Below are 72,089 nucleotides of genomic sequence, written 5' to 3'. Positions count from 1 at the left end.
GCGAACTCAAGGGCCTATACTAGTTCTATTGATGATACGAACCTTTGGCACAAAAAATTGGACATGCAAACTATAAGTCTATTAGTCAAATGTGCGAGGCAGGTTTAGTTCAAGAAACAATCAGTGTTGAGAAGTAAAATGGTATCTACGAATTCTGCCAACTTGAAAAGCAGGCGAAGTTACCTTTCCAGCAAACAAAGCTTGGTGAGCTCAAGAAAATCTACAGTTTGTGCACTTTGACATGTGCGGACCCATGAAAACACCCTCATTAAATGGGTGTAGGTACTTTGTTTTGTTCATTGATGACTACACCAGGTATTGCTGGGTGTATTTTTTGAAACAAAAAATTGATGTCACAAATTTTTTTTTGGAAATTTAAAGTAAAGGTTGAAAACCAGACTGATAGGAACCTGAAGACGATCTGGTCTAACAACGGAAACCGAGTACACTTTAGAGAAATTCCAAAGATACTGTGAAGAAGCTGGAATCCATCATCAGCTCACCAATATCTACACTTCACAACAAAATGAAATGTGCAAGAGGAAGAACATGACAATGATGGATATGACGAGGTGCCTATTGTTTGAAAGCAAGTTGCCGGGTTTTGGGCTGAGGCAGTGAACACATCAGTCTATTTGCTGAATAGGCTACCATCCAAGAAAGTAAAAGAGATGACTTCATTCGAAGCATGGTTTGGAAACAAACTATCTGTTTCTCACTTATTTAGCCCTTCCAACACTAAACCTTATTCATAACTTAACAAACCTATATACATGCCATATATAAATAAAAATGATTGCATCTTACTCTTTTCAAAGCTTGGTAAATGTGATGAGATGAGCTAAGGTCGATTTTTCGATCCTACACTTGCATCTATCTTATACATACGAGTTAGAAAACAGCACATTAAGCTTAGTAAGTACCCATGATATCAATACCTATTCAATTCTTTAATTTCTAAATATTTCACTTAATAGTTTAATGTCTATATTTCTCTAGTAATTCTTATTATATCACATTCACATCTGTCGTCTTTTACTTATTTCACAATCTAGTCCTCATGTTGTCAATTCAACCAATAAAACTTACTACTCGTTATAGTACATGTATCATATATCACCACTTAATATAAACTTTCATAATTTTATTACTAATATTTATCAGTTCTTACACAAATTGTTTCTACACATTTAGGTTACCAGTCCTTGTCTTCCTTATATTCCCTCAATTACATTCATTATTTCAGTCATTAGTCAGAGATAAGAACAGTAGGCACCGAAGTCCAAATCACTAAGCACCAAAGTGCAAAACAGTAGGTACCGAAGTGCAAAACGGTAAGCAACAAAGTGCGAAACAGTAAGCGCAAAAGCGCAAGACAGTAAGCATGCTAAATTTTACTTAACGACTTGCCACTGATATCCCAATAGTTCTTATCTCGTCCACTTGGGAAAATCGTATCATATACATATTATTTTTACATTTTTTTACAATTTAGTCCTTGTAACGATAATTTACATAACTATATCTTCCACTTTCTTTAACACATGTGACTTATATCCACATTTAATAATCTTCTATAATTCACTCATACTTCTCATTATGCATTTCACATATCACTTTTATATACTTTACAATTTAGTCCTCAACACAACATTTCATATAACAATATCCTCCACTTTCAATAACACATATAACATATTTCAAAACTTACTAATATTCTTAAATTCTCCACAATATATATTTTCACATCTTAAGTGTTATGCACTTCACTTTTCTATTTTTGACATAAGTTTTCCTAATTCACGATTTAACTCTTAATTTCCCCAACTTAGAAAATAATTGTAGTGCGGACTAATATATTCATATATTCTTGTATTTTCACTATATTCTTTATTTATCAATATTTTCTTGTAAATTTTATAACTTTCCTATTTAATCACTTTTTAACATAAAAGTTCTCTATTCACTATTAAAAAGTTTTCTTTCTCTTCTCACTTTATTCACATAATTAATCCCACTATCTTATTTTACACATCAAATTTCTATGTATTTCACTTACATAATTTCCACCACATATATTTCTCAAGTATCTCAATTTAGTCCTTATTTCCATAAAATTCCATGTTTTTCATAAGTTCACTTATTCAATACTTTGTGTATTTTCACTATCACATAACACAACTATTATGCTTTACATACTAAATTATTTCAATCATTATTTTACTTAATTACCACATAGTTTACAAAGTTCATATTTTAATCCTTAAATAACAAAGAAGTTCATGGGTACTTACCTCTTTTCTATCCAAAATCACTTGTTCTTCTCTTCTCTTCATCACTTAATTCATTTTCTTCATTCATCAACATGTCAAAAACATAATACTTTCCATAAGAAATCTCGACTTCAATATCATTTATATATTTTTCTATTACTATTAAACTTAAAAACAATATAAAACCTTAACATCCATACATTGTTCTCTTGAAACCAAACTTTAGCTTGACTTTCTCTCTCTTCCAACTTCTATTCTCTTGAATCTAACTTGATATTCTAGCTCCCTAAGTCTCCTTATCATTTTTCTCTATTGGTGGTTATGGAAATTCTGTAACACCCCTAATCCGTATCTGTCGTTAAAATAGGGTTACAGAGCATTACCAAAAACTTTTAACTTAAAAAATTCGATTACAATCATTTATAAAACACATCATATTCCATTCAAACACATGCATAACGTCCCTTTTTTGAGCCCTCGAGGCCTTAGAAACACTTTAGAAACAATTTGATACTAAATCAAAAACATTTAGAACTTTATGGAAAAAGATAGAAAAATTCATATTATAGGGGTCACAAGGCTGTGTGGCCAGGCCGTGTGACTCACACAGCTGAGACACACGCCAGTGTCTCAGGCTGTGTAGGGACACACGACCGTGTCCCAACCCGTGTTTGTGCCTATGTAACTCTCTGACTTGGTTCACATAGCCAAGCCAAACGCCTGTGTTCCAGTCCATGCAACTCTCGAAATGCAACCTTTAAAAACATACAGGAGACACACGACCGTGTCGCATGACCGTGTGTCACACACGGCTGACACACAGACCTATGTCTTAGGCCGTGTGGACAAGAAGTAGGCCAATTTCAATCCATTCCTTTCACCCAAAACATGATCACATAAACAAGCCATTTGCACTTACATTCAAACATTCAAAATGTACCTAAAACATGCATAATCATGCTAGATCATTATGGTATTTGTTCATACAACCAATATGCCCAAAAGGCACCACAATCACAACAACCAAACATGTTTCAACTTTTGCATAGTTTAGCCATTAACCATCCATATTTTCCTAATCTAATTTCCTTATCAAACTTACCACAATGATTACATACCAAAATTCACACTCAAATATACCAATTTGGCCATTCAAAACATATCATCACTAAACCATTCCAACATTAGCCAACAAGCACCAAAATGCCAAAAATGTCATCAATCATAAAAAAGCACATATATACATGCCAACATGACAATTAGTTCATCAACCAAAATACCATAATTACAAGCCAAACATAATGGTGATTTCATCAAGTACCAAAACACATATACATGTGCATATTTAACTAGTTTTCAATTAACTTGGTTCCATATCAAAAACATATCAAAATGACCTTACTATTTGGACCACTTCTCACATGCATCAAAGCCATTTAAATGTTACCAATCTAGCCATTTCTAAATGGTTCCAACAACCATCATCTATACATACCAATTTAATGTCCAAATGGTCATTATTCAACCAAACATATTTGATTAAATTTTATATCAAAACATGCCATAAATGATCATTTTGCAACTTGCCAACACTTACCACTTTGGCCACAAAACATACATCAATTAAACCTTATAAACACCAACCATTAAGCATCAAGTGCCAAAAGCACACCAATCATCAAGGCATCCAAAATAACATAAGTTTCACAAATTCAAAGCAACATTTCATGCCACTATCATTAACTAAACATTAGACATAAGTCCACCTATACATGCCATTATAACAACAACCAAAGCATCAAAATCTACTGATAAAATCAATGGATAGTGTGATGGATCTCTAACTAGCTTCCAACTCGATCGAGCTTCCAATAATCTGTAAAGTAAGAGAAAGATAATCACATAAGCAATGAATGTTTAGTAAGCTCATATAAACCATAAGCATAATATTACATTTCAATAATGAAATTTATAGGTTACGTATAAATCTATACTAATGCCTCAAGATTTACCAAACCATAATTATCAACTCACAAATGAGTAAATTCATTAATGTCACATATATTTATAATTCATAACATGAAAGGATTTTATGGGACGTAATGTATAAGCATCAACCTTTCTATAAGATTATTTCCCAATGCTTATCTTAAGCATAAACAACATTATTAATTTTAATTAGGTGTATTTATCCATGACATAGATTCATTCAAAGCATAAATAATTTACTCACATATGAATAGATCATTTTCTCATAAACCTTTTATAACATCATATTACATCCCAATTACGTACTTACCTTATCATTCCCTTTTCTTACCCATTTCATATGCATAGTACAAGTATAATCATAAACATCAATCATATCCACAAGCTTGGTATAAGCCTAAGCACATCAACAACACATGTTAGTTCATTTAAACATGATTCATATGAATTTATCATCTATTATACTTGAGCATGATTTAATTGAATTTATCATCCATCTCAACATAACATATTTTCCATGTAACTCACCATTTCAAAGTCTTTCATACATACAAGTCTTGGTTCATATAGAACACTTACCATATCCTTGTAAATTCATGCCCATTGAACCAAATAGAATACCATTGGATACATGGGATAGCTCACTCGAAGTGTGCTAAACATATAATGGTAGTCTATCATTTCCTGTACATATATGCTCACACGAGCTGTGAAATGAGCCTGCTCACACAAGCTGTGGGTCAAAATGTAAGCTATACGATGCTGCTTACATGAGCTGTGAGCATCCGCAGCACATGCTGAACCTCAGCCATCGGTAGGACATTCAAGACCAGCACCCGAAACATGTAAACCCTAATGACATGTCATTTTTATCCTACGAATTCTTAAGGTTCAAACGAGGCTTAATAGTCGTCGTACGTCTTTCGATTTTCATCGTCTCATGACAGGATAGATTTCATAATAACATATATATAAATTCATTTACATTAGAACAACACATCAAACATTCAATTTAACCAACATTTAAGTAATTATATTTCATATGAACTTACCTGGCTAAATTGAAGAAATATCAAAGTACAGGGGCATTTTGGTAATTTTTTATTCTCCTCAATTTTCCACCCGATCTTGGTCTAAATTAATAGTTTCATTCAATCTATTAATTTAGATAGTAAAAAATGTATTTTATGCAATTTAGTAATTTTTACATTTTTACAAAATTGCCCCTAAAGTTTTGCTTTTATTCAATTTAGTCCCTGAGCCTAAAACATGCAAATTAACCATTTTTACCCAAAATTGAGCCTAGCCAAATACTTATGGCATCCAATACAGCCCATTATTTCAACAAATTTCACATCAAATCCTTGTACTTTTACTATTTTAACAATTTAGTCCCTAATCAGAAAATTCATCAAAAATCACTTAATAAAATACTTTTAAATAACAACTAATATCTCAAATTCATCATTTAACATCTAAAATCACAAGGTTCATTAATTACAACATTCAAAATCTTTAACAGTTTCAAAATCAAAGGTACGGGTTGCAACGATCTCAGAAACATAAAAGTTATTAGAAACGAGGATAAAATCACTTACGAAATTAACTTGTGAAGTTGCCGAAACCTCAGGGTCTAAAATTGGTGCTTTTATTCTTACCATTCGATGAAGAAGACATGAAAATGATGATAATAACTTTTGTTTTTATTTTATTTAATTTTTTAAATTACCATTTTAACCTTAGTTAATAAATAAATAAAACACCAATTTCATGCCCATAGTTTTCCACTAACTCCTTGAGTGGTCTAATTACTATTTAAGTCCCTTTTCCTTTATTCAATTAACCATTTAATCACTCAAATCAAATAGTGATCAAATTTTACATCTTTTACGATTTAGTCCTTTCTAATTAATTAACTATCTAAACGTTAAAATTTTTCAACGAAACTTTAATAACACCTTAATGAAACTCCGTAAATTCTTATAAAAATATTTACAGCATGTTTTATAGAAACGAGGTCCCGATACCTCATTTTCTAAAACACTTGACCTTAGGGTCTTACCATTTGACCTTAGGGTCTTACCACTTGAACTTAATAAACCTCTTATATAACATAAATTATCAAATCAAAAACCTTTTTAAAATCATATTTGACTCGTAAATATTAAATAATAATATTTACGAACTTACTCGTCAAATTTAGTGGCCCCAAAACCACTGTTTCTGACACCACTGAAAAACGGGTTGTTACAAATTCATTTTATTTCTAGGTGAAAATGGTGGACTTTTGGTGGAAGGAAAAAAATGTAAATGAAACAAAGTTTCTCTAGTATTTCTTTCCCACCCACGTTTGAAGCATGGAAGGATGAAAATTTCTCTTCATCTTTCATTCCTTATATATTAACTAAAAATTAATAAAATATAAATAAATTTCAAGTCAAAATATTAATAAAATAATATTTATCTATTTAACTAATCTAAAATATCACCATCAACATTATCATTATTCTTTAATATTATCTTTCTAGCTAAATGACCATTTTGCACCTTATGATCTTTCAAAATTCCTCATTGAATAGTCTACACCATAATCTTGCTTGTACCTCTTAGCCACTAACCGCGCCTTGCACTTGTCAACCTCCCCATTTTCGTTCAAATTCATCTTGTAGAGCCACTTGACACTAATAATGTTGTGCCCCTAAAGAAGATCAGTCATCTCCCAAGTATCTTTCCTTTCAATGACTTAGATTTCAGCATCCATTGCCTCTTTCCATTTTTCCTTTTTAACAACACTTTCAAAACTTGTTGGGTCACAATCTGCAAATAAAGAAAAATGAGCAACTGTATCATCATTTTCTCCAATTTTGGTTACCTCATAATCTTGCATCCATGCGAGCTTTCTTTAAACACAACGAAGTGCTTTAGTTGCTACACTAGTTTCTTCTCCATGTGTAGGCAATACTTTAGTGGCTGATGGAGAAGTATTCTTGGGCATTTCTTCAACTTCATTATAACAAAGGACTTGAATAGGTTGCGCTTCATCCCAATCTCAAGTGTAACAACCCATTTTTATTGAATTTTGGAACAATAATTTTATTGAATAGATAATTAATGGAACACCCCAAAATAGGGCCTAGGAGTTTTAGGGGTATTATAGAAATTTTGGCTTATATGAACTCGAAATTTCATAAGTTTGGTAACCGATAATGTTTCCGACAATAGTTTTCATAAAATTAAGTCAATTTTTGAAAATGAGTTTTAAATAGCTTTAATTTTAAAAATAGGACTGATTCACAAAAGAGTCAAAATTAAGAGTTTTTATAAAGCAATTTGACCAAATGTCCAAAATTAACCTAAAAACCCCCTTTTCTAAATAGTTTTCACGTCAACTTCTCCTCCCCCATATTAGTGTTGTCCCTTTGTTTTCCCTTTGCACTCCCAATCAATTTTTACTTCTAATTCCTAAACCTCTTTGATTTCTATCACCCATGAACCATAAACCTCTACAAAAACCAAGAAAATCACCCAAAAAAAACTTCATCACCCAAGAAAATCCAAACTTGGATTTTTTTGGATTTGCATCAAATTTTGTTTTTCTTCCATCGAAGGTAACCATTCGACTTTCTATGAGTTTTAAATGATATCTAGTCCCTTAAACTGAATTTTTAGCCATTGAAACACATGTTTTAAATAAAAGCCGAAAATTGGGGCTTTAATGGTAAATTTCAAGATTTTGCATAAAAACATGGTTTTAAAGTGTTTTTCAACTTGTTTAACATGATTAGAAGGTTTCTAAACTTACCTTGAAGTTTCATTAAAGAATTCTTGATTTTAATGAATTTTTAGAAAATAGCTATAAAACATATTGAAAAATTCAATACTATGATTTGAGTATTTTATTGTATTTTAAAGGTTGGGAATTAGTCGTAGGTGAATTATAAGATGAATAGAATTGGTTTTAGGTAAAAAAATGACCGAAATATTTGAGTTTTAAGTTAGCTATGTTATAGGTTTTGGTTACATGAGAACTTAGTTTAGACTTATGTTTGGTATGCTTGTAATGGGTCCTTAACTAATTTTTTGATGTACTGTTGTGTGAATTTGTTGTGTTGAAGTTTCGAATTTGATAAAACCTTCTTCGAGTAGAGATAAAGGCAAGGAAAAGCTAGTTTGAGCTTTCGACTTTTCGGTGAAAGTATAATTGGTGAGTGTTTGGAATAATTACTTGTGGACATGATTCAATGCATTATTTGGGAATTTAGTAGCCGCCTAAACCCCTACTCTATATTCCAAGTGTAAACTTTCTCATACCTATGTTATCTTGTGAATAAAGTGCTTATGTGTTTGTGAATATGTGAATTGAGATGAGATGCTATAACACATGATATGTGGTTATGAAAACTGTTGTGAAAGTGAAAATATGTACATGTTATATATATGTTAAATGTTAGTGACAGTGTTTTGCTCAAGATGCAAACCTACAGTGACTGTGCACGGATAATCGGTAAGTGATGTGTTTGAATTTGGATATTTTGGCCTTGTGATCTTGAAACTGTTGGATATAGTTGGCATGTCATAAGATTGTGAGTACTCACCTATATGTATAGTAATTTTGGGCGTTGAGGCCCTGGGACATATTGGAGGGATAAGGGAATGTGAGCTAAACTCCATTCAACGGGACATGTGAGGGGAAATAAGGAGAACGTTAGTTTTATGCTTCACTTTTGAGACATGTTTGACTTTGTGAGTCTATGTTTGGCGTGTTGGAGATCTACATATCCAATGAGTGATGATAGAACACACTTTTATGTTTCATAGCTCAAGTGCAAAATTATCTTAAAATGTATATATGCGTAAAGTGATATATGCCTAAATGAGTATGTGGTTGCTATCGAAATTATCTTAAATTATGAATATGTGCATTGTGATATGTGTTTATATGACATGTGACCATTATGCAATTTATTTAGAAACCTATTTTGAATATTGTGATATATGCTTGAATGTTAGGTAACTATATGTGAAGTAGGACATATGCTTAAAAGTGAATATATTTACCATGTAAAAGAACTAATAATAATGCACGAGTAAGTATATTATGATACTAAAGTTTGAACTTTAAGGTTACTCTATATGGTTGTTTCATTAATGCTTGATTAACCGATTGCATGGTAGTTGTTCTAGGCATTCACTGAGCTTGTTAAGCTTACCCATTCCCTTCTTTAACCATTGCAGATTAGTTGTCTGCCGGTGTGAGGGGTGTGGTTCCCAGAGGTGATCCAAGCAAGACTTTTGCATTATTTCTTAGGTGTTCTATATTTATTTACGTTTTGGGGAAAAAGACAATGTGGTAGACTTTTTTATAGCCATGTTAACTTCTAGACATTTTGCTAGTTTTTGGTTCGATTTATCAGGATTAAATATTATTATTATGCTTGGGTTTATGAACATGAGAATGGATTTACATTACTTGCTCGAACACAGTTTTGCAATATTGAACTGTTAATTAGGCCGTTGAATGATTATTTGTCGAAGTAATTGATGTAAGATGTTTAGGAACTAAATTGGAATAGATTAATTGCTCGTATATGTTGCGTTTTTAAGGTCTGGGCAGAGCTATCGATAATCAGGTTTTAAAATCGATTCCTATATGTTTTGAAACATGTAGGAATTCAGAATAGAGATTTGGTGTAACACCCTTAACCCGTATCCGTCGCCAGAATAAGGTTACAGAGTATTACCAGAGTTTATAGTACAAACAAACAGAATTTGAACATTTAACAACATATCAATATTCATATCAAAAACCAATCAAAATCATTCATATTGTCCCATATACGAGCCCTCGAGGCCCAAAATATACATTAGAAACAAGTCAGGACTAAATCAGAAACTCAGAATTTTTCAAAAAACATTGAAAAATTTCAAAGCTGTAGGGGTCACACGGCGAAGAGACACACCCGTGTCTTAGGCCGTGTGGGCATTCGAAATACGGATACACGGCCATGTCCCAGCCAGTGTCCATGCCCGTCAAACTCACTGACTTGGGCCACACGACTAAGCCACATGCTCCTGTGCTAGGCCGTGTATCCTTCGATTTAACCTCACACGCCTCGTGTGCCAGTCCATGTGCTAGGCCGTGTAACAACATGACTTGCAATCCTTTGAAAGCTACAGGGGACACCCGACCATATGTTGCACACGGTTGAGCCACACGCCTGTGTCTCTTCCCGTGTTGACAAAATAAACCATTTTACAATCCATATTTCTCACCTAATTTGGCATAAACCTACACCCAACATCATGCATATAAGCAAGCCATAATAAGGTGCAAAAACCATGCATTTTCTAGCCTTATACAAATGGTATGATCACATACAACCAAGATGTTCTTAGGCACCTCAAATGAAAATTTATAAACATGACTAACCATGTGTTCAATATAACCAATTGATCAACTATCATATATGCATATTTGCACCAAAACTTACCATGTAGATTAATTATCAAAACATACCATTTGATACCAATTATACCACTTAATCACTAGCATCAAATGGTCATATAATTCACATATTACTTGTACACTAAAAACACCAAATAAGCCATTCAAACAAGTACCAATTCACAAAAATTCTATCAAGCTTTAAAGCTTACACAAAATGCATATTCAAACCACCATTTTACCTTCCATCATTCTACCATATCAAGCCACACATCAACATGATAAGGCTACCTATATACATACCAAAATATACCAAGACACAAACAAAATTATATGGCCACAATCACAACAACACATATAGGCCAACATTAGTCAAAATAACCTATACATGCCATTATAACCAAATTAAACAATTGAAAGTACCAAAAGAGCAGATGGATACTGTGATATAGCTCCGACAAGCTTCCAACCCAAACGAGCTTTCGGTTCACTATAAAACACGAAAAATACACAGAGTAAGCATTTAAGCTTAGTAAGTTCATATAACATTGAATTTAACTTACCATTTAGTCACAATTTAGGTAAGTAAACATAGCATATTTCAACTCAATTTGGCCAAATGCCTAAGCACATATTCACCAACATGTTAGCCATGTAAAACACATATAATAGCCAACAAACGTGGATGAACATAATAATTAAGCAAGTTTCATATACATGTATCATCCATTTCATGTTTCAATATATCATATAATATCACTTCCATGTATTTCATGTATATACCTGTAATAGTTTATATCGAAAACATATCATCTCGTAACAAAACATTGCCCGTTGAACCATTTAGAATATCGTTGGATACTAGGGATAGCTCACACATAGTGTGCTAAATTGTAATCTGTCAATTCTTGTACATGTATGCTCATACGAACTATGAATTGATATGTTCTCACAAGCTGTAAATCAGTAAGCTCATCCGAGCTGAGAATCGATAAGCTCTCAAGAGCTACAAATTGGTAAGCTCATAAGAGCTGAGAATAGATAACCCTAATGACATGTCATTCGTATCTTACGAATTTTTAAGGTTCAAACGGGACTCGGTAATTGCCGTACGTCGTCGGATATGCAATCGGTATTTATACATTGCAATTATACAAATCACATACATAAAATTCAATTAAAACATATTAATACTCAATTTAATTACACGAACTTACCTCAAAGAGTATACGTAGATACAGATGCGATTAATCCGAGATTTTCTCTTTGCCTCGATCTAACTCTGTACGAGGTCTGACTAGATCTATACGGATAAATTTAACCCAATTCAATATATTTAATATTCCATTTAGCCCAACAAATTTTTTGGAAAATTTACTATTTTTCCCCTATACTTTTAATTTCTTTGCAATTTAGTCCCTAGGCTCGAAAAATAAAATTCATTCAATTTTCCCCTACCAAAGCCTAGCCGATTTTTATACATGCTTATAGCAACCCACATATTTCAAAAATTCACAAATTTTACCTTGAATTTATCACTTTTTTAATTTAGCCCCTAATTGATAATTTCATAAAAAATTCCTTTACAAAAGTTGTTTATCTAACAACAACCATTCATTTTCTAACATCAAAATTCAAAACTCAAGCATGTTCATCAATGGTAAAACTCTAACAGTTTAATAGTTTCACAAATTAGTCTCCGGGCTAGCTAGATTAAGCTACAACAATCCCGAAAACATAGAAATCATTAAAAACGGATTAAAAATACATATCTAATTGAAGGAATTAAGGTTGCCAAATGTTAAACACAAAAAATGGCTTCCTTCTCTTTAAGTTTAGGTTGTGAAATGATAATGGAAGATGATGATAATTTTGTTTTATTTTAATTAACATTTTATTTACAAATTTCCAAAATTAACCTTAAAAAGTAACCAAAATTTCAATAATGCCAAACGATGCTCATCCACTATCAAAATTAATGGGCTAATTACCATATAAGGATCTTCACTTTATAGTCCTATAGCTATTTAATACCATTAGCTATTAGAACTCCACTTTTGCACTTTACGCGATTTAGTCCTTTTTATCAAATTAAGTGTAAACGGTAAAATTCCTTAATGAAATTTTTATACGGTAATACTATCATGATGTAGACCATAAAATAATAATAAAATAAATTTTTAGACTTCAGATTGTGGTCTCAAAACCACTATTCCAATTTCACTGAAAACTGGTTGTTACAAATCTCCCCCTAAAGGGATTTTCGTCCCCGAAAATCTTACCAGAAAAGAGGTTTGGATATTGCTTTCTCATAGCTTCCACGGGTTCCCAAGTGCCTTCTTCTATTCCGTGTCACTGCCAGCGAACTTTTACTAAATTTATGTTCTTATTTCTCAATTCTTTCATCGCTCGTGCTAAAATTCTAATCAGTTTTTAACTATACGACATATCAAGCTGAATCTCGACATCTGTCAGGGAAATAATATGTGAAGGATCAGATCGGTATTTTTGTAACATAGACAAGTGAAAAAAATTATGAATCTTTTCTAGTTTTGACGGTAAAACTAATCGGTATGCAACAGGTCTGATTCTTTCAATAATTTCGTACGGCTCGATAAATCACGGACTCAGCTTTCCTTTGCCACCAAACCAAAGAACTTTCTTCCAGGGTGAAACTTTCAAGAATACTCTATCGCCGACTTGAAACTCTATATCTTTACATTTAAGATCCACATATGATTTCTGACGATCTGAAGCTACTTTCAAACTATCTCGGATCACTTTCACTTTTTCTTCAATCTCACGAATCAAATCAACCCCGTGTATCTTTTTCTCTTTGAGCTCAGTCAGTATAATGGAGTTTAACATCTACGACCATACAGAGCCTTATATGGTGCCATCTTTATGCTTGATTGAAAGCTGTTGGTATACGCGAATTCAACCAACGGTAAATATTTTTCCCAGTTGCCTTCAAACTCTAATACATAGAAACGAAGAATATCCTCAAGAATCTGAATCACATGCTCGAATTGACCATCGGTCTAAGGGTGAAACGTAGTGCTAAAATACAACTACGTACCACGAATCTCTATCCGAAATAATGGAGACTGGCACTCTGTGTAATCTGACAATCTCTGAAACGTATAACTCAGCTAATCTATCAAGGGAGTAGTCTGTACGAACCAAAATAAAATGTACAGACTTTGTCAAACGATCTACGATAACTCAGATGGCACCTTTCTTCCTCGGTGACAAGGGTAAACCCGATACGAAATCCATAGTAACTCTATCCCATTTCCACTTTGGTATCATCACTGGCTATAATAATCCTAAAGGTACTTGATGTTCAGCTTTAACTTGCTGACATACCAAACATCTCGATACAAAATCAGATCTCTCATGTTTCATTCCCAACCACCAGTATATCTGTCTCAAATCACTGTACATTTTATTGCTTTCCAGAATGAACAGAAAAGCTACCACTATGAGCTTCGTGTAAGATTCTCTGTATGAGCTCTGGATTCTTCAGTACACAAACTCTACCTCTGAACAATAAACAGTCATCGGGTCCTATCTAAAATTCTGAATTAGTAATCGACTCACACTGTACCCATTTAGTTAGAAATTCACTATCACATTTTTGAGATTCGCAGATCTATTGTAAAAACATCGGTTTAGCTTTCAACTTAGCAAAGATCGATCCATCATCAGATTAGTCACGTATTCATCGCGCGTAGAGCAAACAAGGACTTTCTACTCATAATCTTTCAACAATTCGAGCCATCTGCGCTGTCTTAAATTTAAATCTTTCTATGACATTAAATATTTTAAACTCTTGTGATCGGTAAATATGTGACATTTTTCACCGAAAAAATGGTGTCGCCAAATTTTCAATGAAAAAACAGCAGCTACTAACTCTAGATCATGTGTTGGATAGTGTGTTTCGTGCTGCTTTAACTGCCTGGAAGCATAAGCAATTAATTTACCTTCCTGCATCAAAACACGGCCTAAACCATTTAAAGATGCATCACTAAAAATAACAAATTCTTTACCCGATTCAGGCTGAACCAAAACTGGTGCTTAAGTTAATAGTGCTTTTGACTGATTAAAACTTTGCTGACATTTTTAAGACCATTCAAACTTTCCATCTTTCTGTAATAGACGCATCATCGGTGTAGCTATCATTAAGAACCCTTTGAAAAATATTCTATAATAACCAGCTAATCCTAGAAAACTTCTGAATTCAGAACATTTCTTGGTGGTTTCCAATCAAAAACTGCTGAAATTTTACCGAGGTCAACTCTGATGCCTTCAGCCAATACTATATGTCGCAGAAAATCGACTTCTTAGAGCCAGAACTCGCATTTGCTAAATTTAGCAAAGAGTTTTTTATCTTGTAGGGTTTGCAAAACAATTCTCAAGTGTTCAGCATGCTCAGACTCGTCTCGAGAATAGATCAAAATGTCGTCAATAAATACCACCACAAATCTATACAAATACGGTATTAAGATTCTATTCATCAAATCCATAAATATTGTAGGTGCATTAGTTAAACCAAATGGTATCAAAAAAAACTCGTAGTGTCCGTACCTGGTTCTAAATGCAGTTTTCGGCACATCCGAATCTTTCACTCGTAACTGATAGTAGCCAGAACAAAGATAAGTCTTCAAGAATACTATCGCACCTTTCAACTGATCAAACAAATCCTCAATTCAAGGAAATGGATATTTATTCTTGATTGTAACCTTGTTGAGCTTACGGTTATCAATACATAATCTTATAGACCCGTCCTTTTTCTTAACAAACAGAACCGGTGCACCCCAAGGTGAAAAACTAGGTCGACCAAAAAACTAGGTCGACCAAAACCTCTATCTATCAAATCGTGTAGATGTGTTTTCAACTCTTTCAATTTGGTAGGAGCCATTTTGTAAGCTGCTATCGATATCGGTGATGTTCTCGATACAAGTTCTATAACAAACTTAACCTCTTTGACCGGCAGTAATCTAGGTAACTCCTTTGGAAACACATCGAGGTACTCGCAAACCACTAGCACTGATTCAAGCTTCGATTTAGACACTTTAGTATCCAATACATAAACAAGGTAAGCATTACAACCTTTTCTCATATATTTCTACGCTGACATAGCTGATATCAAAATAGGAAACCCACTTGGATTATTTGATTCAATACGAAGCGTCTCACTGTTCTGACATTTTAATACGATAAGATTTTGTCTACAGTTTACAACAGTATCATGCAGAGTTTGCCAATCCATACCCAGAATCACATCAAATTCATCAAATGGTAGTAACATCAAATCAGCCAAAAAACTATAAACCTGAGTCATCAAAGAATGATTCTTGCAAACTTTATCAACTAACACATACTGACCTAGAGGGTTCGATACTTAAACCATGAACTCAATGGACTCAACAGGTAAATTCTTACTAGACACTAAATTTGTGCACACATAATAATGAATGGATCCCTAATCAAAGCAGTAATATTAGTATAAAAATAGACAAAGTACCGGTAATAATATCTAGCATAGAAGCATCATTGCGTGTGTGAATAGCATAAGCCCTAGCTGGTTCTCGTGCCTCGAATCTCAAAGCATAGTTTTTTGTCACATCACGACTACCACTCATATTTTTGGGATTACGAGGTGGTCTACCTCTCGCAACTGTGTTGCTCAATCTCGTAGTTTGAACTTTATCTTTCTCAAATTTCTCTAGAAAATCTCTCAGATAATGGTCCAAGGACAACACCTGAAACACGCTTCGTTCGTCACTCGACACTCGCCATAGTATGGTTTGTTATAGTGCTTACACTCGGGTTTGGCATCTCTAACACTACCCACACTTGCTACAGATGTAGCTTGGGGTTTTGGACTGGAGCATCGGGTATCTCTGTCTCTACTAGAATGACCTACAGAAGTAGTAGAACAGTTGTGATGTTCTTTTGATTTCTTTGATACTGACTGATAAAATTTCCCATTCAATCTCTTTCTCGAGTCTCTAATTTTAAAATTAGCATGTATTTTCTCTTTAATCAGTTATTCGGTCTTATGTGCCCGATCAACCAAAACGAACTCTTTCAGTTCATGAATTCCAACTAAAAGCTTTATGTCTTCGTTTAACCCTTCTTCAAATATTTTACACATGGCAGTCTTAGTCGAAATACACTCTCGGGCATATTTGCTCAGTCTAGCAAATTGCCACTCATACTCTAATACAAACATACAACCCTATTTGAGCTCAAGAAATTCTTTATGTTTCTGATCAAGAAACCTCTGACTAATATATTTATTTTGGAACTCAGTTTCGAAAAATTCTCAGGTGATCCACTCTCTCAGCACAACAAAAATCAACGTGTTCCACCACTGGTAAGTCAAATCTTTCAATAAAGATACCGCGCATTTAATGCACTCAGCCAGTGAACAAGATAACTCATCAAACACCCTGATTGTATTCTCTAACCAGAATTCAGCTCTCTCGGGATCATCTTTAGCAGCAGCTCAGAATTCTTTAGCCCCGTACTTACGTATCTTATCGATGGACGGCTTACTAATTCGGATTGGCTCCAAACCTTGAGGGGTAATGGGAACTGGTTAGGGAGCAGGAGAGGGTGGAGGTTGTTGAATAGCTGGGTTCGTCCGTACAAACTCAGAAAACCATTCAGTCATCATCTAAAAGAAGGCTTTTTTAGCCTCTCCTCCTCGGCCCTCAGATACGGACCTTGTACCAATCGATGTAACTCCATGAATGGAGGCTTGAGCATTGCTCTCTACTTAATCGGAGTCAGCTCAGTTGGATGTCATTACTATATGAAAACATGTTTCAAACTATCAGAAAATATCACACTATCACAGGTTATATAATGGCATGTTTAGCTAGACTCGTACACGCTATGTTCAGCCAAAGAATCAACTAAACTGTAGCTCTGATACTAATAAATGTAACACCCCTAACCCGTATCCGTTGCCAGAATAGGGTTACAAATTATTACCAGAGTTTATAGTACAAACAAACAAAATTTCAAACATTTCATAACATATCAATATTCATATCAAAAACCAATCAAAATCATTCATATTGTCCCATATAAGAGCCCTTGAGGCCCAAAATATACATTAGAAACAAGTCAGGACTAAATCGAGAAACTTAGAGAATTTTTCAAAAAACATTGAAAATTTTCAAAGTTGTAGAGGTCACATGGCTGTGTGGTCAGGCTGTGTGACTCACAAGGCCAAGAGACACGCCCGTGTCTTAGGCCATGTGGGCATTCTAAATAGAGACACACGATCGCATCCCAACCCGTATCCGTGCCTGTGTAACTCATTGACTTGAGCCATGATAAGCTATAAAAGTAACATATTTTAATCTCATTCTTAATGTGTTTTTGGATGATTAATTGTGTAAATTAGTGGATTTGATGCTTCTAATCCTTTAAATTTATGTTTCTATACTTAGGAGGGCACTTGGGAATGAAAAGAGTGAAAAGTGAGCCAAAATTAGAAAAATAGAGTTGTTTCCAAGAACCACACGGCCTGGGCATTCCCACATGGGCCGGCCACACGCCCATGTGCCAACTCGTCTCGATAACCCACCCTGTCTCCCTTTTGCGCGGCAAAACCCAATTTTTAGGCTTTTTGAACATTCTAAAGTCTATAAATAACAATTAAAAAAGGACTTAAGGGGACACACAGAGAAGATTGAAGAAAAGACTTGAAGAACGCCATTGGAATCATCTCGGAAGCGAATCTCCTTCAAGATTAAAGATCTCCATTTAATTTCTTTAGAAGCTTATTTGGGTTTCTTTATGTCTTGTTGTTATCTTAATTTTGAGATGTTTCTATTTAGGATTATGAACTAAATTCCCTAGATACCTAGGGAAGATGAAACCCATGATGAATCTTATTGTTTGATTTCTGATTTACATGATAAATACTTGATTATTCTTTTTAATTATGTATGTTTATTTCTTATTTTAATAATCTAAGGATATTAATTCATGTTTAATGTGCTTATTTTAGTGGAATAATAGTCCCTATTTAAGAGTAGATCTACCATAATTGAGTGGAGTTGCATGCAATCCTAGAAATAGGACGACATAAATCTACTGGATTAGAGTCAAATCCAATAGGGGAATCCATAGATCAAGTTAATGCGACAATAATTAGAAAGAGATTTCAATTAATCAACCTAGAGTCAGTTATTCTTACTCTCAAAAGAGATATTAACACAATTTAGGGATTTGTATGGGTCAAGGCACAAGTGAATAAATCACTTAATTCAGATTCATAATAATAAGTGAAGTCTAGGTAGATTCTTTCCTGGGTATTGTCTCTCTCATTAGTATCTTCAGTTATTTTCCTATTTTATTCTCTGTTGCGTTCTTAGTTAAATTAGTTTAGTAATTTTAGATTAAAAACAATCACTCTAATTTTTCGGCTAAATAATAGAAAAACGGTAATTATTAGTACTTTTAGTCCTTGTGGATACGATATTCCCTACTCACTGTAACTATACTATTGTTCGATAGGTGCGCTTGCCTTAGTCGAATTTATAGTTAGTTTAGTGATAATCAAGTTTTTGGTACCGTTGTCGAGGACTAAAATATTAGGAACACTCGATTTTTATTAATTTAGCCATTTATTTTTATTGCATTCTATTTTTTTAGTTTATTTTTTTTCTAATTTTTATTTTATTTGCTTCTGGTAGGTTCTTTTAGTTTATGACTAGAAGAAATCCGTCGGGACCATTACTATTTGACAGTGAAATTGAAAGTACAGCTCATAGAAATCGTAAAGAAACAAGATAGAGTTGACAGAGTATAGTAGACGAGCAAGAGGGCGTTGTTGTTACTGAGGAGATGGGTGATAATCAGAATAATCAGCTACCTCCTATAGTTGCTGCAAATTCAGATCATGCCCCTTGTACTATGTATGATTATGCCTAGCCCACTCTAATTGGGGCTGAATCGAGTATTGTGAGGCCCACTATTGCTGCAAATAGTTTTGAACTAAAGCCAAACACTATTCAGATGATACAACAATTAGTTCAGTTCGATGGTTTGCACGATGAAGATCCCAATACTCATTTGGCTAATTTTTTGAAAGTCTGTGATACTTCTCACTTGTGAAAATGCCCAAGTTGAGGAATGATATCTCTTCCTTCGTTTAAATCGAGTTAGAAACCTTATATGATGCATGGGAGAGGTATAAGAACTTATTGAGAAGGTGCCCTCACCATGTTACCTTTATGGCTACATGGTCAAACCTTCTACAACGGTTTGAATCCCTCAACTAGACAGTTAATTGATGCAGGAGTCGGTGGTACTCTAAACAATAAAACACCTAAAGCGGCTTCTGATTTTATAGAAGAGATGGCACTGAATAATTATTAGTGGCAAGTCATGAGGACGAAGTCGATGAAAGCAACTGGTGTTTTCAACATAGATGCGATCACCATGTTATCAAATCACGTAGAACTTTTAAATAAGAAAATTGATGGTTTATGTGTTTCTACGCAGGTACATCCAGTGATGCAGTGCGATACGAATGGGGGAGGAATGAACAATCTAGAATGTCTACCCTGTGGACCTAGCACAGAGAACGAACAAATACATTATATGAGTAATAAGTCTAGGCCTCAGAATAATCCTTACAGTAATACCTATAATGCAGGTTGGAGAAACCATACCAATTTTTCTTGGGGTGGTCAAGGAAACCAAAGACCACATCCCCATCCAAGTTTCCAACAACAACCTTACCAGTAAGAGAAAAAGCCGAATCTCGAGGAGATCTTGATGAAGTTTATTTCGGTGTCAGAAACCTTTTTTCAAAACACTGAAGCAACACTTAAAAATCAACAAGCGTCAATTCAAGGACTCGAGAATCAGATCAGTCAACTTGATAAACTGATTTCAGAACGACCACAATGTAGCTTGCCTAACAATACTAAAACTAACCCAAGGGAGCAACTTCATGCAATTACTGCTCGAGATGAAAAAGGGTTAGTTGAATCTGAACCAGAATCAAGGCAAGAAATTATGGTAAGTAACAGTAAGGTTGAGGTAAGCCAAAATGAACAAAAATAGGTCGGTAAGGAATATAAACCTCGAGTCTCATATCCTAATGTGACGAAGAAAGACCACACGAATGAACAATTTGGTAAATTTCTTAAACTTCTGAAAAAATTACATATTAACTTATCATTTATTGAAGCTCTTTCACAGATGCCCAATTCCATTAAATTTTTAAAGGAGCTTTTGGAAAACAAACAAAAGTTAGATGACTCGTTGCATGTCGAGCTAAATACAGTATGCTCAGCCATTTTTCAAAATAAACTACCCAAAAAATTGAAAGATCCAGGGAGTTTTACTATTCCTTGTTTAATTGGTAGTTTAAATATTAATAATGCTTTGGCTGATTTAGGGGCGAGTATTAATGTCATGCCCTATAAAATGTTTAAACAATTAGGTCTTGGGAAACCCAAACAAACTAGGATGAATATTCAATTAGCAGATAGAACCATTAGATTTTCTAGGGGTATTATTGAAGATGTTCTAGTAAAAATTGATAAATTCATATTCCTAGTTGATATTGTTATTTTAGACATGGATGAGGTAATGAAATACCTTTAATTTTAGGAAGACCCTTTTTAGCAACTACTAGAACAATTATTGATGTTGGTACAAGTGAGTTAGTACTTCGTGTAGTTAAAGAAACGATTACTCTCCAAGCTCGTGATTCTATTCAAACATCTAATGATCGAAATGATTTTACAAGTTCTATTAATATGAGTAACCATGTGGCTTAAACTTCTTTGCAGGAAACCCCTCGAAAAAACGTGATGGAGCCATGTTCCAGTCCATGCGATAGAAACAGAACGACTCATGATGAACAAATGTTGCAAATCGATGAACTAGATGAATGGTGAACACATGTTAAGGAGAAATCGAAAAAGCACGATGAAGAGTTAAGGAGACGCCAAGATAAGCATGTAGGATGGAACAAAAAAAATTTAAGGTTGGGGACAAGGTTCTACTAGATAGAACAGATCCTCGAATTGCCACTTCGGAGCTTGATGCAAAATGGATCAAATCCCTTTACGGTACTGAATGTCTTCCTATACAGTACAGTAGAGGTAACTCATGGCACATTTAAGGTAAACAATACTCGACTTAAACCTTATGTTGGTAATAGAATTGATAACGAGAAAGATAAATTTTGACTCCGCGAACCACCATAACCGTGCCAATGCGAGGAAAGTAGAACTTAGACTTTAAATAAGCATTTTTTGGGAGGCAACTCAAGTGTAAACACTGCTAATTCTTTTCATTTTATTTCATGTTATTTTTTAAACTAATTAATTTTCAAAATTAAAAAAATAATAACAAAAAAAATGTTTTTGACCCGCACGGCCTAGACACACGGGTGTGTCCCAGGCCGTGTGCACTATAAGGGGTTCAACAGTGAGTTACACGGCCTAGACACACAGGCCTGTCCTTGGACGTGTGGATCATAAAACTCAATTTTTCCAAAAATCGACAAAGATACGGTCCACAATAGTCCACACGGCCGTGTGACATGACCGTGTAGACCACACGGCCTGGACACATGGGCGTATCCAAGGCTATGTGAAACCTGGAGCTATTTTATCCTCTTTAAAACAAGTCAGAGAGTGAGAGACCACATGGTCGTGGGAGAAGAGAAGGAGGTAGCACACGGCTGCGCGACACGGGCGTCTGAGAGACACGGCCTAGACACACGGGCGTGTCCAAGGCCGTGTGAATACTGGGCTTGTGGTTTTAAAGCGCACAAGGGCTGAAAGAGAGCCATACAGGCATGTGACACGATCATGTCGCCCAACACGGGCCTTCCACGACCGTGTCCCTTTTTTTCATCCCGAACCCTAAGTTCTACTTTGTCTCCTACTCTAATTTCCCCAACAACACTAAATGTTGCTGCACCCGTACCTTCTACACTTCCGGCCACCGTAGCCCGATTTCCTCTCTCCTTTCCCTTTTTTTCACCTTCCTACCCAGTCGCACAACCAACCACACCGCCCCCTCCTTCTTTCTTGTCTTTCGTAAGCCACACGACCCCATAGCCCCCTCACCCCACCTCGTCGCCTAGCACACCCTTCATACCTACCAGCCTAACCTCCCTTTCCAACCCCAACCCACCCCCGCACCCTCGACCATCACTCGCCACCGTCGTTTGCTCCGGCCTTCACACCATTGTTACACCACGATGAACACGCATAGCAAGGCTAAGGTTGTCGTTCCCGCTTCGAAAAAGTAGAAGACCCCTGGCGTGACCTCCTCATCGAGCGCCTTCGCCAAGGCCTGCCACCCTTCTGTTTGATTTTTTACGAGGCCCCAAGAGGACTTATTCCAGCTCCTTCAATTGTGACCGCTCGATTTGGGCCGATGTATAGATTGGGCCGCTTTGGAGCAAGTCCACCTCAATAACCTTGTTCGGGATTTTCTTAACACAGGCCCATGGGATCATTCTTCTCGATCTTCGAGCCCACCTACATGGAGTTAACTTTAGAGTTTTACTCGACATTTCATCTTCAGTATACGATGTCATCGCATGACAAGTAAGGCGCCATCACTTTCAGACTCAGTGGCCTAGTGCGCCATATGAGTGTCCCTGAGTTCGGCACTGCTTTAGGCTTATATACCGAGGAGTTTATGAGTGCCAAGAACTTTCTCCACTTACATCGGCATATGCACTACTTGCCTTCTTACTGTTGGGTAAATCTTACGGCGAGTACCATACCTTATGACGCGAGCTGCTCGAAGGCTACTTCTCTCCCTCCGGCTTTGCGGTACATTCATGCTCTGTTAGCTCATACTTTGACCGGTAGGAGAGTGAGCACTAACGTCGTCAGTACTACCGATGCAAACTTTCTATGGAGCATGGCCACTGAGCATATCTTTGATTTTGCCTATTTCATCGCCCTAGCTTTTCGCCATCAAACAGATCACCACAGGAATGGCCCTATTTGTTTAGGTCCTTACGTGACTTGACTCACTTAACACTTCGGTCTCCTTGACACACTAGAGCAGTCTTCTACACTTACTCTCGTCGGCCAAATGTCCCCACAAGGAATCTCAACCATGATCCATATGAGGATGGTAAAGTGGCTTCGTGGAGTTGATCCTCCTCAGTACCGTTTACTTCATTTTGACTCTCAGAATGACCCAGAGGACTTCACTAATGATATCCCACTACATCATGAGGATCCACCTCATCCTCCATCTTCGAGTCACCGTCATGTTCCTTCTGCTACCACTTTGGCGGACCTCTCCGAGCGTTTCACTCGCTTCGAGTAGCAGTGCTTTCAGAGGTTCGACAATATTGATGTGACATTACAGCAGATCTGTCAGCATCTCCATATCTCCTCCTCGGGATCGACTACTCACGACGCCGATGTTTCTAATGATGAAGACCATTAAGTTTATTTTTTCTTTTATTGTTATTTTTTATTTTTTATTTTCTGTTTATATTTATTTTCTTAGACTTATTTTTTTATTTTTTGAACTATATTTCTATATTTTTATGGTTATTTTTACTTGAGTTAGTAACCCATTAATCTTCTTCACTATTTGTGTTTATTTTCTTATTAGTTTGCTTGAAATTATGCACTACATCTTGATTTGTCTACACTTTCACTTTTCACCATTCTGGCAATTTCATCCAATATTCAAGGCAGTTTCAGTTTTCTCCCTCTCTTATGATATTCTGTCTATACTATGATTATTTATGTTTGTACATTGAGGACAATGTACATCTTAAGTGTGGGGAGGTTATTTATATAATTACCGGAAAATCCTTAATTATATCTTATGTTTAAGTAAGTTTCTCATACTTTTATTATAATGAATTTTTATCGATTTGAGATTTTTATTGGTGTTTTGGATTAATTTGTAGATAATTGTGAATTGGTTGATTTAAACTTGAAGACATGAGAGAATCAAGCATGATAGGTCATGTTTTAGAGATTAAAATTTTTAGGTTGTTTCTCTAAATTTAAGTACTATCTTGAATTTTGACATTTGCAAGATTGACATCAAAAACCATAAATTTTTGTGAGATTTTGAGCCCTTAAAGCATGCATTTTTTTGCTCACTTTTATTATTGGTTATGAGTGTGTCAATTTGATTTGTTATTCTAGAACTTGCATCAATTATACATGTCGAGATCACACCTTTTGATTTGATATATTGAGATGATAAAGACACTTACATTTAACTCATTTATCCCATAAAAAGTCTACCACATAATTAACCCTTAGTGAACCCCGTTGAGCCTAACACACCATTTCTGAAATCACCCATTAATGTTAACCCATAACTCATTCTTTTTGATTCATTGAGAATTTTTCCCGTTTTATTGACTCCCTTTTTGTCGAGATTCTATTTGGTTAGTTGCCTAACTATGCTCTTTTGCTTAATTCGCTGAATTTTTAATTCATGTTCAAAAAAAAAGAAAAAAAGAAAAGAAAAATATATATATATATATTTATTTAATTACATATTGTTTATTATTTAGTATATGAGCTTGAACAGTTAAATTCATATTTTGAGAAGAAGCTCATTTTCTTATTATTGAATAGTTCGTAATTTTGGCGTTTGTTTTTAATTCAGCATTTGTTATTTTCCTAGTTTGGTAATTTATTAAGTCGATCTCGATTTTAACCATCTTTTCGGCCTTTCTCCACACCCTTAACCTAAGCCTCATTACAACCTTTTAAAGACATTTTGATTTGCGTATCATATCATGTTATAGTGGTGGAGATTTTATTTTCTTGCAAGCTTATGGTAATGACTTTTTATGATTGACTATTGAATGTTTATTCTTGAACCTTAAACACTGTGAGTGATTTGAGTGAATCTTTAGTGAGGATGTCAATTCTTGTCGATTTTGAATTAAAGGTAATTATTTAGATAAGGACAAACACCTATGTTTGCATGCTAAAAAACATTTTAGCTTAGATTGTTTGAGACTTCAATGTTCTTTTAATTCAATTGCCAATGCATGATTATTTATGGATTATTTTCGGACATTATTGATGAGAATTAAAAATTGAGAAAATTTAATTCTTATTTATGAGTTGAGAATTTTGCTTGAGGACAAGCAAACGCTTAAGTGTGGGGATATTTCGTAAGCTATAAAAGTAACATATTTTAATCCCATTCTTAATGCGTTTTTGGGTGATTAATTGTGTAAATTAGTGAATTTGATGCTCCTAATCCTTTAAATTCATGTTTTTATACTTAGGAGAGCACTTGGGAATGAAAGGAATGAAAAACGAGCCAAAATCGGATAAATAGAGTTGTTTCCAGGAACCACATGGCCTGGGCATTTCCACACTGGCTGGCTACACGCCCATGTGCCAGCTCGTGTCGATAACGCACCCTGCCTCCCTTCTGCGCAGAAAAACCCAATTTTTAGGCTTTCTAAGCATTGTAAAGTCTATAAATAACAATTAAAAGAGGGCTTAAGGGGACACACAGAGAAGATTGAAGAAAAGACTCGAAGAACGCCATCAGAATCATCTCGGAAGCGAATCTCCTTCAAGATTGAAGATCTCCATTTAATTTCTTTAGAAGCTTATTTGGATTTCTTTATGTCTTGTTGTTATCTTAACTTTGAGATGTTTCTATTTAGGATTATGAACTAAATTCCCTAGATACATAGGGAAGATGAAACCTATGATGAATCTTATTATTTAATTTCTGATTTACATGATAAATACTTGATTCTTATTGTCAACTATGTATGCTTATTTCATGTTTTAATAATCTAAGGATATTAATTCATGTTTAATGTGCTTATTTCAGTGGAGCAAAAGTCCCTATTTAAGAGTAGATCTAGCATAATTAAGTGGAGTTGCATGCAATCCTAGAAATAGGACGACATAAATCTACCGGATTAGAGTCAAATCTAATAGGGGAATCCATAGATCGAGTTAATGCGACAATAGGGGTTTTAATTAGAAAGAGATTTCAATAAATCAACCTAGAGTCAGTTGTTCTTACTCTCAAAAGAGATATTAACATAATTTAGGGATTTCTACGGATCAAGGCACAAGTGAATAAATCATTTGATTCAGATTCATAATAATAAGTGAAGTCTAGGTGATTTTTTTCTTGGGTATTGTCTCTCTCATTGGTACCTTCAGTTATTTTCCTATTTTATTCTCTATTGAGTTATTAGTTAAATTAGTTTAGTAAATTTAGATTAAAAACAATCACTCCAATTTGTCGGCTAAATAATAGAAAAACGGTAATTACTAGTACTTTTAGTCCTCGTGGATAAGATATTCCCTACTCACCATAACAATACTATTGTTCCATAGGTGCGCTTGCCTTAGTCGTATTTATAGTTAGTTTAGTGAAAATCAGGCCACATGGCCAAGCCACACACCCCTGTGCTAGGCCTTTTACCCTTTGAAATAACCTCACACGCCCGTGTGCGAGGCCGTGTGCTAGGACATGTAACAGCCTGACTTGCAATCCTTTGAAAACTACAGGGGATACACGGTCTCGTTACCTGGTCGTGTGTCATACACGGCTGAGACAAAAGCCCGTGTCTCTGTCCGTGTGGATGAAAATAGGCCATTTTACAAGCCATATTTCTCACCCAATTTAGCATAAACCTACACTCAACATTATGCATATAAGTAAGCCATAATAAGGTACCAAAACCATGCATTTTCTAGCCTTATACAACTGGTATGATCACATACAACCAATATGCCCTTAGGCACCTCAAATGACAATTTATAAACATGACTAACCATGTGTTCAATATAATCAATTGATCAACTAAGATATATGCATATTTGCACCAAAACTTACCATGTAGATCAATTATCAAAACATACCATTTAATACCAATTATTCCACTTAATCACTAGCATCAAATGGTCATATAATTCACATATTACTTGTACACTAAAAACACCAAATAAGCCATTCAAAGAAGTACCAATTCACAACAATTTTATCAAGCTTCAAAGTTTATACAAAATGCATATTCAAACCACCATTTCAGCTTCCATCATTCTACCATATCAAGCCACACATCAACGTGATAAGTATACCTATATACATACCAAAATATACCAAGACACAAACCAAATCATGTAGCCATAATCACAACAACACATATAGGCTAGCATTAGCCAAAATAACCTATACATGCCATTATAACCAAATTAAACAACTGAAAGTATCGAAAAAGTAGATGGATAGTGTGATATAGCTTCGACAAGCTTCCAACCCGAACGAGCTTCCGATTCACTATAAAACATGAAAAATACACAGAGTAAGCCTTTAAGCTTTGTAAGTTCGTATAACATAGAATTTAACTTACCATTTAGTCACAATTTAGGCAAGTAAACATAGCATATTCCAACTCAATTTGGCCAAATTCCTAAGCACATATTCACCAACATGTTAGCCATGTAAAACACATATAATAGCCAACAAACATGAATAAACATAATAATTAAGCAAGTTTCATATACATGTATCATCTATTTCATGTTTCAATATATCATATAATACAATTTCTATATATTTCATGTATATACCTGTAATAGTTCGTATCAAACTCATATCATCTCGTAACAAAATATTGCCCGCTGAACCATTTAGAATATCGTTGGATATTCGAGATAGCTCATACATAGTGTGCTAAATTGTAATCCACCAATTCCTGTACATGTATGTTCATACGAGCTATGAATCGAAATGCTCTCACGAGCTATAAATCAATAAGCTCATACGAGTTGAGAATCGATAAGCTCGCAAGAGTTTCAAATTGGTAAGCTCATACGAGCTGAGAGTCAGTAACCCTAATGATATGTCATTTGTATCCTACGAATTCCTAAGGTTCAAACGGGACTCGATAATTGTCATACGTCATCAGATATGCGATCGGTATTTATACATGGAACTTATACAAATCACATACATATAATTCAATTAAAACATATAAATACTCAATTTAATTACACAAACTTGCCTTAACGAATATACGTAGATACGGAGACGATAATCCGATATTTTTTCTTTGCCTCAATCAAACTTCGTATGAGGTATGACTGGATCTGTACAAATAAATTTAACCCAATTCAATATATTTCATATTCAATTTTTCCAACACATATTTTGGCAAATTTACCATTTTTCCCTTATACTTTTAATTTCCTTACAATTTAGTCCCTAGGCTCGGAAAATGAAATTCATGCAATTTTTCCCCTACCCAAGCGTAGCCAATTTTTATACATGCTTACAGCAGCCCACATATTTCACAAATTCACAAATTTTATCGTTAATTTATCATATTTTTCAATTTAGCCCTTAATTGATAATTTCATCAAAAATTCCATTACAAAAGTTGTTTATCTAACAAAAACCATTCATTTTCTAACATCAAACTTCAAAAATCAAGCATGTTCATCAATGGTTAAACCCTAACAGTTTAATAGTTTCACAAATTAACATTTTATTTACTAATTTCCAAAATTAACCTTAAAAACTAACCAAAATTTCAATAATGCCAAACCATGCTTATCCACTATCAACATTAATGGGCTAATTACCATATAAGGACTTTCACTTCAAATTCTTATAGCTATTTAATACCATTAGCTATTATAACTCAACTTTTGCACTTTACGCGATTTAGTCCTTTTTATCAAATTAAGCATGTAAACGGTAAAATTCCTTAACAAAATTTTTATATGGTAATACTATCATGTTGTAGACCATAAAATAATAATAAAATAAATTTTCCAACTTCATATTTGTGGTCCCGAAACCACTATTCTGATTTCACTAAAAACTGGCTGTTACATTTGGTATTGATACCTTTGCTCGAGTATCAATACCCTGGGTAAATTTATCGGTACATCATGACAGGTACCGATAATATCTGAAATTTTTATTTTTAATTGAGAAATAGATTTCAAGTTTGGTATCATTATTCCAGGTGGTATCGATTCCACTTAAAGAAAATATCGATACCTTAGTTTCAGTATCAATACCTACAGACTTGGTTTGAGAATTTTACTGAGTGGACCTTATGCATGTTTTAATATGTTTATAAAGACTACTTGATGTAAGTTTAGAACATGACAATGATAACTAGCTAGTATGATTGACTTAAGACCGATGCGAATAACAAACTAATGGATGTTTTGTTGGCATAAGCATTTACTTGTTGGTAATGACATGAGACGGTGGTGTGGCATCCTAATATTCAGGCTTGGTGACCAGGTCCGGTATAGGGTGTTACAGCTAATTAAGGTACAATGAATAAATATTGACTGGTTTTGGAACCCCATTCTCATGTTCATGAACCCAAGCATGATAATTGCATCCACATCTTGGCCATTCTAAACATGATGGTCGTGTTGAATTTTAGGGGGACCTTTCAAATTCAATATTTCATTGCAAGCAGACATGGTGGGGTTGAACCCATGCTCTTGTATAAATAAACGTCCGCTCATTTGAGGAAAAAACCTTCCAAATTCCATGTTATGGAAGCAATTGGCATCGACATTGCTTGGTGCCTGAGTGGAATGTTGCTGTTTTCGCGATGTCATTTTCCAATTAACGTAAAATAACAACCCAAGTAATAAAATTGATAAAGATCAAGCTTAGAACACGATACCTCGGGTAATTATCGATGAAATTTGGCTCTTAATCGATGTGGAATGACACAAAATGAAAAGATGCGAACTAAAATGTAAATAAATAAAGATAACTTATGTGAATCGAAGGGTGGAAGTGTGAAAACTCGAAGCTAGATTGCAAGGAATAAGTGCGGCGACTTCAAGAGGGCGCTTTCTCTTCTTTTGGTATTTTAAATGTGTGTTTTTATGCCTAGAACCGAAGACTATAAATAGAATTCCACTGGGCTTTATGCCTGAAATGGACCAATTTTGGCTGAAAACACAAGTGTGTTGCCCCACAGCTGTGGCGCAACACAATGCCCTAATATCACCTATTTTTGCTTTGAAATGCTCATTTCGTGCCATAGCTTGTGCGTGGCATGCCAAGATACTTTAAATCAAGCATTTTTGCTTTGAAATGCATGTGTTGCGCCATGGCCTATGCATGGCGTGACACGACGTTGCTCTTAGCCTTATGGGATATATCGATATCCTCCAGTCGTATGTTCTTGTTCCCGTGTAGTTTCCTTTCATTCCGTTACATTCAAATTCTTGAGTTCTCCTAATTCTAACATGTAATTACACTATAATTATCCTAAAATCTAACTAAAAATGAAAATTTAAAATTAATTTACAATATTTTACAAGTTTATTAAAGTTCAAAGGTTAATACTATGTCGTACTACTAGACTTGTTCGGCAATTCTCTAAACTTCACCATTGACTTCAATTTTCATTCATAACCATCTCAATTCTCCCAATTACTCCTTCCACCGGAGCCTCGCCATTTGTCTCGTTCTCTTGCTTTATGAATACCTACACATGTACCACTTGGAAATGCCTTCGATCAAGGTCGTTAGGGATTAAATTAAATAACACGTAACATTCCTCCCCAAGTAATCCCTCACTTTGGGAATCGTGACCACATTTGAACACTTCTATTTCATCATTGATGTTTATAATAAGCACGTTTCGCTTAAGATCGATAATCGATTTAGAAGTGGCCAGAAATGGCCTACCCAACAAAAAGGGGATTTCTCGATCTTTCTCAAAGTCGAGGACTGCAAAGTCGACGAGAATTATAAATCCTTGTAACTTGACCAATGTATCCTCGAGTACACTTTTTGGGTGCACCAAGGATTTATCAGCTAAGTGTAGTGTTATCAAGGCATTTTTAAACTCCCCAAGTCTAATTTTTCGATATATCGATAGGAGCATTAAATTTATGATGCCCCTAATCGCAAAAGGCTTCGCTACAAATTGATCCTCTATCTCTATTGGAATCCTAAAGCTACCAAGATCTTTTAATTTCGGGGGTATCTTTGTTATGCTTTGAGTTAAGATTACCGGATTAGGCACTAGTTCTTCTACCTCCTCGATCGACTCATGGTAGTCATCTTTTTCCTCCTCATCCATGAGTTTGTTGACCTCTTCAGGAAGCTCCTCTTCATGGATTGGCTTGCTTGGCAACTTTAATTACTTGCTCGGTCGTAATGCGATTGCCTTTACGTGCTCCTTTCTATCTCTCCAAGGATTATTCCCCATATTGCTTGGGAGACTCTGGCCATTTTGTTTTTGAAACATCAACATTAACTGGCTTATTTGGTCGCAGAGGTTATCCACATATAGCTTGGACTTGTTGAATGTCTATCTTCACTGTTTGCATCACCCCTTTTAATCGATTGAATCTTTAACCAAATGCAACATGGTCATTTCCTACGGATCATTGTTGCAATGGTAGAGGTCGGTAAGGAAGATTTTGTCAAGTTTGTGCTTGATTTATCCTCCTTGGTTACCTCCCCATTTGAAGTTGGGATGATCCCTCCAACCAAGATTGTAGGTGTTTGAATAGGGATCTCGACCCCTATTAACTATATAGCTCTCCTCATCCGATTGGTTCTCTGAATGTGGCTCCACTATCATCGGCTTGATAGGTGTCTCCAAATGGTTAAGCTTTTCTAAAATTCGTTGGGATCAATCATTGACATTTTCTATGTTGACCACCTTCACCATTTGATGCTTAGATTTGTACATAAACCTCTCATTGGGCCACATGTATGAATTCATGCCATACCCTCAATGATTTTTTAGACTCGTTCGTATGTATGGAACATGAGAGATCAGTCGGATGCTCCATCTAAGCTAGACCTGATGTGTCCATCAATACTGTTATAAAAATTCTGTATATGGAATCGTGCTTGCAATCCATAATGTGGGCACTTTTTTAGCATTGTCTTGAAATGCTCTCACATCTTATACAAGGATTCACCATCTCTTTACTGGTAAGATTTTCGAGGACGAAAATCCTTAAAGGGGGAGAGTTGTAATGGTCCAAATTTAAGGTTACCGGAACAGTGGTTTCGGGACCACAAATCCGATGAGGAAAAATTTATTTTTATTATATTTCTATGGCCTACAATTTCACGGAAAGATTTCGTAAAAATTTCGTTCAAAATTTTTGACGTTTGGGCACTCAATTTAGTCAAAAGGACTAAATTGTAAAAAGTAAAAAAGTTAAGTTCTATATGTTAGAGGCGTCCAATTGTTATGAAATTTTAAATTGGAGGTCTTTATATGGTAATTAGATCATTGGTTAAGTTGGTGGACAAAAATGGACATGGTTAGGCATGTTTCCAAAGTTTTTCATTAAGGGCATTTTAGTCATTTAGTTATTAAAATGAATTAAAAACAAAATTAAAAGCCAATTTTTTATCATCTACTTCATTAGGCCAAATTTAGCAATGGGAGAAGCCATAGTTAGGGTTTTCAAGCTTCCAAGCTCCATAGTAAGTGATCCCAAGCCCCGTATTTAGACAGGTTTGTAGTAGTTTTCATTGATGATATTTTAGTCTATTCTCGAGATAAAAATGAGCATGCAGAACATTTGAGAATAGTGTTGCAAATTCTGCGTGAAAAGAAGCTTTATGCTAAATTCAGTAAATGTGAATTTTGGCTTCGAGAGGTGGGTTTTCTTGGACATATTGTATCTGCAGAAGGCATCAGGGTAGATCCGAGTAAAATCTCAGCTATTGTCAATTGGAGTCCACCAAAGAATGTATCTGAAGTTAGAAGTTTCTTGGGTTTAGCTGGCTATTATCGAAGATTTGTACAGGGGTTTTCTATGATAGCTTCTCCGATGACCCGTTTATTACAGAAAGATGTTAAATCTGAATGGACAGATAAATGTCAGCAAAGTTTTTACCCATTGAAGAAATTGTTGACGGAAGCACCTGTATTGGTACAGCCTGAATCGGGTAAGGAATTTATTATTTATAGTGATGCATCATTAAATGGTTTGGGTTGTGTTTTGATGCAAGAAGATAAAGTAATAGCCTATGCTTCAAGACAACTTAAGCCACATGAAAGAAACTACCCGGTACATGATCTTGAATTAGCTGCTATTGTATTTGCACTGAAAATATGGTGGCATTATTTGTATGGAGAAAAGTGTCATATTTATACTGATCATAAAAGCTTGAAGTATTTGATGACATAGAAAGATTTGAATTTGAGACAACGCAGATGGCTAGAATTGATAAAAGATTATGAATTGGTTATTGATTATCATCCGGGTAAGGCTAATGTTGTAGCTAATGCTTTGAGCCGGAAGTCTCTGTTTGCTTTATGAGCTATGAATGCCCGGTTGTCACTGACTGATGATGGTTCAATCATAACTAAAATGAAGGCTAAATCGATGTTTTGTCAACAAATATGTGAGGCTCAGAAAAATGATGAGAAGTTACAGGTTAAACAGGTACATTGTGAATCAGGTAATGATTCAGAATTCCAGATTGGGACTGACAGTTGTTTATTATTCAGAGGTAGAGTATGTGTGCCGAAGGATACAGAGCTCATATAGAAGATTTTACACGAGGCCCACAGCGGTACTATGTCTGTACATCCGGGGAGTCATAAAATGTATAATGATCTGAAAAATATGTATTGGTGGTCGAGTATGAAACGTGATATCTCTAAGTTTGTGTCAAGGTCTTTGGTATGTCAACAAGTTAAAGCTGAACATCAAGTGCCTTCGGGATTACTTCAGCCAATCACTATACTGAAATGGAAATGGTAAAGAATCACTATAGATTTTGTATTTGGGTTACCGATGTCTCCGAAGAAGAAAGATGCCATTTGGGTAATTGTCGACCGATTGACAAAGTCCGCGCACTTTATTCCGGTATGTATGGATTATTCTTTAGATAAATTGGCTAAATTGTACATATTTGAGATTGTCAGACTACATGGAGTGCCAGTCTCCATTATATCAGATAGAGATCCCCGATTTACATCTCGTTTCTGGGACAAATTGCAAGAAGCTTTGGGTACTCAGTTGCATTTCATCACTGCATTTCATCCTCAGATAGATGGCCAATCTGAGCGTGTAATTCAAGTATTGGAAGATATGCTCCAATGTTGTATATTAGAGTTTGAAGGTAATTGGGAAAGGTATCTACCTTTGATTGAATTTGCTTATAATAACAGTTATCAGTCCAGTATTAAAATGGCTCCATATGAAGTTTTGTATGGTAGAAAATGTAGAACATCATTATATTGGACAGAACTCAGTGCAAAGAATATACATGGGGTTGATTTGATCCGGGAAACAGAAGAAAAAGTAAGGCTGATTCAGGATAGTCTAAAAGCAGCTTCCGATCGTCAGAAGTCATATGTTGATCTTAAACGAAAAGAGATTGAATTTCAGGTGGGTGATAAAGTATTCTTAAAAGTGTCTCCTTGGAAGAAAGTTCTCCGATTCGGTCGAAAAGGTAAATTGAGTCCAAGATTTATTGGACCATATGAAATTATAGAAAGAATTGGACCGGTTGCTTATCGATTGGCATTACCACCGGAACTCGATAGAATTCATAATGTTTTTCATGTATCTATGCTATGACGGTATCGATCAGATCCTTCACATGTTATTACTCTGACAGAAGTGGAGATTCAACTGGATATGACTTATAGTGAAGAACCAGTTAAGATATTAGCACGGGAAACAAAGGAGCTTAGAAACAAAAGGATAAAATTGGTGAAAGTATTATGGCAAAAGCACGGGATTGAGGAAGCGACATGGGAACTGGAAGAGATAATGAGGAAACAATACCCGAATCTCTTTACTGGTAAGATTTTCGAGGACGAAAATCCTTAAAGGGGGGAGAGTTATAATGGCCCAAATTTAAGGTTACCGGAACAGTGGTTTCGGGACCACAAATTCAATGAGGAAAAATTTATTTCTATTATATTTCTATGGCCTACAATTTCACGGAAAGATTTCGTGAAAATTTCGTTCAAAAATTTTGACATTTGGGCACTCAATTTAGTCAAAAGGACTAAATTGTAAAAAGTGCAAAAGTTGAGTTCTATATATTAGAGCTGTCCAATTGTTATGAAATTTTAAATTAGAGGTATTTATATGGTAATTAGACCATTGGTTAAGTTTGTGGACAAAAATGGACATGGTTAGGCATGTTTCCAAAGTTTTTCATTAAGGGCATTTTAGTCATTTAGTTATTAAAATGAATTAAAAACAAAATTAAAAGCCAATTTTTATCATCTTCTTCATTAGGCCGAATTTAGCAAGGGGAGAAGCCATAGTTAGGCTTTTCAAGCTTCCAAGCTCCATAGTAAGTGATACGAGCCAGCTTAGCAAAGACACACAAGCAAGTGAGGATGTCGATTTGATGGTTCCCTTGGGCCCAATTACTCGTTCACGAGCAAAGAAATTTAAGAAAGCCCTTTCAGGCCTGGTGAATCAAGCATGGAACGAATGCTTGAGTGTTACCCAAAATTCAGGCCCAATTCATCTTTTGGTCCAAGAACCTTGAGGGAGTTTAATATGATACCAATTTTAATCATTAATTAATTATTTATGTTTTCCACAGCTTAATTTCGTGTTATTCAATTCTGTTAGTCCATATTTTAATTCTGGATGTTCTTATTTAAGTTAGTTGTTGGTTATATTAACTATTTTCTTACATGATAATTATGTCTTAAAACTAGTCATTGAATATGTCTATTTTACTACAGAATTATTGGTATGATTAATGTGTCCTAATAAGTCGTTTAAATGTGTCCTAATAGGTGTATTAAAGAAGCTGATTAAATACTTCCAAAATATTCAAGAGACAAGCCATGAATTAGATGCATGCAAACAACCTTTTGAAGCTGAAAAGGGGGCATGAAGGTGTCCATTCGTGAAGGTTTAAACACCAAGGATACATGCACGTTTTTGGGGCAATGGGGAGAATAAATCTTGCATTTATGGAGCTTTGAAGATTCATGCACACCAAGGGGGCTTAATGTGACCGTTCGTAAAGATGCATGTTTGTCCAAGTGCATGTACGTCCAAGGGGGGGAGTTTAGTGATAAATTTGGCACAAAGAATCTACCAATGCAATGAACCATGAGTTTTCTTCAAGACTAAGGGTTCATGTACTCATCAAAGGACATTTTCGGACATGCATGAATCCATCACATTCAGGCACCTAATTTAATGTTGTGTGTGAACAGATTTATGTCTAGTGTGACCAATTAGATACCAAAACCGAATGGTCATTTTGTGTGCCTATATAAGGCTTTGTAATAGGACATTTTGAGGTTAATGAACTTTTATCTAAGTGAGATTATTAAAGAGTTTTCACTCTTCTTTCTTTTACAAATTCGAGTTGACTTATCAACACTGTTTGTGGCGTCAATCTGATTGTCTACTATCCTTTGATATTGTCGGTTCCTAACTCTTCGTTAGTTAGTGGGTCGCAATCCTGAATCGAACTATCCTTAGCCTATTTCAAACCTATCTTTTCCCAACTTAATCCAAGTTTCTCTTTTCCCTTAGCAACGATCATTTACTTATCAAACACCCTTTCCAACCAACGGGCCTTGTTCGTATCAGTAAGTGATCCCAAGCCCCATTTTTAATGCTCTTTACATTTTTGAGATCCCGGTAGCTTAATTTAGCTTATTCTATCAATAATTTAACCTAGGGTTTATATTTAGAAAAATACCCATAGGTGAAAAGTGTTTATTTTGATGTTTTATGATAGAATATGAAGCTAGAAATTATGTTAAACAACTTTTGCTAGCGATTTTAAGCGAAAACGAGTAAGTTGACATAATCGATAAAAATCCCTAATGTACATAAGTAAGTGTTTGAGTGAGAATTTGATGTTGTCATAGAAGAGAAAAATTTTCATCATGTTATATAACATAAGAATATGAGATGAAGTTTAATTTCTGAACTTTGGGGCAAAAGCGTAATTATGTAAAAGTTTAAGGGCAAAATCGTAATTTTGTAAAAGTTAAGAGTCGAGGGCTGTTTTGATAAATGTGAGTATTAAATGAGTTAAATTTGCTATTTTAGATCAAGAAGAACGAAACTCGAGGTTAGACAAAGGAAATAATAAAGTTGAAGGCTAAGTTGGTGAATTTGGCTATATTTTGTACCGAGATAAGTTTACAGTAAATAAATACAATATTTTAATAATTATTATTAATATTGTTATTTTCCAGAAATTATGCATTTATTTTATGAATTTATTTAATGTTGACTCAAGTATGAGATGACAGAGAATCGGTGTTAAAAAGCCCCGTTGAAACATGAGGAATGTATCGGATACAAATGTCAGGACATTGGGGTAAAGAGGTCCCATGTAAGACCATGTCTAGGACATGGCATTGGCACCGAGATGAGAACTCCCATGTAAGACCATATCTGGGATATGGCATTGGTAGTACAAGAAACATCCCATGTAAGACCATGTCTGGGACAGGGCTTTGGCATGTTATTATCAGAAAAGACCCAAGTATCCTTATTATTTCAACGTGGCTCAACGGGCTAGTAAACGAATCATGTTAATGAAAGTTCATTTAAAAGCATAAATGGCAAGCTCAGATGAGTTATAAGAGTTAAGAACTTACTATATTATCAATTAATACTCAAAATTTTTCAGCAAGAGAAGAATAAGTTACGATCATGAGTTAACTAAGTAAACCAGCAAGAGAACGAGAATGAGATTAAATAAAGAGTAAACTAGAGATCTTGACATTTGAGTTTAATTATTTGTGTTAAATGTTGTTATTTATTTGCTAGTAAACTTACTAAGCTTTATGCTTACTTCTTTTTTTTTCTCTTATAGTATTGTAAAGCTACTTTCGGGAACTTAAAGACGTCGAAGATCGCCCACACTATCAACGACAACAACTCGGTATTTTATGATGAACCATGTTTGGGTTATGGCATGTATAGGGACTTAGTTATTTTGAATGTTTGTATTTATGATTTTGCTAAAGAATGATATGTAAGTATTTGATGATGAATGGCTGTTAAAATGGCTAAGTATGAAGGTGTTTGTTGTTACAAATGTTTAGGTGATAAATCATGCATAGAAATCATGAAAGAGTAAAATTTGCAAAGAAACAGATTTCAAGCAGCAATAGTGACGTGACTTTGAAAAATCACCTAGGATAGTATAAAATGAATTAGAAGGTGAATGATGTATAGAATTAAATCTTATTGGGTCTACTTTCATAGAAAAATAATGGTGTAGCAAAATGAACTTTATATTTTAAGATATGTGAATTTTAGTGAGATAGGGTCAGAACTGTTTTTGGAGTCCTCTGTTCTGAGTTTAGAAAATCATTAAACATTTTACAAAAATTTTTATGAGTTTTAGTTTATATGTCTAGATTCCTTATTGAGTATATTTTCTGTAGAAACAAGTGAGAACACCATATGAAAATCCTACAATGAGAAAGCTTATTTTTAGTGACAAGAGGTCAGGATAGTCGAGTTGTGAAACATGAGAGATTTTAACTAATAAAATGTACTAATTGGCTGAACCAAAAATTCTGAAAATTTTATGGTAAGAATAAATATGAGTCTAGTTTCATGGAAAATTTACGGATTTAAATTTCGAATTTCGTAGCTCGAGTTATATCTAAATTAGTAACTGCTGCGCAGGTGGACAGCTTTGTTGTGAATAGTGAAATTAATTTCAAAAGTAAAATTTTATGCCCTGAATTTTTAAGTTAAGTAAAGTAATGCCTCGAGCTCGACTCCAGTAACGGTCTCGGGTAAGGGGTGTTACATTTACTAATATTTAATCCTAAGTCTTAAATACCGAAAACATAATATTAAATGCTAAATTGCATAGAAAACAAGCTCCTTAAGTGCGAAAATAAACCAACTAATTACTACATTTGACGACAGATCAATTACCTTATTGAAGATTTCTCTCTCTAGCTTCAATTTTCTCTTTCAATACCCATATAAACCCTAGTTGAAAATATAAAGCTTTATGAATAGTTTTCCACTTATTCTAAAAAAAAAGATTAAAGGAGGGGGTTGAGATCTTGTTAAAATTTGAAGAAAAAAAGCAAGGAAATGAAAAAGAAAAGAAACCTCATAGAGGAGCAGCTCAAAATGGAGATGAATGAAAAAAAAATTTGTCTTTCCTTCCCTTTTTATAGTACAATTTAAGACCAAGTCAAACTTGGTTAAAGTCCAAGTCAAAAGTTTCTAATATGTGGTTCACATTCTATTTCTTTAAAATAATCACATCCAATGGTCCATACTTTTTCCAAATATCAAATATCTCTTCAGAATAATATTTTAATATTAAATTTTGAGAAATGATCAGAATGCCCTTATACGAAAAATTTATCATTTTATCTTTTCACCTCTTATTTCACATTCTTCATTAAAAAATCAATATTTATCAAACTCAAATATCATAATTAAAATTTAAATATTAATAAAAGTCTTTTTATGGAAATTACACTTTTACCCTTCTTTTGATAAAAATAAGAAATTTATAATTTAGTCCTCGTACTTTCAAATTTTTTCATTTTGGTCCAAAATGATTTTCATCACATCAATACACATTCCAACTTATTCTCATGCAGAATAATCAATAATAGCTCATATTTACTTTTTTGTCAAACTTACATTTTAAACCTCCCAACTTTTTAGACACACAATTTAATCTTTTTTCCACATTTTCACATCCATAATAGTCTGCATTAATTTTCAATATCCAATATCATTTTTACATTCATAAAATTCTCTATCTGACTCATTTTCCATTTCTCGAAATCTCGAAATTTCACTATATTCAGTCTCGGAATAGTGTCAGATGTTATACCATAACTTTTAGGATGTTACAGTTTCCCTCATTGATCTTTCAAATTCTACTACTACTACTACGAAAATATATATATCTTCTGACTGAGGATATACCTAAATAACCAGAATTGAAATACTCAAGCAAGTGGAATAAAGGCCAACAGGTTGCATTAAGGTTTAAAGCTAATGAAGAGGATGGAGGACCTAAGTTTGAGTAAGATCAGGAAACAAATGTCCACTCATTGCAACTTAGGGAACATCTAGATTAATTGCATATCTTGATGCAAAGATAGCTTGTATTAACTAGCAGCTACGCTCACTAAACAAGTTAATGTGTTCATTGAACAAACAAATAATGCTTCTCAACAAGCATAAGAGTCGAGCAAATCGTTTTAAGGCCTACATCCTTGACCCCAACACTTTTAACTTCTTTTGGAATTTTTTTTCATAAAAGGGGAGATAAGAGTTGCAATGGTTTATGGATTTGAATGGTAGGGTCAGGTGGGAGAGCTTTTTTTGCCATTGTTGCTAGAATGATGTTGGATACTTGTGTTTGGTTGGTTTTCGGCTAATAATATTTTCTTTTCTATTTTTATGATGAATTTATGAGGTCTATACTTAATTTTGGGTGGTTAAAAACTCTTCTTGTTTTGGTAGTTATGTTGTGATTCATGCTATGAATTTTATCGTGATGATGATTGGTTTCAGAGTTGATTAGTTGAGTTTCAAAGGTAGAGTTTCATCTTGAAGATGCCGCATGATTATGATTATTTTGCTTGAAGAAATTGCTGTAGAGTTTTTGGTTAAAAATGCTAAAGACGAGAACATTAATATTGCTAGTTGCATTGTTAATTGCAACCCAATGTGCAATTGAGAATTGTGCACCTAATTTTATATATTGACAGGTTATAACTTGAATATTTTAGTTTTTCTCGGAAATCTTGTTAAGGATATAGAGTAACAATTAATTAAATTATTATTGATGATAAACTTCGATCAATTAAAATATTATTTACGGATTCTAATGTTATCTAAAAGAAGTTGCAATTGGAATCTCTACCTTTATTTTATGTCTTATCAAATTTAACGGCATGGCTTAATCATTCTAGCTAGAAGTTTACAACTTAGATAACACCTATATATAAGGACTTTTATCTTTTATAATTTGTACATGTTAAAATAGCACAACTCCATTTATTATAGAAACTTTTGTACGATAAAATACTTTGTGAATAATTTTTCATATTTAATTTGTAATTAAACTTTCAACGCAAAAGCCTTAGTAGGAGACTAATTAAAATTGTAATTTAATGAGTGAATTACGTCTTGTACTATTAATTTATATTAGGTTACTCTTTAGACAAAATCCGCAATTATTAAAAGGGATATATTTTATAGTTATTTTCCACTTCCAATTGTTTTTTCACTTGTAACTTAATTTATAATTCTCAAGCATCTGTATTCTTTTTGTCAAATTAAAATTTGATTGTACCCGATGCAAGTTGAAAGATTTTCAGCATATGAAAAATGTGTTTCCAACAGTTGAATTCTTTCATCTATTGCGTAACCCGGAGTGTCTCCCACCATATTTGCTTCTTTGACTGTGGTGCTTATTACTGCTCCCAAATTTTAGAGGTACAACTTGCTCAATATATGATTTTCCAGGAAAATTCCTTCTCTCTTTGGGGAGGGTAAGAAGCTCTGGTACCCAAAATGCCACGTGCTCTCCATCTGGATCATATGTTTGTGCCTGAAAATTTCATCATCTTAATTAATCACAATAATGAACAGCTACAAAATCTGTAACGCTCAACAATTCCCCTCCCACTATTTCTCGGCTATAATAAATTTATCCACACCCTTGCCTGCTACACAGTCATACTGACGTTGGCAAACTTATGTAAATACACACAGAAAAAGTGCACTTACTTGTTTTGGGATGCTAAAATACCGATCTTCTCTAGGGTCATTTCCAACTCCTAAAAAGAAGGATCATTATATAATGACAGGATATATGACTTGTCATTTTCCAAAAGAAAGATTGAACAAATGAGTTAACAATTTAATCGAGAAAACTGCTTGGTATGTATCTTTCACAGTTTTTCAACTGCTAATAACACAAGAAATATATAAAAAATAATATTAGGTTAGAAAATATCTTAAGACTAGTTGATCCTAAGAAAGGTAACGCGAATCACCTGCACCATAGGTCCAGTTTCCGTAGTTTGAACACGGGTCGTAATCTAGAAGACATGTTTCAAACCATTCTGCTCCCATGCGCCAGTCAATTCCCATGTCACGAACAAGAAAAGAACATACTATCTGCAGGCCATTGATCATGTTGAAAACATGTTTAACAGCTTCTAGGAATTCCAAAAACAAAGATGCTAATTTAAGGATTTGAAAACTGCTGCCGGTCTACTATTCTACAGGAGAGAAAAAAAAGAACAGAAAAGTTTACCTGCCGGCCACGATTTGACATAAATCCAGAAGCTGATAGTTCCTTCATGTTTGCATCTATTAGGGGATAGCTGCAAATTTGTACAATTCTAGTAAATACATGATAAAAGCATAGATATGATAAAATGAAACGTCTACAAGCATGAAGCATATAGGCAGAAAAAACAATATACCCAGTGCAGCCATTTCTCCAGGTTTCAAACAATTTTTGGTCTTGATGCCACCTCTTTTCCACTTTTCTTGGGCCACCTATATTACCCAAATTTGTCAATCAGTATGAAATGACTACCGGTTCAATCGCATTTGTGGAACATTGTTAATTCTATCAAAGATTGTAATTGGAGGCCTTTTGACGAAAATATGGAAAAATGTCTCCATAAACATTAGTAAACTCCTACAGAAATTAAACTAATTTCAATCTTTACCTAAATGGAAAAAGGAATTTCCATATTTAATCGAAATGAATCTGAAGTAATCCCTCCATATCAATTCAAACAATACCCTGCAACAATGTCCATAGATATTGAGGAAAGAAAAATAAGATTTTAGTGAAGATCAAGCCTCATATGAGATTAAACAATAGATGCCATCCCAATCATGTATATTCCATTTCACAAACTGAAATTTCAAAATTCATCAAGTTTTCTGCCAAGAGCTAGAGCAATGGAAGGTACCAGTATGTGGAGTCATTTGCTAGCCTTTCCTTTTCATATCTCTTTACCTAATAGTATTAATCAGCATACCTGCCTGAGTTATAATCATCGTCTTCATTATACATGGTTATTCAATAGCATCAAAGGGGGGGGGGGAATTAGAAAGTTTTGCTACCTCTTCATATATGAACCGAGGAGAGAGACTTCCTGAAGCAAGCCATGGAGAAAACTTTGTTGAGTAATCAGGCCCTAACATTCCATTCCTTGTCTCCTTGTATATTTTTAACAAGTCCTATATAAGCATGCAAGTGAGACTGATTAAGAAGGCAGCATAATCCAAGCAATTTCTATTTTTACCTCACTACAGTTTCCCTATGATGCAAGTAAATCGGTTATTCTACGATTCACATAAAAGTAATAAGCCAATTCATCTTGCCTTGTTCCAGAAGTATTCTGTAACTCTGCTCAATGCAGCAGTTTCACCTCCCAAAAATCTCATTCCTTTTACAACCTGTCATAAATGGGGATAGAAATCACTATAAGCACTAACATTCTCAATGATTATAGCATACTAATTTGTTTAAGCAGTATATATGACATGTCAACTTGCCTTTTCAGAGTGAAGTCCAAGCTGCTCAACTGAAGGAATAATTCCCCAATCATCAACACTAGGAGGTGGACCGAGAGATGTTGGAAGTCTGATGCACCCTCGGATGGTGCATTTGGCTTCAACGGACTGAAAGTAATAATTTTGTTAACAAAATCTAATGTGAAAAACCTCAATGTAATCATTCACACTAGATTAGACTATAATGAACCCAAAATGATTACAACTTAGCATCGTGCCTTACGGAACTGAGTATATACATCTGGCAAACTGCCGACACTGAATGGAAGGTCATCTAAGTGATACAGAGTGCTGCCCCATATAAGTTGTAGCTTAGGGCTGTGGGTTGAACTTGACCTGCTAGAATTCCCTTGAGCACGTGATAACTCCACCTGTCTCAGACCTCGTGCAACCGATCTTTCAACTTGTAGCTCCTCGGAGCAGGTCTCTTTATGAGCATATACCTGAGCAGAGTAGTCTTGGAAGTGAGCAGTGTGTAAATACGATGGCTTAGTAATTCTAAGGCATATAGACATTATTGTGGTAGGCAGTACTTAACTGTGTGAGCTCCAAAAGCCTTTGCAAGAGAAGGTAGAATGTCCTCTGGTTTCCCATGTTGAATGAGAAGATTAAGGCCCTTCTTCATCAAATTTTTCTTCAAATCAGCCAAGCATTCAATGATAAATTGTGCTCTCAAAGCTAGCACCAAAAAAATGGAAAACAAAAAGAAATGAGGCCCTTAATAAGACTACGAGAATTACTTCATGTTAGGCTGAGCTACTAAACTAAACGAATGATTTGATGTCAAAGCCAATTTATGATTATGGTCAGTCAATATTTCAAATCAAACGATAATATCCAAAAAGGAAAGCAAGAAGCAACAACCCAGAAAGCAGGAAGAAAAGTGATACCTCCAGTCTTAGGGAAACCAAAGTAATAGGTGGTCTGAAAGAGACGAGGATCGATGCAGTAAACAGGCAAAACAGCCTGGGAAGAAACCCAAGCCTTAAACAAAGCCTCGTTGTCTAACACCCTCAAATCATTCCTAAACCAAACAATGGAAACCCCTTTCCCATTCCTCTTCGCTGTGTTTGATGAGTACCTTTCAAAGGTCTTGTCCGCAGTGCTGTCCATTTCATGGGAGTCTAGCCCCGGAACCTGGTACACTGCTGAGGAAGCAACAGATTGGGGTTGGGATTTTGAAGCCGAGCTCATGATCCGGAACCTAATTTGAGTAGAATAAATGAGTTTTTTAGTATGCCAAAGTGAAAGCGAGGAGGGAGGAAGAATGATATTAACAGCCATATAGCGAGTAGTTGGAGTTTCTAGTTTTATAGTTTCTAATTCTAGCTGGCAAAGCAAATCTTTAAGTACTTAAGACGTTGACACGTGGAAATGACGGACGTGGCGTCCTCTGAACCAGAGGATAAGTCTTAATTGATTTGTATCATCGTGGCCTCTGCCAGTCTTTGGAGAGCAGAACAGAACAGCAGGTTACATTACAATGGTTGAATTACCTAGTTGATACCGGGGTGAATTCAAAAAAAAAATACTTAGGATCGGAATTAAATTATATATTTTTTTATAATTGTAATATTATAATTATAATTTTTAAAAAGCCTTATCCGTCCCTTTAAATTTATTTCTGGTTGATTCCTAATATTTACAACATATTTATTTTGGTCATCAAAATGAAATTTTGTAATTTCTTCACTCAACTTTTAGAGTGTATTTATTTGTACACACCACATAATATTTATACTTTTATTTTGGTTATTCAATTTTAAATCGCTTTCATTTTGGTTATCCAAATTATTTTTAAAGTATTGATCACGATAAAAAATTAAAAATTAAAGTGAAAAACAGTAGAAACTAAAATAATACACTAAAAATTATTAAATTATACTTTTTACCCATTTTGAAAATTCTAATTTTTTTAATATTGAAAATTTTATTTCAAAACATCAAAATCAATTAAATAGATTATTGAAAAACTCATCTCTCAATAGTGACAGTCAATTTGTTACTATAATAAAGAAATTAATTAATTCAATATCCTATAAATTAAAATTTTATTTTTCAACTCAAATAGCTCATTTTAATAATTGTCTACAAAACCCAAATTTATCTTGATTATATGATCTTGAACCTTGGATACTAAGTTAAAAACAAAGAATAATCGTTACAATTAATTTAATTAATTAATTTTATCTTTCATGCCAAACAAAATCTACAAATATTTTCATCATTGTTTTACCCAACAAGCAATTAATTTAATTAATTGCACGAATTTTCTTTGTTTTTAACTTAGCATGAAGATTCAAGAATATGTAATTAAAAGAAATTTTAAGTTTCACAAACAATTATTAAATATGAGTTATTTGAATTTATTTTATTTAGGATAATTTGTAAACATAAAATAAAATTTTAAAATTTAGAAGAGATTAAATTAATTAATTTTTAATTTCATTATTATAGTAACAAATCGGTTGACATTATTAAGGGATAAAAATTTTCAACAATTTATTTAATTGATTTTGATGTTATGAATTTTAAAATTTTAAACCGATAAGAAAATTTTAAAATTTTCAGCAACGGAATAAAAAAATACAATTTGCCAACTTTTTAATGCATTATTTTAGTTTCTTTTTCCTTTTCATTTTAATCTGTAAATTTTTTTTTATCTAGATCAAGAGTTAAAAAAAAATGATTTCTTTGTGACCAAAATGAAAATGACCTAGTGCCACGGGTTGCTCATGGGAGCCCGCAACCATGGCACATTTGTGTGATCAATCATGTTTAAGAGAGGTCATTTGGCCCAATTGCATTGGCCCATTGCTTGGAAAGATTAAAAGTCCATCTACAAAATATTGCAAATATGGAACGTGATTTTCGAAGATATGTAATCTTAAATATTATATGTCATATTAGAATATATGATTTTGTAATCTTAGATATTTGATTTGTAGATAGCTTTTAATCCTAACAATTGATGTATTTTGATCTATACCGTTGATTTTGAAGGGACTCAACTATAAATAAAGGTCTCTCCCCCTCATTTTAATTCATTCATTGAGTAATAGAATTCTTGAGAGTATTCACACAAACATTCTCTCTAGTGTTCTTGTTTTTCTGTGGCTTTGTTCATCTTTCGAGTTCTTTTCAACTTTTGTGTTGTTTCCACTTTGTTCTTCGTTAGTGCCTTAGAGGAATTCTATTGAATTTCAACTGTTGGGAGTTAGGTTGACTTAGACATTTTTGGAGCGAAGAAATTGTCTAAGGTTGCACGGATTGCAATGTGAAAAATCTAAGTTCGTGACGCTAGAAGTTGGATGATCAAAATAAAAGTGTAAACATAATATGTGTAACACCCCTAACCTGTATCCATCGTCGGAACAGGGTTTAGGAGCATTACCGAAATTTACAGATCATATTAAGATATTTCATGTTATTTTACAATCGTATCAAAAATTAATTAAAATTTAACCATATAGTCCCTTCTATAGGCCCTCGAGGCCCAAATCATACATTAGAAATGAATCGGGACTGAATCGGGAACTCAGAGAATTTTTCACAAAATTTCAAAATTTTTCCTAAGTTCAGGGGTCACACGCCCGTGTGGTCAGACCGTGTGGCATATGAGGTAGGGCACACGCCCGTGACCTTAACCCGTGTAACTCTTTAACTTGTAACTTAATTAAGTGAAGGGGTCACATGGCCAAGTCACACGCCCGTGTGCCAGGCCATGTGATCAATTTCAAGTACTCTATTTTAAAATTTTAAGATGTAGGGGACACACGGCTAGAACACATGTTCATGTGCTAGGCCATGTGTCACACACGGCTGAGACACACGCCCGTGTGGACAAAATAAGGTTATTTCCAAGCCTTATTTCTCACCCATTTGATCATTCACCTACACAAACATTTTAACACATCCAAAAGCCAATACAAAACATTTAAAAACATGCAAAACTCAAGTCTCATACTTACCATATCACTTCATAATCCATGTCTGTGAATTTATCTATTTGACCACATTTACTTAATATCATACTAATATTCATAAACCAAATTAATCACTTATACCAAACATGAAATTAACTTATATGTTAATATGCCAAAACACATTCATCACAAGCCATTCCAATGGCTATTTACAACCAAAATATTTGTATGCCAACTTTGGCTAACCAAACCTATACATGCCATGATATCCAAAAATAATGTCATAAATATACTGAAGTGAGCCGATGAATAGTGTGAGTGATCTTCGCCAAGCTTCCAACCCAACGAGCTTTCGAGTACTATAAAACAGAGAAAATGAAACAGAGTAAGCACTTAGTGTTTAGTAAGTTCGTATAACGGGAAGCAAACTTACCATTCATTTGTACATTAAGTAAACATCCTCATACATTCCAAACAACTTGGCCATAGCCTAAGCACATAACCTCATCAAATATGTTAGTTAATCAATTCAGGTAAATATCAATACCAAAGATGAGCTCATCAAATACCAAGTTCCATGCATTTCATGTATTTTTCAGATATTGATTTTGTTTTGATTTTCACTTGTCTTCATGTTAGAATTTCACCTGTTAAATCATTTGAAATCTCGATGGATATGAGGGTAGTACACATAAAGTGTACAAACCAGAAATCCGTCAATTCATGTCCGGGAGTACTCATTAGAGCACTTAAACACAAAACTCTCTCTCAAGCATTATAATGGGAAGCTCATTGAGCCATGTAACGGGAAGCTTATCTGGGCTTAGTAACGGGAAGCTCACAAATAGCCTATATCAGGTAGCTCTGAAGAGTACTTAACAAGAAGCTCCGAAGAGCACTTTAACAGAGAGCACCAAATAGCCATATAATGAGAAGTTCAAGCAAGCACTAACGGGAAGCTCCGAATAGCACTTTAACAGGAGGTTCACAAAAAACCTATAAACAGAACGCCCATAAGACTGTGGTGTGTCTACAACATATGCAAAACACAACCAGTTGGGATGCTCAGAAGAGCATTTAACGAGAAGCTCGCAAGAACACTATAACATGAAGCTTGAGAGGGCTTGTAACCGGACGCTCTTTCGAGCTATGGTACGTCCGCAACATATGCAGGACCATTACCATTTTGGGAAACAGAATCCTGTATCCAATCGAGTTTCATTCATTTTATCAGGACTTATTCATTTATCAGGAATTATCGGATATGAGGTAAATTATATACACATACATGACATTTTTACAATTTACATATTCAACATCCAAATTTAAGCATATAAATATACACAATTTAGTTATACGAACTTACCTCGACAAGTGTTCATGAATTGATGTCTACTAATCCGTCACTTTTTCTTTACCTCAATCTGGTTCCGTATTTGTTCTATCTGGATCTATATGAGTAAATTTAACATCAATTTAATACAATTTACATTCAATTCTATCCAAGTCACATCTGGATCTAAATGATGATTTCGTCTCTAGGCTCAGAAAATGAAATTCATGTAATTTATTCCTTATTCTAAGCCTAAATACTTTCACATATATCAATAGCAGCCCATAAATTCCATGAAATTTTAGAATTTCACATAAATTTAACAACTTTACAAATTAATCCCTAAAACATGATTTCATCCAAAATTCCTTAATAAAATACCTTTAAATACCCATCAACATCTCAATTTCATAATCTAATAACTAAAATAATATGAACTCATCAATGGTATCTTCCAAAACTTTCAACAAAATCAAAAACTAATGAAATAGTAAGTTGGACCTGGTTGTAAAAGTCCAAAACATAAAAATTTCAAAGAAAAGCAAGAATTAAACTTATATGAAGCTAAAATATGAAAAAAAATAGCTTAAACCCTCTTCAATGGCTATTTTTGAGCTGAAAATGATGATGAATTTGTCTAGAATTTTTCATTTCCCATTTATTTCTCTTTAATTTGGGAAAATTTACAATTTTACCCTTATTTCACATAAAATCATTGATTTTTTTCATGCTATGCTTCCTCGGCCATTTATATGGGTCTATTTTCCCTTTTAGTCCTCATTTATTTACTATTTAGACTATTTAATCACTTTAGCAAGTTTTGCATCTTTTTCAATTTAGTCCTTTTTAATTAATTGACTACCAAAACGTTAAAACTTCCTAACGAAACTTTATACCTTATTGACTCAGTTTATAACACTGAGGTCTCGATACCTCTTTTTTTTTAAATCAATTAATCTAATAAATCCTTATAACCACAAACTTACTAATTCAAAAATCTTTTAAAAACCTCATTTGGCTCGTAAATATTAAATAATAAAATTTATGAGCTCATTTTCCAGATTTGGTGGTCTCGAATCACTGTTTCCGACATCACTAAAAATCGAGCTATTATAATATGTGCATGATTTGACGTGTACAATTAATCGCCATTAATGATTTAATACTTGGGTGACTAAAATGAAAATATCATAAAAGTTAGATGACTAAATTACAAGGATTTTGAGTGTTCAATTGGACAATTTACCCCATTACATAACATACGATAGTTTTGACATTTGAGCTAGCTTTGGTTCCTTTGGCATATGGGTGAGAAAAACTCGGTCCGACTCGAAAAAATCGATAAAAAAATAAATTTTGAGTTAAACGAATTGAGTTAATCGAGTAATTCAAGTCAACTTGAATTTTTGTTTTGGATTTCGAGTTCGAATCGAGTTTAGTTTTCGAGTTCGAATAAACCAAATACCAAATTATAATATTTTACATTTGTACTCCAAACCCCCAAACCTTTTTACTTTCCCCCAAAATTTTCTCCCTCTCACTTTCCCCCCTAAAACTTTTACTCCCCTTTCATCTCACCCCCTGTCTACCCCAAACCCATTTTTCCCCTAAATTTTTTTTTGAATATTTCTCCCTCAAAATTTTACTCCCCACATTTACTTTCCTTCCAAAAATTTACTCCCCTACCCTCAAAATTTTTTAGTTTTCTCCTAAACTTTTACTTCTCACTAGAGGTGATCATGGGCCAGGCGGCCCGGCCCGGCCCAACGGCCCACCCGAAATATGGGAGGGTTCGGGTAAAAATATAGGCCCGAAATATGGGTTTGAGAAAAAAAGAGGCCCGTTTAGAAAACGGGCCGGGCCTCGGGCACCACTTTTTTGGCCCGGGCCCGAATATATAATAATTTTTTTATTTTTTTAATTTTAAAATATTTTGAAAATACTTTTTTATTTTTAAAATAAATTTTTGGTGTTTATTAAAAAAATAGGTCGGGCCAGGCTGGGCTCGGGCTTAAGAATTTTTCCCGGGCCAGGCCTGGATAAAATTTTAGGCCCATATTTCAGGTCGGGCCAGGCCCAAGCCTAGGACGTGGGCTGAAATTTTTTCTGGGCCCGGCCCATGATCACCTCTACTCCTCACCCTTTACCCAAAATAAAAAATCATACAAAAAAAAAAAATCTCTAGACCTAAATAATAACAATTTTATTTATATATACTATTTATATTATTAAATTAATTTTCACATTTTGTACTATTTATATTATTGAATTGTTTAATCATATTAAATCTTTATAAATTTCGATTAAAATGAATTATTGATGTCATAAAATATTCGTGTTAAAATTTTATGTTCAGATCAATTTCACATATTATCTTTTAAGATAATTTTTATTAAAAAATCACATTTTTATATTTAATATATTTTTTATTTCAAAATACATAGTGATAAGATCAAAAGCTAATTGAAGCAACTAAATAAGTAATAAATAAATTAATATATAAAAGACTAATAAATAAATTATGAGGGATAAAGTTAATAACAAATTTGATTACAAGTGAACAAATTTGATTCCGGTGAGTGACAAGAATTACAAGAACCCAAAGTCATTTTTATTAATTTAACTCGAACAAATATATTCGATTCAATTTGAATTCCATCTCACTTAACTTGATTTGAGAAAATTTTAAATTGAGTTAGGATGATAAAATATGATTCATCAACTCAATTAACTCGAATTTTTTTGATTCGATTCGGTCGAACACTTACCCTTACTTTGGCATACTTTGGGGATAAAACCCTCCTATCTCATGTCCATGTATATATGACCATGGCCCATGGGGCACAATGAACAAATCTCATCCCAGCCTATTATATTATACTATACTATATTATATTATATTATATAGATATCAGTTGGACAATTCTGCTTTTTGGACATTCCAAAACAATCAGCTTTCATTTCTTCCGTTTTTTACTCCAAAAGTTTTCAATCATTAATCAAGAATACAATGCAATTCCTTGAATATCAAGTTCATTCAAACCTAATTTGCATCTCCATCTTCCCTAAATGCTAAAACAATAATATACTTCAATGTCAAATACATTTTAACCTTCGTTCTTTTTTTATTTGGTACACAGATTACTGGTTTGGGATTGCCTTGAATGTTAAATCCTTTTACAACTACAACTGTGAATCTCTTACTTGTAGCTAGATGATACAATAAAAACAATGCATAAACTTAATTTACCAAGTTCAACAACTCCCAAACTTTGTCTATGCCTCTTCAAGATTGTTATGTCAGTCTGCAGCATGCTTTACACCTTTCCATCTAGTTCATTTGCTATTGGTGTCGAGTGCAAGACTACGAATGTAGGTTCTCACAAAAATTTCAATCTGCACATGTAGAAGCAAAATGATAGGAAAGGGAAGTGGCATATCAAAATTGGAGATGCAAGTAGGTAAATAAAACACATGCAGCGGTATCCTACGTATGCTAAGCTGGCGTAAAAGAAGACCGTCCTATTAAGCGGTCTTAACTCATTACCTTTGATAAATGGAGCTGAAGGCCTGCATGATAATTAATGATAAACCTTAATATAAGATTTCAATTCTTGACAACAACATAAAGAGTAGACAAGAAAAGGCCGGGAGGAGGGAGGGCAAAGATTTCATGCCTAATCATATGTATCATGCATTTCCGGTGGGATGTTTTGTTGCATATCCGAATAATGCAACCATAAATCGTATCCATAGCATAAGCATATAGAATGAATAGTAAGCAGCAGATTCAGATTTCAGTATTACCTGTGCAGCATGCTTGGCCGGAAATCAAGGCTAATGATGGTACTTTTGTCCTTTCAAAATAGTCCATGATCTGAAATAAAATGATACATCACCTCCCGTAGGGTAAAGTGCAGTGACTTTAAAACACAAGTTGCTGGTAAGCACCATGCAAAATGCAGAGAACGGGGCAAGTTTTTCTTTCTTCTTCGATTACCAGTGTCATATGCAATCACAAAAAATAAATAAAAAAGTAAAAGGCAAGAGAGGAGAAGGTGAAGGAAAGAAACAAAAAGGGAAGATATACTTAACTATTCAATTAGTTTATCCATTTTGACTAGACATTATAACCATCCACCATAAAAACTGTTAACAGAAAGAAACTAACAACTTCAAACAATCCAAGTAGGTTTTAACTCATTTATTATCTCCAATAATTTCCACCATTGATTGACCCAGACCCAGACCCAAACCCAAACCCAAACCTAAAGCTGAAAGCAGCCAGTGAACAAACATGACCAAATAAGTCACCTTATTGTCAAAGAAGCATTTTTTCTGTTATAAGTACCAATATGATTTCGTAATGAATGTTTTTCAACATTTCACAAGATTGGATGCTTAAGATATTACTGAAGATGGAACTGTAAGTGACATTTTTCTCACCTATAAATTTGTTCCATGAGCACAACAAGTGCAATTTGATGATTCAATACCATCGACGACAACTTGATCGACACATTTGCACGTTTTCGCACTCGTTGTCCATGACCATATGGTCCACCAATGCAAAATGATAATCTTGAAGCTGCCTTAAACATGACAAATTGCAAAAGAAAAAAAAAAAGTGTTACGCACGAGTCAGTCTCTTAAGTATCAAAATCAAGCAATATGGAGTTAAAAGTATTCATCAGCATGCCTCCCATATCATCAAATTGCAAACAAAAAGTAAAATTGTTGCGCCTACTAAGATATTTGTAGCTACAAGCATCAAATACAGAAAAGTGGTAGGCTGATAGTGGTGACTAATATCTATGTTAACCTCAAGTAAATCCCAATAATCATTTCAATGGTTAGTATTCCACACCGTATTCCCAGCATCCCCTAACAATTCAGCCAATTGCTCAGAGCTAAGATCTAGTCCACGCTCATCCAACATCACCACCTACAAGTAAAAAAGTTTAAAATCAAGGGTGATTTATTGTGTCTAAAAAAGAAGTGAATGGACAAATATACGAACAATACAAGGAAGTTAAGCTGAATTGTTTTAGAGAACACACCCAATCATTAGACGTGATAAGGTTGATGACAGCTATGTCTTCATCATGAACCTGAGCCATCACATTGCTACAAGAAGGAATTCAACCCGTGAAATTGCAGTTCTAAGACCACTAATTACATCAACGGATAAAAAGGAAAGGAAGTACCGCGCATTTTTAGGATTGGAGCGAATTTGAACATCATCAACATGACAATAACTTTTGAGCTTTGCAATATATTCATCCACCAGCAATTGTACACCTGGGAGCCTCTTTTTCCCTACCGTTAGGGTTCGAATAGGTAACGCTCTCTGCCCAGCCCCGCCAATGAATTGAGACCCTCATAGTTGTTATATTAATTAATTTACTATTGATAAACGGCATCCTAACTTGAATACAAAGGGGGAAAATTTTACCACGGATTGACCAGCATATTTGCATCCTTTACCTGAAAATAGTTTTGATTTGAAATAGTGATTAATAGAGAAGTGAAGAGCGAATATTAGTAGTTTGATTCTGATAACCTGACGAATAAGAGTTGGGATTCGTCCACTGAAGACTAACCCCACATGCTGAGATCCCCATTGCCGTTGCCATTGTCATCATCAACTTAATAATTCTACAGTTGGAAATGGCGTCAAGACCGTAACTTGTCTTCTTTTTGTAATTGAGAAATAAGAAACTGTTGATTTCATTTATCGCGGCAAGCAGTGGGTGGGAAGCGTCAAAAAGGGTAGAAACGACAGCGTTTCTAAATACCGAGTTCTCTTTTATTTAATTAATTAATATACGAGAATAAAATGAAATTTGTTTGGGGTTCTGGAAACGTCCTTTTGCCTCTAGAACCTGCAGGAGGGAGAGAAAGAAAAGACATCAATCATCATCACCTTTGGGATCTGATGTGAGGCGAAGCTTGTTCTTAACATATATACAGGCATTTCATCCTTATTTCTTTGCATTCTCATTTCTCTGTTAAGTTTTTATTTATTTATTTTATTGGTATAATTTTGTTTATAGACGGAGCATTTGCATTTGTGTTGTATATCTACAGATGTCGTCCTACCAGAACGTTGCCGGGGGGAGACTGAGGCTGAAAGGGAAACCCCTCCACGTTTTTAAAGCTAAAGCCGAAGCAGCAGATCCCATTTCCAAAAAGAAGAGGAAGAAGCACAAGCACCGTTATGCCCCCCACTCCCAGGGTTGGTTCCACTTGCCCTTTGCTTCAACTTTTAACTCTTTTAAGACTTCGGAGATTAGTTGTGGGTTGGTGTTAAAATTCTATGATATGATTAAACTGAATGTTCTATGTAGACTCAAACAAGTGTAGTAGGCCCGAAGCTTTTCTATACTAATAATGTGTAGTTGATTTTGAGCTTTTGTTCTGTTTTGCCTTCCAAGTTAGCCTCTAAATCAATGCAAACTAGGTATCTTGGTCTTTGTTTAATCATGCGTTTCTGATTTATTAAGTGCATTTGCCCTTCAAATTTGCTAATCTGAGGTGTTCAGTCTTGGCTCACGAAGTTATTGTGATCATCATTTTGGAGGTTGACAGGTGAAAACAGAAGGCTGTCAACAGATACGACCGACGACAACCATGAGGCTGGAAAAGATGGCGACGAAGCTACTGCTTTTGAGGATCATCTTACTCCAGCTGAAAGAAAATTCCTAGAGCAGACACGCCAACTTGAGCTCCAAAGACTGGCAAAGATGGCCACCAAATCACACCATGATCGCATTCAGGAATTTAACCGATATTTGGCTAATCTAACTGAGCATTATGACATCCCTAAAGTTGGCCCTGGTTAATTTGTCTGGATTTCAGAGTTCTAAAGGTATTACCATTGTTTGCACCAAGTCTCCCCATGTTATTTTGGGCAATCAATTGTCTGAAACTTAGTATTTTAAAACTTTTCCAGTTTCAATGAACCTTTTGCTGTGTTTGTGACGAGCATAAAAAATTTTCATGGTTTCATCCCTATTTAGGGCGTTTTCATATGGAGTAATGATGCTCTCTTAGCACCATAGAAATTTTTTATGGTTTCATCCCTATTTAGGGTGTTTTCATATGGAGTAATGAAAGTTGTATATTTGATCCATCACATCTATGTTCTTACATACCCAAAGCATGTCCATACATACAAATTCTGCATTTGACTCAACAACTCAGATTGCATGGTTCTCTCCATTTAATTAACGTTTCACCTTTGTTTCATAACATTGGCAATTATTGGCACTGGATAGGGGTCTCAAACGTTGGTTGAGCCTCCGTGCCGCCTTCGAAATACAAATAAAGAACCTCTAGAGCCCTTTCCTAATCTGATCTTCTCGTCAATATACGTGATCTGTAGCTTGACCTCACTCTCGCCACCATACTGGAAGTCCATTGCTCCTACCCTCAGTTCAGGTGGCTGAAAAATGACTTGAATCCATTGATGATCCAAGACCTTCAGCTTTCCTGCACAATGCATGAAGGAACATGTATCAGTGGAGATGACATCCACAATTAATGGAGTTTCGCGGAAAAGATGAATAAATGGGATTCTAGGTGCTTATGCATGAACCAACCCATGAGTCAATTTTGGTTATTAGTCATAGAATTACAATATGGCAACATGGTAATGCCAGTTAAAGATAAACATGCCGACATTAAATCAAGTGATGACTAGTGAGGTTAACGTAGGGTGGGAGTGGCCTTACCTTTCAAGGAGACCTCTCCCTCAAGAAACCCAAAAACAGAGAAGGAGACTTTGTTTCGTACGGAGTCAGGAGCTTCAACAGCCTGGACCATGTCCTTGGTCTTGAAGAAAAGGCGCCCCAATGCACTTCTGTAGCCGCCTCCTGGTGACGTGGGATTCGAACAGTAAACCACATCCCAATCTGGAAAAACCACAAGACCAACATTAAACCACTTTTCACTTGACAGTAATTTGTGTTTGAATTTGGGTTTGGTCTGTTTATTACCTCCGAAGATTAAAGGGCATTTGACTGGTTCATCAACGCAATATTTGTTCAACTCATTAGCCACTTGAGCTACGTCTTGGTGCTGTTTTGTGGTGAGTGAAACTCCACCATCCGTTTTTATCACCTAATTCTCACTTGGTGTTCAGTTGCATTAAAAAAAAAACAAATTGATGGAACTAAATGGAGGAGAAAGAAAGAAGACCTTGGAGAGAAGAGATGCAACTAGATCATCGGCGGGGCGACTGGAGATGGAAACGGAACTTGAGGAAACCCTGAAACACTGGGATTTGAGCGCAAACGAAGTGCTGTGTAAGGATAGATGAGAGGGTTTCGATCCAAAAAATGAGGGTTTAGGTTGGGGCAAGGAGGACGATAGAGTGAGGGAACAAGCTGCCATGGCCGCCGGATATCCCAAATGACTCTGAGCAGAAGAGCTGTGGCAGGCTTAAACCAATAGTCGAGGGAACGGGGAGAATAAGAAATCCAAAGGGGACCCACTGCCCCCGTTAAGAACTGGATTACATGCTGCCACGTAAGCAGACAATTGAGTTCGGCATTATCCATCATTATCCCTTCCTTAAACAAACTACTTCTGTCTAAGCACTGCCCCAATGGACCAGCACAGATTTTCACTTTGGAGATGAATAAGCCCAATGGGTCTTTCTATTCTCTTAGTTTATACACTCATATATATATATATATATATATTGTAGCACATTGCCATACCTCATTTTTAATAGGTTACGTATCCATAAGTAGCTTAGGGTATAAATTCAATTATGAAATTACTAACTTATCTTTTCATATACAAATTAAATTATATTTTTATAAGAATATTTTTATCTTTTTATATAATAAATCTATAAAAATTTGATCATAATCAAATTTAAACTTAAAACATCATACATGATAAATAATTAATTTTTCCATTCTAATAAAAGCATCAAAATTTATATATCATATCGATGTAGTCATAATTTTTTTTTAAAAATAACCCTTAAAATTTATAAATAGTTTCAATTTGATTCTAAAAAATTACTTTCTTCCACTTTGCCCACCGTAACTACCATTGTTGCCCTCACTTTTACTTCCTCCACCTTTCTTAAAATAACACATGCCAAGTCCAAGCCACAAAGAAAGAAAAAAGAAAACATTTTTTTTCTTTCACTACCATTAAACTAATTTGAATTGGTAATGTTTGGACCTACTTGAAGTGGTCATAACCATCAATTATTTTGAAATTTTGAATTTCTTGTAGTGCTATAGTTATATAAGCTTTTAAAATTTTCTCCATATTTATAAAAAATAGAATGTGATAAAACACACAGATTTTACGTGAAAACCCTTTCGGGGAAAAAACCACGTGCAAAAGAGAAGAAAATTCACTATGTCAAATTCGAATGGTTACAAGGAGTATAGGCTGCTTTTATTTATAGGTTTAGAAAACATTATTCTAATCAACATTTAATAGAAGTAATGCAGTAAGGTTGAAACATCTTATTCAAATCAATATTAAATAGAGGAAGTAAACTTCTATACGAAGAAAATGATACCGAACATCAATGTGCTTTGTTCTTTCATGAAACATTTGATCTTTCGAAAGGAAGATGACACTTTGGCTGTCACAAAATACTGTACTGATTTGAAGGTCTTCATTGAGTTCACTAAATAACCCTTTAACCAAATAGCTTCTTTACAAGCCTCAATAATCGCCATGTACTCAACTTTAGTGGTAGGCAAAGCGACAGTAGTTTGCAAGGTGGCTTTCCAACTAATTGCACAATTAGCATCAACATACCCAATGACTCCATCGCTATTTCTTCCAAACTGTAAGCAAACATCAGTAGTGCCTCGTAAGTATCTCAAAATCCACTAAACTGCTTTCTAATGTTCTTTACCAGGATTCGCCATGTATCTACTAATTGCACTGACTGCATATGATAAATCTGGACTTGAACAAACCATAGCATACATAAGAGGTCCCACTGCATTAGAATATGGAACATTTGACATGTAGTCAATCTCATCATCTGGCTGTGGAGACAAAGCTGATGAAAGTTTGAAATGAGCCGTTAAAGGAGTACTAACAGGCTTAACACTCTGCATATTGAACCTGCAAAGAACTTTCACACTGTACCCTTTCTAACTTAGGTACAATTTATTTGCTTTTCTATCTCTGAGAATCTCCATACCAAGTATCTTCTTTGCTGCTCCCAAATCCTTCATCTTAAATTGTTCACTAAGCTGGGCTTTGACCTTTCTTATCTCTCATTTATCGTTCGATGCTATCAACATGTCATCAACATAGATGAGTAGATACACAAAACAACCATCACTGTTCTTCTTAAAATAAACACAACTGTCAAAGCTACTTCTTTTGAAATCATGAGAAGTCATAAAAGAATCAAACCTCTTGTACCATTGCCTTGGTGAGGGTTTCAAGCCATAAATGGACTTTTTTCAACAAGCAAACATAGTCCTATTTTTCGGAGACTGTAAAGCCCTCTAGTTGTTGCACGTAAATGTCCTCCTCAAGTTCTCCATGCAAGAACGTGTTTTTACATCTAAATATTCGAGCTCTAAATCATACATGGCCACAATACCAAGTAAGGCTCGAACCGAATTGTGCTTTACAACTGGAGAAAACACATCTATGAAGTTCATGTCGCGTGTGAAATGATATGCGATTTATGCAAGTATACATGTAGAATCAAGTAATAAAGTGGTGAATGAGTATCGTTCCCACGAGGATCAGATTGAGGCACAAAACTGGTCAAGTTATTATAATACAATGCGATTAATGCTATGGTAAGTATGCAATGACAATTAAAGGAAAAATGATGTGTGCAATATGTGGAATTAGTGAAAACTTGGAAATGCTATGACAAAACGAGAGTAGAAATGTAATGGCAATTATGAGAATTATTATGAGAATATTATGTAAACGATCAAGTAAATAACTAAGATTGATATGGTAAATATACAACGACAAAGAATAAAGGATATATGATGTTGACTTTGAAGGTTGGGATTACTAAGAATCTACCCTTATTGTCAAAATTCCTTAGTAAAATCATACTCAGTTTACTTCTCTGAAGAGTTCTAAAATGGTTTGCTTCTTTCCAAAGAAAAAACCCTAAGTTACCTTATCCGTGTCTATAGGCCTTAATACGGTACCCTGTATTGTTTTCCTTCTGTATGAAGTTGCTCTATGTTTAGGGTCTACTACAAGTATCGGTCTAGTACTTGCTCATATCATTCAATATCGATCCAACTAATCCAACCTCTTTAGAATTAAATTATTTTATGGGCATGCTGCACAGTCGTCTATGTCTAAGGATTACACGCATACAATTTAGAAATAAAACAATTGAATGAAATAGTAAATTAATTCAGATCTATGCTTCAACCATTGAAGAAAACAAATGTTTCATCAAATAATCCCAACCCGATGAGATTTAACTTATGGGTTGGCAAATAAAATTCAAAACCAAAATATCATTCAACATCATTTTCATCATTCAATTCACGAAAGAACAAAGTAAGAAATACGAAAGACTTTGGGAAGACAACTTTCGTGTGTCCAGTTCACACTCTAGTACCACAGTGTCCTACGGTGGCTAAGAGGGACTGTAACACCCATAATCCGTGTCCATCACCAGAATAAGGTTTCGGAGCATTATCGAATAATTGTTACCTAAATAATTTATTTTAAAACATTTCAACAATCACAACATAATCCATCATTAAACATGCATATCGTCCCTTATTCAAGCCATTGAGGCCTTTGAATCACTTTAGAAACGATTAGGGACTAAATCGGGAACATTTGAAAATTTTAGGAAAGAGTTAGAAAAATTTCAACTGCAGGGGTCACACAGCTGAGACACACGCCCGTGTCTTAGCCCGTGTAACTCTCTGGCTTGGATCACACGGCCAAGCCACACGCTCGTGTAACCCTTGAAATGGACTCATACGCCTGTGTGCTAGGCCGTGTACTAGCTGACTTACTTTCCAAGCACCCCACAGATGATACACGGCCGTGTGTCTCACACGGCCAAGTCACATGCTCGTGTGTCTGGCTGTGTGGACCTAAAATGCACCTTAAACAATAAGTTTACCATTTCTTACTTACTTAGGCATTAAGCAACTCAAAAACCATTCGTTTAACCTATCCAAAATACGATCAAACATACTTAAAACATGCTAAAACAATCATCCTAGGTGCCTAACCAATGTATGCTTATTGGTACCACAAGTTATATCATCAAAACATATCATCCATACATTATTCAACTCAAGGTTTTAACTATGCCAAAATCAATCAATTTGGCCTAGCTTATATTTACCTAACACATCAAACTTAAAATTCACATATACCTAACAAGTCTTGGTTCAAACCAACATACTAATTTATGGCTTCAAACACAAACATATACTATATATACTTTAACCAACATTATACTCTAACTCTATTACAAACCATTCACAAAATAATTATCAACTTAAGACATCCTAGGTACATGCCATCACAAAAGGTAAACTTCACCACATTTGAGATCGGGATCATTGTTGGATGCTGAGTCGGTGATCAAAGAAAAGTACCAAACTTGCGCACGGAAAACAAAACCGTACGCTGAGTAAAACTCAGTGATATTTCTATAATTTAAACAATTAAAGACATAATGATACAAAAAATGCATAATTTGAATTATACAAACATACTATGGTCTAAGTATACAATTACCATATACCATCATTTCAAATTCATGCATATTACCGTATAATTTCATACCATACTCAATTTTCACATGCTATCATATTTAATTTGTTTAATGAATATCTCAATTCACATCACTTGCTATATAAATAACTTTTCACATATCCATCCACATTTGTTTATACAATGAAATTATCCATTCCATATTCAATTCATGAGTACATAAACTAATGTATTTCATTTAATCACAACATATCTTATTTTTCATGTTTCAAGTCACTATCTCATTTCCATTTCACATACCATGCCATTCAATATCAATTATAGAAATTTATTATTTAATTAGCTCTATTAACATGGCTCAGACTCGGATGGATACACGGATCCAACCAACACATCAGTTTGGCACCCAGTGCCTCATCGGATAAATTCGAAGTAATAACTGCGCCAACACTATATAATTGACATCTAGTGTCTCATCGGTTAAACCGAAACAAATTGGCACCCAATGCCTCATCGACTCAAGGTTGAAGTAATCCCTGAACTCTTCCTATCTTATGGCATGCCATCTATATCCGACTTAGCTCGATACAGTTAATAGGGTTTCATTTCACTTTTCAAATAAAACCAATATCCAATTCTCATATTTGCACATTATCACATTTACACATATATTCATTTCAATTCAAATAATCAATACATTCATAATGTATATACCAATTCAATCCATTTCAATCAACTATAATTTTCAATTCACTATCAAAATGTCAAAATGCTCACCTTAACCATTTACCATATGCATTAAATCAAAATACAACAATTAACAACAAGGTTCGGATTATAGAAATACAAATCCTGGATTTCAAGCTATTTGATGTTGATTTTATCCTTCCCCTTTTTAGTCGAGGATTCCGGTACGATGTTAGCTACAAAATTAAAAAAATTAAAATACATCAATACAACTCAATTCAATTTTACATTGAATATTTCAATTTTTACTCAATATTTGCTTAAATTCCAATTTAGTCTCTAAACCGATACTATTTTTATTCTTCACATTTAATCCTATATTTTATACTAATTTCATTTTAAACTAAATTTAGCTCCCTATTTTAAGTAAACCCTAAATTTTAAAATTTTCACAATTTAGTCCCTATTACTCAATTTTAAATTTTTCACAATTTAGTCCCTATTACTAAATTTACAATTTGTTCTACAATTTAATCTTTTTCTATTTCTAGCTAAATCTATCAATTTAATCCCTAATACTAAAACTATTCAACATTAACAACATTTAAAATCTTAACCAATGCTAAAATTTCAACATGGGTCCGGTAATACTTAACACCAGGATTCCAAAAATATAAAAATTACAAGAAAAAAGGACTAAATTGACTAACCAATTGAAGTTGGAATATCAAAGACCCTTAGGCCGTGCGTAGTATCTTCTTCCTTCCTTTCTTTTATTTTCTGTTTGAATTGCTTGCTTTCTATCATCCAATTTCACTTTCTTTCCATTTATTATACTTTAATATTATATAATACATATATATTTTTAACTTTTAATTTATTAACTATTATAATATATATAATAAGTTTACATGTAATATATATACTTTATAATGCCGTCTACTAAACAAGGCAAATGTATATTTGCTACTTTAGTCCCTCAATAATTTTTTTAATCTATATTTCAACTTTTACCCTATACGCGATTTAGTCCTTATACAATAATAATTCTTAATTCATGCAAATTCACTTAACCAAAATCTAATTAACTACACAACTAACTTTGTAAATATTTTTAATAAATATTTACGAGTCTAATTTATGGGAATAGAGTCCCGAGAATGCACTTTTCGACACCCCTAACTATAGGGTTGTTACAGGGGCTACTTTCGTCTTCCTCTTTTTGTCTTTACTCAGTCATTACCCTCTATTTTTACCTAAGAATCTCTTACTTTTTGTTCGACATTTAAGGTTTCCTCCTTTGGCTTTTTATAAGCTTTTTCCCTAGGGTAAATCCAACAACTCAAGTTTATCTTCTCCTTTTTTAAATTCTTTTTTCAACAGCCCAAGATTATCTTCTCCTTTTTTTCAGGCAGATTTTTCTGGTACAAGTATAGTTAGGCTGAAACTGGTATGCATTGAGTGTTGACTTGGTCTTCCTAAAATTTCCACGACATTCATACTGACAAAATGTCCAAACTTTTGCCCTGACAAACCTTCACTCATTTATTTCTTATTCCTCAACCTGCACCTGCCAAACCACCAAACACAACCCTACCACATGCAATTAAAAATACATAATATTTAAACACAGCCCAAGCTCCTTATGCAATGATAAAAATACTAGTGAAATGTCCTAAAATTCTACTAAATGTACCTAAGTAGAATCAATTGACTAGGTCTAAAGGCATGAAATATAACTCTTTTCAAGAGTTATCAGTCCACACCTGAAATCTGACTATAACCCTTTGCAACAAGTCTTGCTTTATATCTGGGTTCTTTAAATCCTAGAGCCCCTTCTTTCCTCTTGAACACCCATTTACAATGAACAACCTTCTTACCTTTTGGAAGCTTCACAAGATCCAATTTTCTATTCTTGTGGAGTGACTCCATCTCTTCTTGCATGGAAAACATTCACTTTTTTGAGTCTTCATAGGTAACTACCTCGAAATAAGTAGATGGCTCTTGATTTTCATCTATATCTTCAACCACATTTAAAGCATAAGCCACTGGATCAGCCTTGTCATACCTCTTTGGAAGTTTAATTTCTCTTCTAGTTCTATTTTTGGCAATAGAATATTGTGGTGAAGAAATGGTTCTGTTCTGATTTTTTGTACTAACTTGAGGAGTCGACTCTGTTGTAGAGACTAGATCAATCTGAAGCTCCACTTAATTTTTCTATTCTTTATTTGAAGAGTCTTTAAAAGATAAGTTAAGTAGCATATCAATTTCATAAAAAAATAACTCTTTGCTAATTACAACTTTTCTATTTTCAGGACACCATAACTTATACCCTTTTACACCAGCCCTATAACCAAGAAAAACACATTTAATAGATCTTGGTTCCAATTTTCCATTATCAACATGAGCATAAGCAAGACACCCAAAAATATTTAAATAAGAAAAATCAACAGGCTTACTAGACCATATCTCTTATGGAGTCTTTTTCTCAATGGCAACAGATAGAAATCGGTTGATCAAAAAACATGTAGTAAAGGCTACTTCAGCCCAAAACGATTTTGGTAAATTAAAATTCGACAACATACATCAAACTTTCTCCATGATCATTCTATTCATTCATTCTACAATGCTGTTTTGCTGTGGAGTATGATGAACTGTCAAGTATCTCACGATTTCTTTTGATTTGCACAATTCGTTAAATTCATCAGAACAGAACTCCAAGCCATTATCTGCCCTGAGGCGTTTTATTTGTTTTCCTATCTATTTCTCAACCATGGTTTTCCAAAACTTGAACACGGAAAACACATCGCTTTTCTGCTTTAGGAAAAACTCCCAAACTTTTCTAGAAAAATCATCAATAAGAGTTTGCATATAATTAGCTCAACCTCTTGAAAGCACTTTAGATGGTCCCCAAAGATCAGAATGAATATAATCCAACGTTCCCTTCGTGTTGTTGATTCCTCTGGTGAATTGAAATCTCTTTTGCTTCCCAAAAACGCAATGCTCACAGAACTTTAGTTTGCTAATGCCTTGTCTATCAAGAAGTCCTCTTTTGCTCAATTCTACCATACCGTTTTCACTCATGTGCCCTAGACGCATATGCCAAAGTCTAATAACATCATCATCTTACAAGGAAGAGGAAGCAACTGTAGTATCACCAATAATAGTAGAACCCTGCAAAACATATGACTTGGTAGTTTTTCTCTGTACTTTCATCACAACAGGGGAACCTTTTGGAATCTTCATAACCACACTTTTGGTTGTGTATTTGTACCCTTTTAAATCAAGAGTACTCAACGAAATCAAATTTCTCTTCAATCCTAGAACATGTCGTATGCCACTAAGTATTTTAACAATTCCATCAAACATCTTAACTTTAATCGTTCCAACACGTGCGATTTTACACGAAGCATTATTTCCCATTAAAATAATACCTTTAAACATTGTTTCATAAGTTGTAAACCAATCTCGGTTGGGACTCATATGGAAGGTGTAGCCAAAATCAATGATCCACTCCTCGCTCACTTTAGAATTATTGGCAGAGACAACTAGGAGTTCACCATCATTGTAGTATTCTATAATATTAGCTTCATTAGATTTTTCTGGTTTTTTTCCCTTTTGATTTGTAGCTTCCTTTTTGATCTTGTTTTGTAAATGATAGCAGTTGAATTTAATGTGCCCTTTCTTCTTGCAGGAGTTACAGGTTTTACCTTTGTTTGAAGATCTCAATCTACCCTTAGATTTATTGCGAGGATTTCGTTCCTGTGTCCTTCCACGATCATCATCAGTATTCTATTATTTTCTCCCACGAATAATAAGACCTTCTATCTAAGAGTCAAATTTAATCACAAGATACTTCATCCTGTCATACGAGGTCAAAGAATCATGACCTCATCAACTGTGTGAGATTTGCGGCTATACAAAATTATGTCTCTAAAGTTTAAATAGGACGGAGGCAACGAATAAAGTAGAATTAACCCTAAATCTTCTTTATCAAATTGAACCTCCATGGCCTCTAGGTTCTAGGTAATTTCTTTAAACATAGTTAAGTGTTCGTGCACAGACGCATCTTCTTTTAGACAATGAGCATAAAGACACTACTTCATATGTAACTTACTACTTAGGGTTTTTGACATGCATAGCTGCTCCAGTTTTTCCCATAATGTAGTGGTTGTCTTCTCCTTCATTACATCCTGTAAAATTTCATTAGAAAAATTTGAATGTAATTGCATCAAGGCCTTTCGATCTTTACACTTCTTCTTTTCATCTGTCAATATCGAAGGCATCTATCCGAAGCTGTCAATCTCATTTTGGGGATATGTATTGCAAATGGCTTTCTATATTTTGAATAATGTACAAACTAAGGCAATATCTAAAACTCCATAGGAATTATGGCATGACAGAAAACCAAATCTAAATCATTTAAGGATTTAGGGATGCCTGCCCCACGTATTAGATAAAGATACGAGGAAGTTGGATTCACGAATTAAATTGTTCATGTTTGTAGAATATCCAAAAAAAAAGAGTGGTTTATTTTATAACCCAAAAGAGAAAATAATGATAGTGTCAACTCTTGCTACTTTCCCTGAAAAAAGTTATATGAATGACTTCAAACCTCGAAGTAAATAAGTACTCGAGGAAATTTAGGGAAATACACAAAACCTTATAGAAATAGTTCCATAACGAACTTCTAATAGTAGACCTACAAAAAATTAGCAACCTAGGGTGCTTTGTCATAGTGGAAGGCTTTCTTGTATGCTTGAGTTCTTCCAATTTGGTGGAAGTGTTTTAAACAATGAGTTTGCCAAATAGGAAGATAATTACTCACTCACATATGATGAAATGATGCAAAGTACTGATTCCAACCTTTGAGAAATAACTATGAAAGCTGAGATGGATTCTATGGCTTCCAACTCAATGTGGGTACTTGTAGACTTACCGAAGGGATAAAACTCATAGGGTGTAAGTGGATCTACAGGAAAAAAAGAAATACGGATGGAAAAGTGGAAACTTATAAGGCCAAAATTTTAGCAAAATGTTATACTAAGGAAAAAGGTATCGATTACAAATAAACTTTCTCTCCAGTTGTCATGCTCAAGTCAATCCATATATTGTTATCCATTATCACAACTCTCAACTATGAGATTTGGAATATGGATATCAAGACAGTGTTCTTGAACAACTATCTTAAAAAGAGCATCTATATGATTAAACCCATAGGATATAAAGCTAAAGGAAATAAGTATAAAGTTTGCAAACTACTTGGATCCATATACTGACTTAAGTAAGCATCCCACTTATAGAATTAAAGATTTGATCAAGCGACCAAACTTTTGGATTTGAGAAAAATGTAAATGAACCTTGTGTTTATAAACGTATTGGGGATGGAAATGTGATCTTTCTCGTTTTATATGTCGATAAAATCCAACTCATTGGAAATGATTTAGGGACATTTTCATTAGTTAAACTGCGGTTAACTCAACAGTTTAGTACGAAGGAGTTGGGAGAAGCTAATTTTGTTCTAGGTATTTGACTGCGCCCTAGTGTGCATCCACTAGGGCTGAAGAAAATGCAATTGAATAAAAAATTAAGTGTGGTGTCTACAAATGTACAGGTCAAATTGTCACATCCCAAAAATTGGGTTAGTAAAATTGGACATTATACTGTGGGCTCGAGTGAAAAATTGGATTTTGTGTCATAGGAATTAAAATAGGATAAATAAATAATTAGTTAATAATATTAAAAATAATAATTAAATAAAATAATAATGGTATTAATAATTGGTGCATTAGTAAAAATTAATAGAGACTAATTTGGAATAGTGGTTAAAGTAGAGGATAAATGTGTAAATTAAGACTAGTGGTTAAAAAGGGAGTTATTAGAACAAGAGATAAATAAGAGGGGACTTAGAGGGTAAATAGCCTAATTTTTTTTAAAAATTAGTTGGCTATAAAAGCCATTTGCCTTCCCAATTTCTCTCCTTACTTTTTCATTTTAAAATTTGTTAGATCTAAATTGAAAATTTTCTATCAACATTTTCTACATCTTTAAAATTTTCTTGGCATCCAAACACTCTATTCTTTCAATTTGGTAAGAAAATTACTCTTTTTTCTCCAATTTCTCACCTAAACTTAGCTCGTTTTTGCTCAATTGGTACAAATTGTGAAGGTTTTTAAATTAAAGGTAAATCTATTATTTTCTTATGTATTAAATTTTTATTAGGAGTTTTAAATTTAAATTTTCATAGATCTAAGCAAGAACATTAAAGATCCATGGTTTTAAAGCTATCTTTTGCATAAAAAATGGTGAATGAAGAAATAAAGAGCTAAGAGGTGTTTTAAAATAATTTCAGTATATTTTGACAAGATTAAATGGTTAAAATCTTTAAGTATTTGCATGAATTAAATGGTTTTCTTTTGGGAATGAGGATGAACAATTTTTTCTAAAAAATATTAATTAAAGAAATTGAGCAAAGTTAAAGATCTAAATCTATAATTAAACCTTAATTAGGGGTTAGAAGGTAGAAATTAAGGATTTAATTAAGTTAAAAAGAAAAAAATTAAGCGAAATAGATTGTACAAAATAAGTCAAATAAGTATGTGAGTGGAGAGTTGTTGCTTGAGCACAAAGAAATAAGTTAGATTGTTTTTGAATGCTTAGTAATATGTATATTTTTTTCGAAGCCGAAAACGTTGGTGGAGCCTCAACAAACCCGGATAAAGGCAAGCATAAAGTTGTCTAGTTTGACAAGTCATGGTGATTTACAGGTGAGTGCATTGGTATACCGTATTTTAGCATGAATTATGAGATCCAGAGAGTCAAAGTGAGGCTTGTGAACCCTCACTTATGGTATGTGAACCTCGACTTTTTCTTGGTGCAAATTCTTGCAATTTTGTTTGAATTGTTGAGTATCTATGTTGTGCAAATTTAAAAGGTATGTATATATATAATATATATGTATGGGGGTCTTGTTATTTATATATAATATATGGATTTTGGTGTTATATATATAATATATATTTACGTGCATGGGTGTTATATATATAATATATTTGTGGTGGTTCGCAATACATAAGATATATGTGTGAGTTTTATTATATATAATATATATGCGGTTATAGGTTTTATATTATCTAATATATATAAATGTATATAGGACTTTTAATGTATGCTAAAGTTGATGTGACAAAGGTCACTAAATAGATATGTATATATATGTAATATATATATTCGTATATGGTTATGTAGTACTTGCAATTGGACATAAAAGTAAATAATATAATGCAGAATTTTATAACATGTGAATTCTATTGATGGTTCACATTTATGCAAGCACGAACTTGTAAATGAATTATGAGTTTTACGATATTGCGAGTTTTGATTAGTGCAAAATCATGTTATTGTGAAATTCTAAGTGCGAGCTCAACAGTAGTGCGAGCCAATTATATTGTGTAATAAAATGTGATTAATTAGATATGTTTGAAATGTGAACATTTGAAATTGTTGGATACCATTGGCATGCCATAGGATTGTGAGTACTGACCCTTTTATTATGTGTTGGGCATTGTAGCCCGGAGGTAGCGTGGAGAGATAAGCGAATGTCGAGCATAGCTCCATTCACCATAGATAGCGTGGTGTGTTTGCAGTGTGTGAGCATACATGCTACACTTACATGGATATAGCGTAGACTTTATGAGTCATGTGGTGTGTTTTGGAGATCCGTTTATTTAATGAGCTTATAATTTGTCTATGTTGCCAATATATCACTATGTTGCTTATTAAAATTGTGTTATATGTGAATTGTTCAAGTATGATCAAATCCTTCCATGTTTGGTGTGTTTACTTGTGTTGTATTCATGTGTACTCACTAAGCTTTACCTGGCTCACACTACTTACTTTACCTTGCAGATAAATAGTTCGTGGGTTAGTGAGGAGGGTGGCAAATCGGTGATCCGTCCTAAGGTATTTTTTTAGAGTATGTGTGTTAAGCTTGTAAACTCTGAAGTGAAGGAAATGTTGTTCGTTCTAAGGGTTTTGTACTAAAATTAGACTTAGACTTTTTAAATAAAATTTTTAACGGGTTATAAACGAACATTACGAACTGTTTGTTTTTTTATTGGATTTTTGAACATTATAATTGATTGCTTGAATTCTTGTTTAGATGGTTTTATTACTTGATTAATCTAATGATAAGTAAATGAACTAACAAATTTTTGCAGCTAAAGAGACTGCCGAGTATTAAGGTACGCCCTATATCTTCTGATTGTGTGAATGAAATGATTAATTTAGAAAAACATGTAGTTAGGTTTAATTCCCTATATGAAATATTCTGTAAATGAATGGTGTGTATGATTGGTTGGTGTGCTTCGTAAATTTTTAATGGAGAGTCACCTCGATGGCTAACGTGATGTTTAAAATTTGGGTCGGATTGTCTCGGTCGGGTTTGAGGCATCACACAAATTGTAATATAGTTTATAGGTATAAATAAACACTTTGGAAGTATTTTGAGGATCGTATCTAAGGGAGGTTCATTTAAATTAATTAATAGAATAAATCACACAATAAATAAGTCTAAATAGCTACTCACATACTAATCATATTACGATAGAATAGTAAAGAGATGAATCATGAAACAAACTAAAATATCTAAAAGCTAAACACCAAAATCACAATCAATATAAGCAAACAAAAGGGTGACTCACTTCCATGATCATGATTAACTAAGGTTCAAGGTTTTCACTAATCAACTACCAGTTAACCTAATTAATACCTTTTGGCATATAACTAGATTAATTGAACGACTTAATTTACTTATCTTTTAACCTGATAAATTAAATCAGGTTGAATTAAGTTGGTGCTAAGCAGACTATCTTTTCGACATCATCTACTGGAATTACATCCTAAGGTCATCAATTCTAGGGTTTAATTCACTTAACCTAATCCAACCAACTAGTGTTGAAACCCTAAACCAAGCCAGTCACTCTCACTTTAGCTCGTCAACCTTTTTAGGGTTTTAGTGTTGGATCTGGTGCTCTAAGTGTAGTATTTTCGTTGATATACACTTGTAATTTTTTCGAGCAGATTGGTTAATAAATTTATTCATGAATTACATTAATACTTTGTATAAATTTCCTCATATGG

General features: G+C 34.2%; 4 protein-coding genes and 1 non-coding gene across 7 annotated transcripts; 1 reads left to right on the top strand and 4 right to left on the bottom strand.

Moving 5' to 3' along the window:
* Nucleotides 1-19,859: 19,859 nt before the first annotated feature.
* On the bottom strand, nucleotides 19,860-19,968 carry LOC128042097 (small nucleolar RNA R71). Its single transcript, XR_008197305.1, has one exon. It is a non-coding gene; the product is annotated as a small nucleolar RNA R71 (small nucleolar RNA).
* A 21,943-nt stretch (nucleotides 19,969-41,911) lies between these two features.
* Nucleotides 41,912-45,579, bottom strand: LOC105774166 (cryptochrome DASH, chloroplastic/mitochondrial). Of its 2 annotated transcripts, XM_012596544.2 has the most exons (13): nucleotides 45,170-45,579; nucleotides 44,818-44,957; nucleotides 44,498-44,722; nucleotides 44,262-44,387; nucleotides 44,088-44,162; nucleotides 43,827-43,943; nucleotides 43,673-43,719; nucleotides 43,424-43,500; nucleotides 43,172-43,247; nucleotides 43,000-43,069; nucleotides 42,737-42,860; nucleotides 42,468-42,517; nucleotides 41,912-42,288 (listed from the first exon to the last, which is right to left on the bottom strand). In XM_012596544.2, the coding sequence occupies exons 1-13, from the start codon at nucleotides 45,561-45,563 to the stop codon at nucleotides 42,091-42,093; spliced, it is 1,719 nt and encodes a 572-aa protein (XP_012451998.1). In that variant the 5' UTR covers nucleotides 45,564-45,579; the 3' UTR covers nucleotides 41,912-42,090. The 2 variants fall into 2 exon arrangements, with proteins under 2 accessions (XP_012451998.1, XP_052488948.1); XM_052632988.1 differs by lacking the exon at nucleotides 42,468-42,517 and having other exon boundaries at nucleotides 42,037-42,288.
* A 6,975-nt stretch (nucleotides 45,580-52,554) lies between these two features.
* LOC105773408 (putative RNA methyltransferase At5g10620) lies at nucleotides 52,555-55,268 on the bottom strand. 2 transcript variants are annotated; one of them, XM_052632517.1, is made up of 8 exons: nucleotides 55,102-55,268; nucleotides 54,994-55,025; nucleotides 54,746-54,888; nucleotides 54,599-54,665; nucleotides 54,406-54,483; nucleotides 53,985-54,130; nucleotides 53,346-53,415; nucleotides 52,555-52,934 (listed from the first exon to the last, which is right to left on the bottom strand). In XM_052632517.1, exons 1-7 carry the CDS (start codon nucleotides 55,181-55,183, stop codon nucleotides 53,376-53,378), a joined length of 588 nt encoding a protein of 195 aa, XP_052488477.1. In that variant the 5' UTR covers nucleotides 55,184-55,268; the 3' UTR covers nucleotides 52,555-52,934; nucleotides 53,346-53,375. The 2 variants fall into 2 exon arrangements, with proteins under 2 accessions (XP_052488477.1, XP_052488478.1); XM_052632518.1 differs by having other exon boundaries at nucleotides 55,142-55,251.
* Nucleotides 55,269-55,350: 82 nt separating this feature from the next.
* Nucleotides 55,351-56,580, top strand: LOC105773410 (uncharacterized). The gene is made up of 3 exons (XM_012595283.2): nucleotides 55,351-55,511; nucleotides 55,629-55,776; nucleotides 56,130-56,580. The coding sequence occupies exons 2-3, from the start codon at nucleotides 55,629-55,631 to the stop codon at nucleotides 56,381-56,383; spliced, it is 402 nt and encodes a 133-aa protein (XP_012450737.1). The 5' UTR covers nucleotides 55,351-55,511; the 3' UTR covers nucleotides 56,384-56,580.
* Nucleotides 56,581-56,726: 146 nt separating this feature from the next.
* Nucleotides 56,727-57,935, bottom strand: LOC105773409 (probable plastid-lipid-associated protein 8, chloroplastic). Its single transcript, XM_012595282.2, has 4 exons — nucleotides 57,741-57,935; nucleotides 57,539-57,662; nucleotides 57,275-57,454; nucleotides 56,727-57,032 (listed from the first exon to the last, which is right to left on the bottom strand). Exons 1-4 carry the CDS (start codon nucleotides 57,933-57,935, stop codon nucleotides 56,824-56,826), a joined length of 708 nt encoding a protein of 235 aa, XP_012450736.1. The 3' UTR covers nucleotides 56,727-56,823.
* Nucleotides 57,936-72,089: the final 14,154 nt, after the last annotated feature.

The sequence above is a fragment of the Gossypium raimondii genome, chromosome 6, assembly GCF_025698545.1.
Source record: "Gossypium raimondii isolate GPD5lz chromosome 6, ASM2569854v1, whole genome shotgun sequence".
Lineage (NCBI taxonomy): Eukaryota > Viridiplantae > Streptophyta > Magnoliopsida > Malvales > Malvaceae > Gossypium > Gossypium raimondii.
Note: the sequence above shows the minus strand (reverse complement) of the source record. Positions and strands in the feature narration are given on the sequence as shown.

Excerpts from the sequence above, each read along its gene's own strand:
- LOC105774166 (XM_012596544.2), bottom strand. The coding sequence starts at position 45,563 with ATGGCTGTTAATATCATTCTTCCTCCCTCCTCGCTTTCACTTTGGCAT. Across the intron at positions 44,958-45,169 it reads TGGTTTCCCTAAGACTGGAG|CTTTGAGAGCACAATTTATC; the intron begins GTATCACTTTTC and ends TTTTGGTGCTAG. Across the intron at positions 42,861-42,999 it reads TGTCAAATCGTGGCCGGCAG|ATAGTATGTTCTTTTCTTGT; the intron begins GTAAACTTTTCT and ends AATGGCCTGCAG.
- LOC105773408 (XM_052632517.1), bottom strand. The coding sequence starts at position 55,183 with ATGATGACAATGGCAACGGCAATGGGGATCTCAGCATGTGGGGTTAGT. Across the intron at positions 55,026-55,101 it reads TCCCAACTCTTATTCGTCAG|GTAAAGGATGCAAATATGCT; the intron begins GTTATCAGAATC and ends AACTATTTTCAG. Across the intron at positions 54,131-54,405 it reads TAGGGGATGCTGGGAATACG|GCAGCTTCAAGATTATCATT; the intron begins GTGTGGAATACT and ends GTCATGTTTAAG.
- LOC105773410 (XM_012595283.2), top strand. The coding sequence starts at position 55,629 with ATGTCGTCCTACCAGAACGTTGCCGGGGGGAGACTGAGGCTGAAAGGG. Across the intron at positions 55,777-56,129 it reads TTATGCCCCCCACTCCCAGG|GTGAAAACAGAAGGCTGTCA; the intron begins GTTGGTTCCACT and ends GGAGGTTGACAG.
- LOC105773409 (XM_012595282.2), bottom strand. The coding sequence starts at position 57,935 with ATGGCAGCTTGTTCCCTCACTCTATCGTCCTCCTTGCCCCAACCTAAA. Across the intron at positions 57,455-57,538 it reads ATGCCCTTTAATCTTCGGAG|ATTGGGATGTGGTTTACTGT; the intron begins GTAATAAACAGA and ends TGGTTTTTCCAG. Across the intron at positions 57,033-57,274 it reads GGGAGAGGTCTCCTTGAAAG|GAAAGCTGAAGGTCTTGGAT; the intron begins GTAAGGCCACTC and ends TGCATTGTGCAG.